Below are 72,089 nucleotides of genomic sequence, written 5' to 3' on the forward strand. Positions count from 1 at the left end.
TACTAACAACTATTTGTATTTTTACTTGTAGCGGTATCTTCTTTATTCCATTTACATAATGTTTATAATTATAAAAAATGTATTAATATATTGATTACTATAATCATATATCATTCATGATGAGGAGGTTTCTGAGCTTGTTATTTTGTAATTACCTGCATAGATTTAATATACACGACACTTGTAACAAAAATGAAAATATATACACCAAGTCCAAGAATCTAATAGAAATTTCCCTATATATAATTAAATTATTTAATTACTTAGATAAGTACAGATATAGAACTTTGATTAATTATCCAATGCGACTTAAAGAAATTGGAGCAATATACCAAAAAAAGGTAGAAAAATATATTTTTCTAGATTTATTATTTCGAGATTTAGGAGAAAGCTGAATTTGGTTTAAATGTTGAATTTGGTTATTATAATTTATCGTAAATGTTAAATTCAGTTTAAATGTTAGGTAATTATTAGGGGAAAATATATGGCGACCTTGTTAGCACTGCCCTAAACAAAGTATGCTCAATACAATACATGTTTTCAATTTTCTTTAGATATGAAGTTAGTTTTTAATCTTTTGTATGAATAGAGAAATATCTAGTGAGGCATGTATCGTGCATGGACTTCTCTGACATCTCTGTATACAAATTATTCTGCCTAAATAAATGATTTGTTCACAAAATTCTAACTTATTTAAGTGTATATTTTAGGGGAAGGCCTTAGCTACCGAAGATGATTCTGATTATGGTGATAGCAATGACAAGAGTACCGCGTCTGATGAAGATCATGATATGACCGGTTCTTATTATGCTCACGTCCCTCGTGGTGGTCCGATTATTAGGGGTTGAATTTTAGCTTTATGTATTTGATAATGAATGTTTGTAAGATAACCAAGTTGTCTTTGTAAACTGAATTTGGTTAAGTGGGTGTTTGTACATCACCCTAGTTTCCTTTCTACTTTTGAATTTGAATTAGTACGGATTTATGGTATAACTAATGTAAATTATTGTTACATTATGGTATTGTGACTTGTAGCATTAGTTTTATAGTTTCTGAGTTTGTGATTGAAAGTCGGAATAAATTAGGACTTTGGCAGGTTTAGAGTTTGTTATTGCATTAAACTTTGGCAGGTATTGAATTTAAATTGGAAGCCGAAAATGGCTGGAAACTGAAAAATCAGTATTTGGCTATTCTGGAAATATAAACTTATGACGGTTGGTCATAACAAATTTCCTCGTAAGTAGATACTAATCCTTAACATGTGACAGTTTTTTATGTCGAAAGTTACTAACTTATGACGGCTGTTCATCACATATTTCGTCATAACTAGATCCAAATCACTAATATATGACAGTTTTTCCGTCGCAAGTTACTAACTTACGATGTACAGTTTTGTCGTAGTTTTATATTTAATTTCATCGAAGTGGGTCCCAGAAGGAAACATCCGACAATTTTTCCGTCATAAGTTAGTAGCATACGACGATTTTTTTCCGTCGTAAGGTCATTTATTATTTTATTGAGTGTGTGGACCCCACTTCCTAACTTGCGACACAATTTTATCTTGTGACGAAAAAATGAACTTACTACTCGACCAAAACGACGGTTTTTTTCGTCATAAATGGCTCAATTACGACGATTTCAGTTCAAAAAAACAGTCGTAAATGCCCCGATTTGTTGTAGTGATAGGGAGAATTTCATTACGCTAAAAGTAAAAAAACATATATGGGAATTCTAAACTACGGTTTTTCTAAAGAGAATGATGTAGAGAAATATACACCCAATATAGGTGTATAATCCTAAAAGAACCAGTTGTAGACTAGCTACATGTCTTTTTTTGTTTTTCATATTAATTTCTCTTTTTTTTTCTTTTTTTTACCTGTGTGCACGCCTTAGTACATTTGCTTCCCTCAATTTTGACATATTTACTCACAAATTGGTTATGCCCAAAAGTAATCATATAATTCATATATAAAATAGAATAAAACAAACACATAACTGAAGTAGGTTGCCTCCCAGAAGCGCCTTTCTTTTACGTCTTTGGCTAGACGTGAGTGAATTCAAGTTTCTGAAGATATTGGAAGTGTTAAAATAACCTCTTCCAAATTATGCATCTTAAGACCTTCATAAACAGGTTTTAAAAGATGACCATATACTTTGAAAACCTTACCAATTTCGGGGCTGTCTATTTCCAATACACCATGAGAAAAAACCTTAGTCACAGTAAAAAGACCAATCCATCTTGAACATAATTTTCCAGGAAATTACATAAGTTTAGCATGAAATAGAAGAACTTTTTGACCAACTATAAATTTTTTTCTTATTTAACATTTTATCATGAAGAGCTCATATTTTTTCCTTGTCAATTCGTGAAACATCTTGTTTATTTACTTTGTAATTTGAATAATTTTTAATCTTTTATCCGTACTCTTGCATATTCAAACACAGTTGTATATTTAAGAATTGATTTTAGAGAAAAGTAAAAAATAACCAGAATTCCATTAAGGCGAAAGTCTGCAATTTTGTTGTTATATTGTTAGAGAAAAACACTTGGTATCATAGCAATCTCTTAACACATACATGAAGGATGTTGGAGTGAAGATCCCGCTTCTGGATAAAAACAACTATCATCACTAGAAAGTGAAGATGCACCTTCATCTACTCTCTCAAGATGAAAGCTATGTCAAGTGCATAGAAAATGGACCTCATATTACTCGAAGAGTAGCAATAGATGTTAAAGATGCTACTGGAAATGAGTAGGCAATTCCAAAGCCTAAGTCAGAATGGAATGATGAAGATATTGAAATAGTTCATAAAGACAAAAAGGCCATGAACATTATGTTCAATGGTCTTGATCAAGACATGTTTGACCATGTCATAAACTACAAAATGGTTAAGGATATTTGTGATTATATTCAAGTGCTATGTGAGGGAACTGAGCAAATCAGAGAGAACAAGATGCAACTTCTCATACAATAATATGAACACTTCTATTTTGAAGATAGTGAGTCACTGAGTGACATTTTTAGTAGATTTCAAAAACTATTGAATTGTTAAATGTTGTATGAAAAAATCTACCAAACCAAGGATTCCAACCTTAAATTTCTGAGGTCTTTACAAAAAAAATGAAAGCCAATGACAGTCTGCCTTAAAAATTCACAAGAGTACAAGGATTTGACACTTGAGAGACTATATGGTATATTGAAGACCTATGAGCTTGAAATGGAACAAGATAAGATAATAGAGAAAGGAAGGAAGAAAGGTGGGTCTATGGCATGGGTAGCTGATCATGATAGAGTGGTGAAGATGAAGGTTTAAGCTGTTAAACCTATACCAAGCATGAATGTTTGTGAAGGCGGGTCTGAAATGAGAAAAGGAAAAAGGTTGATAGATGAATATGAAGACTGTCCAAGTCAAGATGATATGGATGAAATTGATGAGCATCTATTCTTTCTATCTAGGAGATTTGCAAAACTCAAATTCAAGACAAATTTTGGAGGTGCAAATAGTCCAATAGAAACATGGTGACAAAACCAAATTCAAATATTTTAAGTGTGGATTGAGTGGTCATTTTGATAATAAGTGCAGAAGGCCAAATTCTGAAGAAAAAAAAGATTTCGTCATGCTGATTACAAAAAAAATATTTTGAGTTGCTCAAACAAAAACAAAAAGCTTTTATAACTGAAGAAAATGACTAGGCAGCTGATAAAGATGATGCCGATGAAGACATGAAGTATGTCAACCTTGCTCTCATGGCCAAGTCAGATGGAACAGAGGTTAGCTCATCTAGCAACCAGGTAATCACAACTAATCTTGCACAACTTTCTAAAGATGAATGAAATGATTCTATAAATGTTATGTCTACTGAATTGTATAATTTATGTGTCACACTTAAATCACTCACTAAAGAAATTAAAGAGAATAATCAATTTTAAGTGAAAGAAATGCTGTATTAGAAACTCAATCCCTGATTTTGAGAAATTGAAAATTCAGTATAAAGTTGCTAAAGATGAGTTAAATGAGTCTTTGAAGAAAGAAGAAATTCTGAGAAAGCGACTTGAACATGAGCAAGAAATCATTGAAGACTGGAAATCTTCTAGGGATATTAGTGTACAGATTGCCAAAGTTCAAGGTATTGAACCTATTTATGAAGCAGCCTGGAAGAAGAAAAAGAAGAAACTGGATCAATAATTAGTTGGTGGTCTATCAACGAATGTTGAATCAATGGTGATGAAGCTTATCCGTTGAAAGATAAAGCTCATCTGTTGAAATTTAATTCTCACAAAGAAAAGCTAGCAAAGCTGAATGAGAAATATGGTTCAGTTATAAAGTATTTTATCTCAGGAGAATCAAGCAAAACTAAGCATGCATGGTAAGTGAATATAGGACATCTGTCAATGAAGCAATTGAATGACAGGTTGGAAAAGATTGAGGTCAAAGCATAATCTAAAAGAAAAACCAATAGGAATAGGAAAGTAGGGACGAAAAAACCCAACTACACACCTAATAAGTATACACCTGGAAAGACATGTGTAGAATGTGGTAGTGTTAATTATTTGTCTACTAACTGCAAGTCTGCTATAAATTCACCCATGTTTATACCTCATACTTTACCTTACATATATATGTCACCTATGCATGCCATGCCTGTTATGCACACACACAATTCACTTGCACAATTTCCTAATATGCCATTTGAACAGAATCCTTACTATGCTGCATTTAACATGCCATAAATGCCATATAGCATGCATGTCCTGAATAATATGTTTGCACAACCAATGCCATACCATATTAATAACATTGTGCCTGATGAATCTCAACCTAATTATAGATTTTACAGACCTACCCTCAAGATAATGGTTGATCTTGAATTACCTTAGTCTAGTGGTGGAAAGTCCAAGAATATAAGAAGAAAGCTAACAAGGCATGACCCAAGCACTACAAGAAAAATGTCTACCATGTAGTCGTAAATCCTAGTCAGTTTCGTCTAACCATGTGGCAACATTTCCGAGACGGTAATAGTGCCCGCACTTTGTAGTTGATGGGGAGACTACCTTCGGCTATTATGTTTTGTCCCAAATATTAGTGACAGATTTTAGTGACTAGCTCTGTTGCTATAGTTTAGGACCAGTATCAGCGACCGACTGACGTCTCCAACATTCGCGACAATTTTTAATAACTGGATTCCGTCACTAATTTGTAAAACATTTTCTACCAATATTTGGTACAGTTTCCAGTTGATATTGGTAATGACCAACATGAGCTACCACCATTTGGTCGCTGATATTTAATTTTAAAATAACATAATTTTGTTGTTTTATCAATTTTTCTAAATTTGAACATGTTTCGTACCAATACAATTATAACAAAAAAATGTACTAAGTACAATAAATATCCCAACACAAATACAACGAATACAAATATTTGAATACACGGATTGAACAAAATAAAAATTTCATATTATCTTAAACAACATAATCCTCGAAAATAGCATAATCCTTGAAAACCACAATCATACGTTCAAGTATTGTCTAAGTACGAAAGTATAATTCAGAAATATAAATGACTTCAAAAATCCTATGATGTGCCAAAGTCATCATCCTGATCATCATGTTGCTGGTGTCATCCCTGCATTTAACACATGTAATTTAACTACATATATGTTTATACATATATAATAATATCTATGAAATAGCTCTACCTAACTCAGCAATATCTATTTAGATGTTTGATTACCTCGTCACTATCCTTCTGAAGTGATGATTTTGCCGCAACCACTACACGAGCTAACTCATCAAGATGCAATGCTGCTAAATGCCCTTCCTGTGTAAGAAGAAGCTCGGGATTTTACTTCCCTGATCAAATTCCTAAGGTTTGTCAGGCTTCCAAATCTTTGTAAGTAGTCACTCAATCTATTTCCATCTATTGACGGATTAATTTAATTCCTTTGATATGTTGTGAGTTGTAAACTCTGCTCTCTGCAGTGGGTTGTAAATTTCTGAATTAATGACACTGTGTTATCTAAACACGGACTTATATATATGCATAACTATTTTTACTTTCCACTTATATTCATACTCAAAAAAGTACTCCATTAAAACTAACTTTTAAGATAACAAATATACTAAATCACTGCCCTAATATATGTTTATAAGAAAATGAGTATGCATTATATGTAGCCTAAGTATAAACATAACTATAATTTTATTTAAGAATTGATGCATGATTAAAATAATAGGATGATGTTGGTTCTTTTACTCTAAGCATAACTAATAAAATGATAGAAACTGATGTTAAACTTAATAAAAACTTTAAAAGTTTTTAAAATTATTACCGTTATTTTACAAGCTTCCTGTATGCAGTCACTAGTGGCCACATACACATCCAACCAGTGAATAGAAATACCCTCAGATTGAGACTCCCATAGAAAATTTAATCTCATTATTGCTAAGTAAACATGTGATATTCTATATATTGCAATGCTGTAAATATATTAAAACTATTAATATGTACCTTCACACAAATATGTTGGGTGATACTGTCGCCTTTGTAGGTACGTTTGACCTTCTTCCCTTGAGGTACACAAGCATACCTATTACTGGAAGCAGTAGAACGCTTCTTTAAACACTTCCCATCTCTCCACTATTCACACATCTGAGCCCATATTTGAGGAGAGCACCACCAGGGACTATACTCGTGCATGTACCGCAGTCCCCCGTTTGGTTCATCTTCATGTTCAATTCCAACATTGGTATGGGTTTAGCTACACAATTATGCCAGAAAAGAGTAGATATCTTGTGTAAAGCCAAGATGTCATATCTTGTATAAATTATAAGTTAATATCTTGTATAACATTTCTGCATTTAAGATACAACAGGATAAATTATAAGTTAATATCTTTTATAAAGCCTCTGGATATAGCAAGTTGAATATCTAACACTTAAGGCATTAAATAAGATCAGGACGGGAAATTAAATTAGATAGAATTCAAAGAATTATTTATATTGAGCAAGGTCACGTCAAAATAGCAAACACACAAATGCAAATGCTTTTTAAAAATCAATTATCTTTAGACCAGAAGGAAAATCACTCAGAGAACTTTCAACTTCTAACACTTATATGTCCACTCTTCATACTAAAAAGTTTAAAACCAAAACTAATATGGGAACATTAAACATAGAACCAAAAAGTATATGTTAGAAGACAACTGAAATACGAAAGTCCTAAACTTAAGCTGTCTTTCTAATTATACAGCAAAGAATAATTTCGGAATAAGAACAGACGTAGATTTAATAATGTGTAATACAGAAAGGGTATTGTAGAGTTCCATTTACTAGGTCCAAAGTTTTATTGGGTTTAATTCTAAACATGTTTTATTTATTTGTTTTGTTTAATATTGATTTAAATAAATCAGTGTGTACACGTTGAATTAGTAATAGTCTGTTGGGAGTTCATGGAGATAAATCAGGAGTGTGGCTTGGTTTTTAGGAGTCATAGACGTTAGCTGATTTTTTTTATTATCTTGTAATGCTTTCAGTTTATATCAAGTAATCCTACTTGCATTTTTCAAACGATTATCATTACTCTGATTCATATCATATCAGTTTGGTTCTAACATCAGGTATCAGAGCACTATAAATACCTAAAGAAATATCCTACCGAGACACACAACAATGACGGACTCAAGCAAAGGCAAAGACGGGAAAATTGGACTTAGCTACTCAATGCTAACAAAAACAAATTATACTGTATGGGCTATGAAAATGCAAGTATATTTGCACGCATATAACGTGTGGGAAGCAGTAGGGCCTATAAGGTTTAAACAGAGATACAAAATATAGTAAACAACTCAACTTGTTATTGAATGGAAAACAAACGTTCTAAATTGAAGTAATTGTACTTTTAGAAAGAATGCAGAAATTTAAACTAGGTTGATCCTACAAACCAGGAACCAACTCTCCTATTTTACTTCAACTACCCACGACCTATTCTTAAAACATGCCCACGTCTGTGTAACAACTTACATACTTATTCAACAAAAACAAATAAATAAACTATCCTATGTTTAGATTAAATAATTAATCCAACATATTCCCCCTTAATCTAAACATGATTAAAGATTCTTAACAACCAACAACTCGCGCATCTTTTCGAACTTGATCACAGACATAGGCTTCGTCAGAACATCTGCTCTCTGTTGATTAGTGTTTATATGCTTGATAATGATCAGCCCCTTCTCTACACAGTCTCGAATAAAATGATAACACGCATCTATGTGCTTACTTCGACCATGGAACACAGGATTTCTTGCCAGGTCGATGGCAGACCTATTGTCAATATGAATCACTACAGGTCCAGGTTGAACGTCTGAGATTTGGCTAAGAAGTCTATGCAACCATATTCCTTGACAACCAGTAGACGTAGCATCCATAAATTCAGCCTCACAACTCGATAAAGCCACATACCTCTATTTCTAAGAGACCCAAGTGATTAAAGACTCATCCAAGTAAAATGCAATACCTCCAGTACTTTTCCTGTCTATTACATCACCTGCCAGATCACTATCGGAAAACCCAGACAGCATGTAATCTCCTCGACCTTTTGTGTACACCAAGCCACAGTTTAAGGTTCCTTTTACATATCTCAATATTCTTTTAACAGCACCTTGATGAAGTGTAGTAGGCCTCTCCATAAAACTACTCACCACACCAACTGTGTATGCTATATCTGGACGGGTGTGTATGAAATACTGAAATCCACCTACAGTACTCTTGTATTCAGTGGCATTAACAGATTTTCCAGTTTCATCTTTGTGCATCTGTAACTTAGGCTCCATTGGAAACTTTACTTCATTACAATCAGACATACCAGCTTTTTCAAGAAGTTTCTTAGCATATGCCACATGTTTTAGTTCAATGAAACCTTTTCCCTGTTCGACCTCAATGCCAAGATAATAGCTTAATTTACCCAAATCAGACATCTTGAACTCTTGATTCATCTGTCTCTTAAATTTAACAATATTGCTTACACTGGTGCCTGTAACAATCAAGTCGTCAACATAAACTCCAATAATTAACGACTCGCTGCCCTCCCATTTTGTATATATAGCATACTTCAGAGGACATTTCACAAAACCAAGCTTCTCGAGACATTTGTTCAGCTGTGTATACCAAGCTCGTGGAGCTTGACGGAGGCCATACAATGCCTTGTACAATCTGTAAACTTTCCCTTCTTGTCCCTTCTCCACATAACCTTCAGGTTGATTGACGTATACCTCCTCATACAATCTGCCATTCAGAAACGCAGATTTTACATCTAAATGATGTACCTCCCACTCGTTCTTGGCGGCAATAGCTAGCAATAAGCGTACCGTTTCCATTCTCGTCACAAGAGCAAACACTTCTTCAAAATCAACACCAAACTTGTGCACATTCCCCTTCGCCACCAACCTTGCCTTGTGTTTCAGAATGTCACCATTGGTATCTCTCTTTGTTTTATATACCCACTTCAAGTCTATAGCACAATGACCTGGAGGCAAATCTGTTAGCTCCCATGTTTTATTTTGCTCTATTGCTTCAATCTCACAGTCCATAGCCTTCTTCCATTGATGTTCCTTGATTGCTTGGTTATAGCAGGCAGGTTCATCGATACTAACCAACAAAATCTCATCAGCTAAGTCACCAGCTAGTTCCACCTCCTCAGTCTCATTATAGATATTACTAATGAGCCTGAAGTTTCGTGGAGGCTCACTTCCATCATATGTCTCGTCTAAGTCAAGCTGTGACTAAACTGACCTGCCTGATTCTACAGAGCTTTGACCTGATGATTGAGCCGAGCTGTGACTTGATGTTGGTATCGCTGAATGAGGCATAAACATGCCACCGTCTTGTTTCTCTTCTCTATCTCCAGAATTCTGCTCCTGAACTTCTTCAGCCTGATGACTTGTTACTACAAATGATGAGGTTACCACACTACCAGTTGCTTCTGTTTAATTCCACGTCCAACTCTTCGCCTCATCAAAAACTACATCTCTGCTTACAAGTATTGTCCTCGTATCAGGATCATATAACCTATAAGCTTTAGTTCCTGCTTCCCGTCCTAGGTGTACAGCACATCTGCTTCTATTATCTAACTTCTTTGTATGCACACTAGGAACTTTCATATAACAAACACAGCCAAAAACTCTCCAATGGTCGACCTGAGGCTTCTTCTTTGTCCAGGCTTCATAAGGTGTGGCTCCCTCGACTGCTTTCATTGCTACTAGATTCAAAAGATATACAGCATGTCTAATGGCTTCCCCCCACATGTATGATGGCATATTTCTCTCATTTAGTAGACACATTCCCATAGCTACCACAGTCCGATTACGATGTTCCACAACGCCATTCTGTTGTAGGGAGTATGGCGCTGTGTAGTGCCTGAGAATTCCATTGCGTTCATAGAAATTAGTGAATTCAATTGAACAGAACTCACCACTTCTATCTGTCCGTAAAACTTTTATTTCACAGCGTGATTCCTTCTCCACCAATGCCTTAACCTTCTTGAAGTAACTAAATGCCTCATCTTTTGTTTTGAGCATGTATACCCACATAGCATGACTGAAATCATCCACAAAAAGTAGAAAATATCTATTACCAGAGAGAGTCGTTGGTGAGATGGGACCACATATATCTCCGTATATCAGTTCTAAACGTTGCTTTGCAGTGAAATCCGTCTGAGATGGGAATGGACACCTAGTTTACTTGGCCATTAAACAACCTTTACATATATCTTTAGGTTAAATAAGGACAGGCAGACCTCGCACCATTCTTTTCCTAGACATGAGAAACATATAGTGGAAATTTACATGACCTAGTCGTGAGCGCCACAGCCAGGTAGTCTCATCTGTTTTTTCCAGTAAACATGCATCTCTATTATCTTTAACAACCATCTTATACAATCTGTTTGAAGATTTCTTTACTTTCATGATCAGCTTATCATTCTCATCATAAATCCACAAGAATTCACCTTTAATAAGTACTTTACTACCACTTTCTGATAGCTGACCTAAGCTGATTATATTATTGCATAAGTTCGGAATAAAGTATACCTCTCTGAGCATGCACTTCTTTCCATCCTCTATTGTAAATATTACCGACCCCTTTCCATGTATCTTAACATTGGATCCATCACCGAACTTGACCTCTCTAGCCACTGTTTCATCAAGCGTTTCAGACATATTACGCAGGCCAGTCATGTGGTTACTGGCCCCGTTGTCAAGGTACCATATGCTGGTTTCATTCAATCTGTCATTTCCAACCGTGCTGAGCTTTGGAGACAGTCCCGTTTCGTTCAGCAAAATCATCTTTCTCCTATCATCATCACACTCAGCCAGTAAGAGCGTGGGTTCATCAGCTTCAACTCGTGACAGATTAACTTCATTTATTGACTCCCTCTCTCTGCGTTCTTTTCGACACTCAGACTGGTAATGTCCAAAAACACCGCAGTTGTAATACCGTATTTTACTTCAGTAACCTCTACCCCTTGCTTCAGTGTTGCTGCCTGAACCAGCTTTGTATGCTCTTCTTAACCACTCCTCCCGTGTGAGAAGCAGATGCCCATCTTTACTTTCCCTCTTCGCCCACTCTTCTTCTGTTAAAAGAAGTTGTTGTTCACCACTCTCCTTTTGCCCACGCAACCTTTCCTCGTGAGCCTTCAGGGATCCAACCGTTTCCTCCACAGACATTGTCTCTAGATCACCAAATTGTTCAATGGCTGACACGATCTGTAAGAACTTTGTAGGTACATCTCGAAGGATTTTCTTTACCACATTAGCTTCTTCAATTTGCTCTCCCAAGGCCCTGATATTCATTACCAGGCCATTCAATCTCATACAAAACTCATCAAGTTGTTCACTGTCTTTCATGGTTAGTGCCTCAAATTCAGATTTCAGCGTCTGGATTTTTGCCTTCTTCACCTTGTCTGCACCCAAATGAACTGTTTTAATTGCCTCCCATGCTTCTTTGGAGGTCTTCTTATCTACAATAGACAACAACAAATCCTCAGGAACACCTTGATAAATAATAGCCAATGCCCGTTTATCCACCTTGTCTTCAATTACAGCCTTGGGATTCATTGGTTCTATAGCATCCCACACACCATGGGCTTGCATAAAGACTTGCATTTTCAGAGCCCATATTGTGTAGTTAGTTCTCGTAAGGATTGGATAACTTAAGCCAAAAGAGATTTCCTTGCTCTTTGTGTCCATCTCGAAAAGAAGTGTTTTGAAACAGTGTTTGGGTTTTATGTGTTTGAAGGCTCTGATACCAGATATAAGGTTTAAACAGAGATACAAAATATAGTAAACAACTCAACTTGTTATTGAATGGAAAATAAACGTTCTAAATTGAAGTAATTGTGCTTTCAGAAAGAATGCAAAAATTTAAACTAGGTTGTTCCTACAAACCAGGAACCAACTCTCCTATTTTACTTCAACTACCCACGACCTATTCTTAAAACATGCCCACGTCTGTGTAACAACTTACATACTTATTCAACAAAAACAAATAAATAAACTATCCTATGTTTAGATTAAATAATTAATCCAACAGGGCCCAAAAGCACCCATTGATTACCAGGCGGATAAACGTGCTATGTAGATGATCTACCAGGCGATCTCAGAAGAATTCATTATGCCATATATTGTATTCTGCAATGCTTCATCCTAAGTTTGCAAAGAAAAGCCTTATGCTAGCCTTTTAAACAAATGTCTAGAGCAACCCCTTTGTTTTCATGTTGCTACATAGTTAAAATGTGTTACCAATATAGCATATATATATAGATGATTTTTTTCATTTACCTAATTAATAATTATTTACATAGAAATGAATTGATAATTAATATATATATATATATTTTAATAAATTTTTTAAAAGGTTAGAATATTGGTAGAGTGATTTTTAGTATTATATCGATAAATTGAACGTTTTATAAAACTTAATAAGTTATTAGTTGATTGATTTACAATATTTATATATTGTGGAATTTATATAATTTCATAATTAAATATTAAACATAATATTTATTAAAAGAAAAATAGAAATTAATAATTTTAATTTCAATCAAAAAAGTTATGTTGGCCTGTTAATTAAGAATAAAACTTAGGCTCAAAGTTGAAATTGGTGGGCAGGAGATAAAAACTGATGAGCGGGTCATTGAAATATTAACAAAAACAGAGAGAGCGGCTAGAAACAGAAAACTCGCACTCACATTTCAAACTCACACTCTCTGTAATCGAACAGTGTCTCAAGATTTCAGGTTTTCAAGTTGTTCATCTGGCGCGTCAGGATTTAGGTGTCCATTGGCGTGAATAGGGGTCCGATTAGTGCTGACTGGGGTTTTGACTGGGGTTCCAGTGTGGGGCTTCTCTAATTGCAGTTAAATTAGGTCAAGTTTTGGGGGTTTCAATCCAAGTGAACTAGTGCTTTCTTATTTCATCAAGTATTATTCTTAAATTGAGCTTGTACTTTTATTTAAAATTATGGTTTCGAGTTGTGTTTATTGAAGCATAAATCTGTTTAGTTACAATTAACCATATATTGTTTTGGTGTGTGTTTTTCTATGTGATGAATTGGGTTCGTTGATTTATTGTGTTTTTAAGTGTTGAAGTTTTTGGAAGAGACTGGATTGCAGGATTGAAAGAAGAGGCTTTTAAGTGCCAACAGGTTCTTGCTCGTATGCACGAGGTATAATTTGTACTTGAAATTATGTTTTGATTTTGATAGAGATTTTGTTTTGTGGCTCTGTGTTAATAAATTAATTTGAAAATTTTAGGTGATTATTGTTGGTATAAAAACCTTTTAGTTACTAGAATCTATAGTTCATGCAATTAGAGCTTTTTTAGATTACCTATCTAATATATCATTGTTGATCTGAGCAAGATACTTATATGTAACTTTGAGTTAGTATATTATGTGTATTGAATTTATAGACCGCTTAGCTCTACTTTCATTTCTTTCATTGTAGATGGTCGTAGTTTTGGTCAAACATTACTTGCAAGGCTAAGCTGGTTAAATGGTTGAAGATGGTAATGTTGTCATCTTTACTTTGGGCTGGGTCAAGAGTAAGCATGTTACTGTATCTCTCTTTTACCTGTTTCTTTAGAGATTTATTCACTTATGTATACTATGTAGGAAGTAGCATAGTTATTGGTGTGTTTTTGGTATACTCCATTAGTAAATAGGAGATATTCTTAGTGGAGATTAAATATTATGATATATTTTCCCTCATCTATTTTATTTTATCGGAAACTAGTCTAGGTTGAAACCATCTTAATGGCAATATTGATAGGTATGTGATGTTTGTTGTGATATCATTTTCTTTTAGACTCTTTAGCACATTCTAAACGGAGTCTAATTGCTACAAAAAGGCTGCACCATGCACCATCACTGATGATGGATACATAAGAGGTCATAGTGTAATCTTATCGCTCACAAAGGTAATATGCAAAAGGTAAAATGAGAAAAGCAAACAGAAGAACTCTCAATTATTACTTTTTTATATCATTATAGAGAGAGTTTACTTTCAAACATTTAGTAGTATTTTAATCAAGCTACGTGCATTCTTTCTTTTTTGCTCTCTGATCGTGGAAACATAGCATTGAAACCACCAATGAGATTCAATCAAAGTTTTTTCTTATCAGATTTAAGTAATTAAATTATCTTTTTTAGTCATTTAAAATCATTCTTTCAAGGAATTTATTAATAATTTTGATCTGTCAACTGGTAGGTGTTTGCAATTATTAAATCATTCTTTTAAGAAGTATATTGCCTTTATTGTCCAATCCAAGACCATAAAGTCAAAAATATAGATTTTATATGTTATATTAATGTAGAAATACCAAATTCTTTGACACTAGGTAAATGTAAAATGGATTCTAACTTTTAAGAAATATATGAGCTCAATTATCTGAAATCTTAATTTAAGGGTCATAAGATGATATTTCTTGTGGCATGAACTTAATAGCTTCACAGTCGGGTCGATATTGATGGGTATGAAGAGTATAGTGGAATAGAGTACAAATTTGTTGGATGTTCGAAGGAGTATACTGTTACCGAGTGAGTAAAACTTACAAGACTGCTAGCAAACCATAATATCTTCTTCTTTAAGTAAATACAACAAATGTTTACTTCTTATTTATATAACATTGTGAGACACACTTGCACACATATCTTGGATGATGTTTCTATGTCATGATCTACAAAAAAACATCTTATCTACTTATTCCCACTTTTACTTTCTATGCCTTCTCCACATCACATGACCTCCAAGTACTGAAGTTTAGTCAGGGACATAAAATTAACTTAAAAGGTGGAATCACTTTCATTAGAAGGTGATGTTGGTGGAGGACTGGTTCTTTAAAGGATATTATCTTTACTTAAAGATGAATTGAAAGTTATCTACGTTGATTCAAGAATTACAGATCACAATATTGGTAATATAGGTGCTGGTTCAGGAGGATTTCCAAGGTTTGTTAATATGTTTTATATCCTGTATGTTATTTTAACTTCTTACTTGGTAAAGTGTACCAAGTAAAATGCACAGTTATGTACATGTACGAGTTATGTACATGTACCATTTATACTTGGTAAAATGCATAGGCTGGCTTATGGTAAACGGTAGACACTTTTAAAGTCCTATTGCAATCCGATTTATGTTCTAATAGCATGTTTCTGTAACGGATAATCAAGGATTGCAATAGGGTGTCCCCGGGGTTACAAAAAACTCTATTGCAAAGCCTAAAATTATAACCCCGAAAAAGAGTCACAATAGCCTTTTTTGGCCTTTAACAACGCTTTTTTGGCTTTAGTAACGGTTTCTAGGTGTTGTAGAATCCAATCTATGGCGTAGTGATTACTGTTGACAATAACGGAGTGTACAACTGCCAAAGAAGTCTGGGCATCCATTAAAATGGTGTCCTTAGATGCTGATAGGGTGAAGAAAGCTAAGGCCCAAACTATCAAGGATGAGTTTTAGTCGCTAAAGATGAATGAGTCGTAGCAGTTGGATGATTTTTGTTTGAAATTGAATGTCTCGGTTGTGAAGATCAGGGAACTTGGAGAATCAATTGGAGAGGAATACGTTGTGAAGAAAATTTTACGGGCAGTCCCAACAAAGTTTTGACAAATTGCCTCAGCACTTTAGCAATTTGACAATTTAGAAACGATGTATGTCGAGGAGGTAATTAGCTCATTAAAAGCTCATAAAGAACATCGTTTGGGACAAGGTGAGATCAAAGGAGGGCAAGAACTACTCATGACTGAAGGCAATAGTGGGAAGCTTCTACTTACACGTGAAAAGTTGCTGCAAAGATCTAATCGAGGTGGAAATGGTTTTCGTGAAAGGGATAACCAGGGAGATCGTAACAGAATCGATTGAAGTAAAGTAAAGTGTTTCAATTGTGGAGCATATGGGCATTTTTTTGGAGAGTGTAGAAAACTAAAGGACAAAGTGCATCATGGAGAAGAAAATTTGGCACAAACCACTGACGATCAACCTGCCCTCCTAATGGTAATGATTAATGAAACAACAGACTGTGATTTTGCTCAGTGAAGGTCCAAACTCAAATATAAAATGGGTAGTAGACAATATGTGGTATCTCAACAACGGAGCAAGTAACCATATGACTGAGTGTCATGAAAAATTTGAAAGTTTGGACAGGACAATACGAGGACAGATGAAGTTTGGTGATAGATCTCTAGTACAAATTGAGAGCAAAGTCATAATCAATATGGTATGTAAAAATGGGGAGAACAGAACACTCCACAGAGTCTACTATATACTGACACTGCATAGCAACATTATCAGTTTGGGCCAACTCTCATAAAAAGGAAACCGAGTGGTGTTGAACGGGGAAAGCATGTGGGTTTATGACAGCTGTGGACGACTCTTGATGCACGTGAAAATATCTGCAAACCGTCTTTTCGAAATCTATATTGAAACCAATAAAGGAGTGTGTTTGTTAACAAATAACCTTTCAAATCTGATTCGAAGGGTGGAATATTGTGTTTTAACCTTTTCCAAGCCTTGATCTTTTACTTATATAAGATATAATGTATTGGATGTAATACCTTGGTCCATCTCAAGAACAATAGTAACAACCAAAAATCTTGTTAATAGGGAGAATTTTATTACGTAGCTAAAAGCAAAAAAACAAACATGAATTCGAAGCTAGGGTTTTTCTAAAGACAACGATGTAGAGAAATATATACACGCAATATATGTGTATAACCCTAAAAGAACCAGTTGGGACTGGTTGTACCCTAGCTGCGTGTGTTATTTGTTTGTCATATTTTTTTTTATCTTGTTTTTACCCGTGGGTACGCCTTAGTACAGGAGCTTCCATGAATTTTGATACATTTATCTTCTATAAAAAGACAATAATTATACAATTAGAAAGATTAAAATACATATATAGTCATACAATACATATATAAAATAGAATAAAACAAACAAAGAACTGAAGTGGATTTCCTCCCAAAAACGTCTTTCTTTTACGTCTTTGGCTAGATGTGAGTGAATTCAGGAAGATATTGGAAATGTTAAATTAACATCTTCCAAACATTGCATCTTAAGACCTTCATAAAAAGGTTTTAAATGATGACCATTCACGTTAAGAACCTTACCAATTTCAGGGCTATATATTTCAACTACATCATGAGAAGAAACCTTAGTCACAATAAAAGGATTAATCCGTCTTGAACGTAATTTTCTAGGAAATAACATAAGTTTAGCAAGAAATAGAAGGACTTTTGACAACTATTAAATTCTTTCTATTTCACATTTAATCATGAAGGGCTCATATTTTTTCTTTGTAAATTCGTGAATCTTCATAAACATATTGAATTGTTTTAAAGGAGAAAAAGCTTTGTGTTCCATTTCAACATGAATATGACATGCCTTACCATGGACTAAACAAAAAGGAGACATATAAATAAGTATTTTATAGGTTGTTTGATAAACCTATAACTAGGAGTGTACACAAACCATCCAGACCGACCAAAATGATACGAACCGACCCTATTTCGGTCGTTCCAAATCGATTTTTTCCTACCCGATACATATTTGGGTTGAAAAAATGTCAACCCGATTTAATTGGGTTGGATATGGGTTTCGATATTTTTAAACCGATCAAATCCAACCCGATTAAAAATATACTTACATGTTAATTTATTAATTTTATAGTTTTATATATGTTTAGTCCTAATAGATAGGCTCATATATCTGTTTAAAGAATATGTCACTATTTTTATTTATCGAGTTCATGTTTAAATAATGTTTAAGGACTAAGTATTGTATTATAACTCCCTTCTCAATGTTTAAGCCATATATGACATGGATGATTTTAGTATTTTATTGAATTATTTTCATGTGTTTTAGACTTTGAAACTTTCTGATTTATTCTATAATTATTACTAATATTATTTTTGAATATTTACAAAACCCATCGAAACCGATCCAAACCAAGTTACAAGTTGATTTAGGTTATAAATTTAAACGGTTCGGTTAAGGTTGAGATTTTAAAAACCCGATTTAATTGGGTTGGGTTTCTAAATTCCCTCAACCCGCCCAACCCGGTCTGTGTACATCCCTACCCACAACACATCGTTAAGACGAATTCTCCAACCGTTCCTATTTGGATATACTATCTTCTCTAATATGGATTTGATCTCTCTATTATACACCTCAGCTTTCACGTTATTTTATGGATAATATCATGTCGAAATATGATGTGTAACATTGTATTTCTTCAATAAAGTTTCCATCACTCGATTACAAAAGTAAGTCCCCCTATCTCTGATCATAACCCGTGGTGTACCATACATAGAAAAAATTTAGATTTCACAAAGTCTACAATAATTTTAGCATCATCAATTTTTTGTAGCTTTTTCTTCAACTCATTTAAAAACATAATTCACACCAAAAAGTGCTTCATAAGCATATGAATGACAAAATCTTAATATAGAAGATATTTCAGTTTCAAGCACACACATTCGTATTATTTGATCATGGCACTAGTTCCACAAATAAGGATCATCCTACACGTAATATTTAACATCACTTTTCACTTTATCTTTTTGTGATCTAGAAAAATCATCAGGTAAAGTTCTAATAGCAAAATAATTTACAATTTGAGTATACACGGATTAGATTCCTCAATGGCAAAGAGATGTTCATCTATAAAATTCTCTTTCAATGGCGAGAGCTCTTTATTAGTAATCAATATAGTAAGATGATCAACCCCCAGATTTTGAGCACCTCCTTGTCACGAATTTGTTAGTCAATCTCTTATAACATGAGTATCCAGCTTATATACTTTACTTCACTTCCTTCTTTACAAGCAAATACAGAATTAAGGTTACTACAAAATTAAAGAAATATGACATCGCTCATGCCATATCAAAGTGTCATGTCCACATAAATTAAATATATAATAATACAAAAGAAAGAATTCTATGTATAATAAAATGTATATGAATATACAATTTTAGTAAATTTTAATCAAATTATATATGGTAATGTAATCTCAAGATTTTCAATCTTTACTATCATGATCACCATTTATGAAGATATATTATATATCTAGAATAAAGACATACTCAAATATCCAGATATTGTAAATATACACCTCTTTTAGAAATTTAAAACCATGTCATAATATTAACAACCAACTACATGATTTCTACTTCTTTTAGAATTTTAAATATATATATAGAACTTATGCTAACAATATATGTAATGATCTCTATATTATATTCTTTTGATATATCACTTAATTAGCAAATATACACATACAAATATACAACCTTTTTAAGATTCTAAATATACCCTAAGAATCAATGCCTTATACACAATATCCCTAATAAATCTTTAACAAAATCTGCACATCAAAAAGGTTACGACATATATCGAGTTCATGTTTAAAAAGTTCTAATAGCAAAATAACACAAATAAGGATCATCCTACACGTAATATTTAACATCACTTTTAACTTTATCTTTTTGTGATCTAGAAAAATCATCAGGTAAAGTTCTAATAGCAAAATGATTTACAATATTAGTATACACCGATTAGATTCCTCAATGGCAAAGAGATGTTCATCTATAAAATTATCTTTCAATTGCGAGAGCTCTTTATTAGTAACTAATCTAGTAAGATGATCAGCCACCGGATTTTCAGCACCTCCATGTCACCCATTTGTTAGTCAATCTCTTATAACATGAGTATCCACCTTATAATCCTTTACTTCACTTCCTTCTTTACAAGCAAATACAGAATTAAGGTTACTACAAAATTAAAGAAATATGACATGGCTCACGCCATATCAAAGTGTCATGTCCACATAAATTAAATATATAATAATACAAAAGAAAGAATTCTATGTATAATAAAATCTATATGAATATACAATTTTAGTAAATTTTAATCAAATTATACATGGTAATGTAATCTCATGATTTTCAACCTTTACTATCATGATCACCATCTATAAATATATAATTAAATATCTAGATTAAAGACATAGTCAAATATCCACATATTCTAAATATACACCTCTTTTAAAAATTTAAAACGAGGTCATAATATTAACAAACAACTACATGATTTCTACTTTTTTTAGAATTTTAAATATATATATAGAACTTATGCTAACAATATATGTAATGATCTCTATATTATATTCTTTTGATATATCACTTAATTAGCAAATATACACATACAAATATACAACCTTTTTAAGACTCTAAATATACCCTAAGAATCAATGCCTTATACAGAATATCCCTAATAAATCTTTAACAAAATCTGCACATCAAAAAGGTTGTGAAAAGTATGAATATCTAAAAATATCCAAAGTCCATATCTGAACCAATAAAAGCAACCACGTTGGGCTTTTATTGTCATCATGGCAGTGATCGGTCTGTTCTCCAATTATTGCATGAATGCATGTCTTCTCAAATTAAATTAGTTCTCATTCTGTGAAAATATATATTATCTTGTTATCTAAATCTCTATTCAGTAACTACGGGTTTGAGGTTACGACAGTAAATGACGGAGCAGTAGCAGTTGATATGTATAAAGCTGGAAAAAGACATTTTGATCTTATAATTACTGATCTAGAAATGCCCTTGATGACTGGTATGGAGGTTAGTAATTAGTTTATCAAATTATTAATAAATTTGGACGTCCCAACAAATAAACACTATGAATTTGTTTGTTGATATATGTTTTTTTTAGGCTACTAAAGAACTGCTAAACAATGGGAGTCTTACTAAAGCCTTAGATATTACTAAACTCCAGAGCAGCCTCAAAAAAGACTGACGAATAAATCACTGAAGCAGCAATCAGCAGTGCTTTGATGAGCAGTTCATGTCATTGTATTTTAGATTATTAAACTCACCAGAGATGAGGAATGACTCACCTGACTTATTGTAGTTTTATGGGTCCAAGTGCTCCCCTACTCTCGCTGAAAAACACCACACTTGTGTACTGACACTCATATGCCATCTTTAGGCCATCGAATATTGCCCAAACCTCCGCAGTCTCAGGATCAAACAAGCCAATCATCCCCCCAACACCTCGAACCCACCTTCCATTCCTTTTTAGAACACCTCCAACACTAGCCTTGAACTCAGTCCTGTCAAACACACCTTTTACACACAATTTGTAAGCCATTTGTTATTCTCTAACAATAAAACAAGAATTGTGCTGAACAAAAGAGTGATAATAATCAAAATACTAAGTAATAAAAACACAAGTTTTTAAATCTTTGTGGTGAATTTGAAAGTATCCACCATATATATATATATATATATATAAACAAATTCCCCATAAGTTTTCAAGAAGTAGAGATATGAAATTAATTAAAATGATGAATATTTGTCAAATGATAAATATTGTCACCCATCTTTTCTTCTTAAGGTAGTACATATTGATAATAAAAATAATGGAGAGAAATGAGTGTGCATTCCTTTTCTAAATTGTTAAGTTTCCATTTTATTAAACTGTCATTTCCTAAATATTCATTTTGTTACCCTTGATCAATTTCTGTTAATATAATAATTTATTAAATAAGTAACCAATGCATAAATTTAATTAAAAAAAATTTACACATATCCCAAATCTCATACTCTTGTTATCTTTTGTTGAATTTTAATTAGTATGGATCGATAGGTCTAAAAATGACTAATTCTTTATACAATTGGTTTACAAAATATTTATTAGAAATCAAAACATTACCTATAAATAATCGCATCATTTGTGCAACACTTAAATTCATATATCTCATTTTTTAATATGATAAATACAATTTACATAAATATTTTTGGAAATTATGTTACCGACAATTAGTTAGTTTTAATAATGAGAATTTATAATTTTAACATTTTAAATTATTGCAGGCCTTTATTTTCAATAAAAACTTCAATTTCTTACATATATATAAAAAGACATTAATTAAAGATATTTTTAGCATTTGACATGAAATTGTTGTAGTTTGTCACATTAAAGAATAGTTTAACTTAAAATTTGTAAGATATAAGCAATATTTGTCAAAGAAAAATATTATTAATTGATTAACTTGTACGACTATATTTTTTGACAAACAAAAAAGGAGTCCACAAATCCATAACTACCCATACAATCTGTTTGGAAATAATTAACATACTAAAACAAATTAGATGAATTATTTCATGATAGTTTTAGCACACATAATTTAAAAATTTTTGAAATTAAAAGGAAATGAAACACATAAGCTATCCACATATGTGAAAACAGCTATGGACCATATCTCATAAAAATAAAAATGCCTCAACCCCGGGGTCAAGAGTTCACGTCACCAAATACAATAACCAATATATAAATAACAAGATTATTGTTAAATTATATTAACTTGACCCCAAACAAAGATCTTATCCTCCTTGAAGTATAATTCAGATTCTCATTATTACAAGCCCTTTATTCAACATCTAACACACACTAACTTTATTCAGCAACACATCAAACCTCATGGCCTGATACAAACTACCTCAGAGGAGCCGGGTCGAGTAGGGGCAGGAACATGTGTCTGTCTGACTGGTCTTCTAGGCATCTGCGGAGTATACATAACAGTTTGCAAGGGTGAGCATAATCGCTCAGTAGTACCAAAATATGAATAACGGAATAAAACAGTAATGTAACAGTAATAGGAACAGAGCTGTAATCATGATATCAACATTATATAATGAAAATCAGAGATAACTGGATAGCATGCTTTATCAAAACAATATAGTAGTGTGCTGTCTAAATTCCAGAGTCCAATTTTAGCATGCTAAATACATTTATAAAACCGCTGTATCAACTACTCATGCCATTACGGGAATCACAAATCCAAATCAGATACGTAGCGGATATGTGAAGACAGTTGATCAGACTATTAACACCAGACGGCTCTAACTGCCATCCGATTTACCTGTTCCGGAACTTAGAGACTAGCTAGGTCCCTGACCTGCTGGACTAATCGGTTTTATAGTCTGTGCAACCGAATTAGCCTCTTACGCCACCTCAATAGGCCTATTCTGGCCCCAATGTATCCCATATCTGACCGTTTTATCCAGTTTTCAAAATACTTGTACCTATCTCATTTTTAAAATCATTTATTTAACCAGCACACATATAAAATCCACTTTGCAAATCATTTCATTCGAGATAGGTACCTTTCGAAGTAACTTTTCCCCCAAAACAATTTGAAAATAGTGATTTATAACTACGGGGATACGTAACTTAAAATGTTTCTGTTTCATTACGAAATTAAATCATTTAGCTATTCATATGCACCGAACCATAAAAGAATGGTCGGTGGTACTTTCCTTGCAACGCTTTATAATACCCTAAGTAGCTTTCACACTGACTTTGATCCTGGAAAACTAGATTGGGGATCTACAAATACAGAATATCCTAATTAGTTATACCGACATGCTTCATATCCTCAAATCCTAATAACCCAAATCTGACAAACCGACTCGTATTATTATTATACATATAATCACGTAATCACATCTCTCGAACATAAATAGGGTAACACGTAGAACATAATTATGCACGTTTACAATATTTGATTACAATCGACATCAATAATCCACAACAATCCCCAATATCGCATCATTATTTTATACAACATACATCTACACATTATTCGAAATTATTTATTTAGGTCCGAAAATATTTTACGTAATCATTTTATTTATTTATAGAATTTAGGACTCAAAACATCGTCATCACCGTCCACCGTTGACTCACCGAAGTTCATCGTCAACGGCGGTATAATTTATTGGCGCCCGATATAATATGGGTTCCCAAATAAATTATACCGATTAATATTATTTTTCCCGCCATGAAAATTTTTATTTCACAAATGATACTCATTTATTTCCCTGCAGAAAATTAAATAAAAATCAATTTACAATAACCAATCTACTGCATAAACAGGCCCAACAAAAGGCCCAAATAATCAAATCCAACTACACACCACTAGCCTCACTGTTAGAAGTCAAACATCAACAGCCAGACCCAATTTTAACAGGCCCAACTGCAAACAGGTCAAGCCCATCAAGAAAACCAGCCCAACAGAACACACAGCATCGCACACACGCGGCCACGCGCCGCCACAACACAAACACACAAACACCGACACACACATATACAAATTGAACACACACAATACACACACTTATATATATATATATATATATCAATCAAGACAAAACCATAATCGAACAAGAAAAAACAGCCGGGAAAGTACCGGAAGAAGTACCGAAAACGGCGACGGGCGAGCAACATCGAAAGGAAAAGGGAACAGAGAAGAAGAAAGAAAAAGAGAGACTGAGAAACGAGAGATTAAGAGATTGAAAGAGAGAACAGAGAATAGAGAGTAGAAAGTAGAGAGACTTGAAGAGGACAGTGAACAACCGGGGGGGTTTTATTTATTAACAGATGTTGTAACAAAAAGCATAGCACGTGTCCCCGGTTAATAAGAAACTGACACGTAATATTTAAGATAGATACTGAGATTCTGGAGCTCGGTTTTGTCCTGAAACTCGAATTTAACGGACAAAGGTACACGAGAAATAATCCCAAAAAATTATGAAAATAATCTTAAAATGTCATAAATATCCCGAAGTTTATACAACATAAGTTTCGAAATTTTTAAAATACTTTTTAAGGTGTGCTTTGTACCCGGTTTTTAACAAATAACGAAACGACGCGCAAGTGAAACCATTCCTGAAAATTTTTAAAATAATTTTAAAATTCTCAGAATATTTTAAACTTCATAAAATATGAGTTTCGTAGTTTTTGAAGATTTCTATAATTAAATATGGATTTTACAACAAAACGTACTTTTGAAAATCATTTAAAAATAAATAATTAATATTTTATTGATTTCTCAATTTTATAAAGTCCTAAAAATTATTATCAAAATTATAAAATTATAAAACCAATTTTAATGACAATCCAATTATCTATAGATTATAACTGTAATAAAATTACTTTTGCAAGCGAAATAAAATCATATAACTCACCAATAAATCACACAATTCAATCCCACATATCCACACATCATAAATAATTAAATAAAAATCAGTAACTGCTACCAAAACCAGTACACATCTTTATTTAATTATTCAAATCTTTATTATACTTTTAAATAATAAAAAGAAAAATACACGAGTCGTTATAGCCTAGTGTTCGGAAAAATCAATGGGATAAATTGATATTGAAGAAGTGGCACCACGCTATCTACATGCCCCATACGATGAGTTATAAACATGCAGATCCACCCAATCTATCTACATGCCAATACTAGTGTTGAAAGTGTAATCCATGAAGAACCCATGCAGGGCTTTTCAGATCACCAAAAACAACAATACAATCGTTCTCAACATATCCAATACCAAAACTTATCCAATACCAAATAAACTCAACCATAACTAAACAAAAATATAACAATACATCTCAAAAAATAGACAATACACACAGTCCAACAAGAGACACACACAAACACCCAAAAAATTGGGAGACACACAAACACCCAAAAAAATTAGTTTTATTGAAAGGAAATTAACCAATAGAAAATAAAATGAAGGGGTAGATGATTTTAACCGAAAACACCAGCGGAAACCCCTTGATTAATTTAATAAAGTATAAACCCTAAAAGATTGGAGGATGGAGCCCGCTGGGCATAGTATATTTTTTATTTCTAAGTTATTAAACCAAGTTACGTTAGACTAAGGAATTATAAGTTTGAATGTTGAACCCAATCCTTGGTAACTATTTGGAAGCCTAACATATTAACAAATGAAAATATCTAAATTTAAATTATGTAAGGCGTGCCAATGGTTTATAGATGTGCTAACCTTGAAATCATGTAGTTAGATAAGCCCTAAGTCTTATAAATATGCTAGTATGAATTCTAAAATCGTCAAAAATATAGATTCTTTCTCAATTTTCTTGAATCCACCAACCTACACCACAAAATACCAAACATAATCAATTCCAAAATTGTAAGCAGTATAATCTACCAAAATATAAGAGATTATCATATTCAATATGAACTATTTTTAAACTTAACAAATTCCCGTGAACTAAGACATTGTTTGTCCTCAAGCAAACACATATTTCACCTAGTAGTATATGTCGCACCAAAAAATATGAGAAAATCTTATCTCACTATCATATGAATCATGGATAGTTTTAGGTGTATCAACCCATTAAACTTGTAGATGGTAGAAATGTTGTCTTCTAAGGATTTACAGTCTATATACCTATAAAAATATTCTTTTTATAAAAAATAACTCGTAGACGATCTCTACAAGATGGTGTAGTGCATCCATCTTATAGTTTATTATATTTTATAGGCACTGGGCTATGGTTATTTTTCTCTTTTTCTTTTTTTTGCAAAATAATGATTTGGATGTTGTTTAAACATGACCCACGTATCGAAAACTGTTAACATAAACATATAAAGGTTGAATAATTTTTTATAATCTTTTTATATTTTGAGCAAGATGTGTATACAATTTTAATTCATTGATACACCATTAATAACTTTACACAAAAATAGTATCTTAAACTTAGAAAAGTATTTTGTTCATTGTACTCTACAAACTTAAAAAATTATTAAGTGTAATTGTTTGATAATATAATATTCAATTAAATTTATTAAATAATTTGAATAACTACATCATTAGTTAATAAAAGCATCTTATCTAGTTTTTGCCACTTTTACTCTCTATGCCTTCTCCACATCACATGACGTCCAAGTACTGAATTTTAGTGAGGGACATAAAATTAACCTAAAAGGTGGAGTTTCTTTTATTAGAAGGTGATGTTGGTGGAGGACTGGTTCTTGAAAGGATAATATCTTTACTAAAAGATGAATTGAAAGTTATCCAGGTTGATTCAAGAATTATAGATCACCATAATGGTAATATTGGTGCTAGTTCTGGAGGATTTTCAAGGTTTGTTATTATGTTTTATATCTTGTATGCTATTTTAACTTCTTAGTTGGTAAAGTGTACCAAGTAAAATGTAGAGTTATGTACATGTACGAGTTATGTACATGTACCAGTTATACTTGGTAAAATGCATAGTCTGGCTTATGGTTAACCGTAAATCACACAACATGGTTATTATTTATTCGAGAAGTGGTTGAACTGTTATTTAGTAATCTATTAATTGATATGTGATGGCAAGCGGGTTTAACTTACTTTTTTAAATATATTTCTAGCACAACTACAGTACATCATTTATGTTGTTATTTTGAGATATTTTGAAAAACTTTCTTTCAAATGCGTGGTTATATTTCTTATCAGTGGTCATGTTTATAATATGTGTAGAATCCGTAGAATGTTAAAAGACGTGGGCAAAATTAAAATGTATGTACACCGTGTACGTCAAATAGGAAGACTTTGAGTCATTTATTGTATGTTTTTATGCCCTTTATTATGTTTGTTTATAATTCCGATTGGATAAACCTTCGTACTTAAAATTTTTATTTTTAAAGAATTTTACCTCTTGAATAAGGAACTTGACATAAACATTATACTTATCTTTCCGGTTAGCTTCTTATAAAATATAATATTTTTTATCTTGAAGTAATTTGTCTTGGCTTTAGGAAGAGTTTCAGTTTGCGTTGTTCAGGAAGAGCAATATGAAGAATCACTTTGCCGATACGGTATGTTATGTACAAGAATGATCATTAGTGATTATGGCTTTTTCTTTTATTTATGTTCCTAAAAATATATTCTAAACAGTGATACATCTGCTATGATTTGTAATGACATTAGTTACTATGCAGTTCTGGAAAACAAGAACACAAAAAGCTTCAATTTTCCTAAGTACTAATGTAGTAATCTCTTATGCAGATTTTTGACTTGTTTGGTTTTCATATCATTTGGCATACAAGGTTTTTTATCGGAAAATGCTAGAAAAACACTTATTTATTGATCATCGTCTTGTAACTACACTGGTAATAATTTAATTTGTACTATTAAATTGATAAAACAACAGTTTACTGTTATTCAATTTATTTAATCTGTTATATTTTTTTATGTGTTAGATTCTTAATATTTTACAAATATAGCATTTCTTTAATTAGCTTACGTAAAAGATTATGCGAATCACTGACCCCTTATGTAAAACCATATTCTTAATCTTTTATAAATATAGCATTTCTTTAATTAGCTTATGTTGTAACGGTATTGAGTAGAATGTGATGAATTTTGATTACAGGTATGCGCTAGACGTGAATGTTGAGAGAACAAAAGGTGTTATTATCCACAAGAAGCTATTGAATGTGGCGCATGACCCTTCTACTAGAATTGATAGTTCAAGATTATTTATTTTTGTAAATTCAGTTTGTATTATATTGTTTGGAATTTATGAGATGAACATGTAAAGTGGGATGGTAGTATGGTAATGGTGAAGGTAGTTTTGTTCATTTGTGATAACAGATGTTATGGTCGGTGAATTAGTTGATTGTGTTGGTTTAAGGATTGTGGTCTTATTTATGGGCATGCCAATCTACAAATAGTTCCTTGCATTTTTTTTGTAAGAGCGTTGTACTAGGTCTATATAGTGTTGTTATTAATCAGTATAAAATGTTGCAAAAACACTAAAAATGTTGCAAAAAACATTAAAAACCGTTGCAAAAGGGTTGCATCAATACCCCACATGTGGGCCCCACCAGTGGCCAACTGGTGGGGCTCTCATGTGGGGCCCACAAATATTGTACTGATAAGTCAAAACCTGTTGTAACACTTTTCAACTCCTATTGCAACCCCATTGGTGTTGCAATAACATGTTTCTATAGCGGATAACCAAGGGTTGCAATAAGGTGTCCCCGGGGTTGCAAAAAACTCTATTACAATGCCTAAAATTGCAAACCCGAAAAAGAGTCGTAATAGCCTTTTTTGAACTTTAGTAGCGCTTTTTTGGCCCTTAGTAACGGTTTCTGGGGGTTGCAGAATCCAATCTATGGCGTAGTGATTACTGTTGATACTAACGAAGTGTACAACTGCCAAAGAAGTCTGGGCATCCATTAAAACTGTGTCCTTAGATGCTGATAGGGTGAAGAAAGCTAAGTCCCAAACTCTCAAGGCTGAGTTGAGTCGCTAAAGATGAATGAGTTGGAGCAGTTGGATGATTTTTGTTTGAAATTGAATGTCCAGGTTGTGAAGATCAGGGCACTTGGAGAATCAATTAGAGAGGAGTACGTTGTGAAGAAAATTCTACGGGCAGTCCCAACAAAGTATCGACAAATTGCCTCAGCACTTGAGCAATTTAGAAACGATGTTTGTCGAGGAGGTAATTGGCTCATTGAAAGCTCGTGAAGAACGTCTTTCGGTATAAGGTGAGTGCAAAGAAGGGCAATAACTACTCATGACTGAAGAAGAGTGGTCTAAACATGAAGCCAGTAGTGGGAAGCTTCTACTTACACGTTCAGAGTTGCTGCAAAGATCTTACCGAAGTGGAAATGGTTTTTGAGGAAGGGATAACCAGGGAGGTCGTGACAGAATCGATTGAAGTAAAGTAAAGTGTTTCAACTGCGGAACATATGGGCATTTCGCTGCAGAGTTTAGAAAACCAAAGGATAAAGTGCATCGTGGAGAAGTAAATTTGGCACAAACCATTGACGATGAACCTGCCCTCCTAATGGTAATGAGTAATGAAACAACAGACGGTGTGATTTTGCTCAGTGAAGGTCTAAAATCGAACAGAAAGCGGGTAGTAGACAATATATGGTATCTCAACAGCGAAGCAAGTAACTATATGACTAGGTGTCGTGAAAAATTTGAAAGTTTGGATAGGACAATACAAGGACAGATAAAGTTTAGTGATGGATCTCTAGTACAAATTGAGGGCAACGACACAATCAACATGGTATGTAAAAATGGCGAGAACAGAACACTCGATGGAGTATACTATATACTGACACTGTGTAGCAACATTATCAGTTTGGGCCAACTCTCAGAAGAAGGAAACCAAGTGGTGTTGAACGGGGAAAGCATGTGGGTTTATGACAGCTGTGGATGGCTCTTGATGCACGTGAAAAGATCTGCAAACCGTCTTTACAAAATCTGTATTGAAACCAATAAATGAGTGTGTTTGTTAATAAATAACCTTTCAAATCTGATTCGAAGGGTGGAATATTGTGTTTTAACCTTTTCCAAGTCTTGATCTTTTGCTTATATAAGATATAATGTATTGGATGTAATATCGTGGTCCATCTCAAGAACAATAATAACAACCAAAAATCTTGTTAATAGGGAGAATTTTATTACGTAGCTAAAAGCAAAAAAACAAACATGAATTCTAAGCTAGGGTTTTTATAAAGACAACGATGTAGAGAAATATATACACGCAATATATGTGTATAACCCTAAAACAACCAGTACGCCTTAGTACTGGAGCTTCCATGATTTTTGACACATTTATCTTCTGCAAAAAGACAATAATTATACAATTAGAAAGATCAAAATACATATATAATCATACAATACATATATAAAATAGAATAAAACAAACAAATAACTGAAGTGGGTTGCCTCCCAAAAACATCTTTCTTTTTCGTCTTTGGCTAGATGTGAGTGAATTCAGGAAGATATTGGAAATGTTAAATTAACATCTTCCAAACATTGCCTCTTAAGACCTTCATAAAAAGGTTTTAAACGATGACCATTCACGTTAAGAACCTTACCAATTTCGGGGCTATATATTTCAACTACACCATGAGAAGAAACCTTAGTCACAATAAAAAGATTAATCCATCTTGAACGTAATTTTCCAGGAAATAACATAAATTTAGCAAGAAATAGAAGGACTTTTTGACAACTATTAAATTCTTTCTATATCACATTTTATCATGAAGGGCTCGTGTTTTTTCTTTGTAAATTCGTGAATCTTCATAAACATATTGAATTGTTTCAAATGAGAAAAAGCTCTGTGCTCCATTTCAACATGAATATGACATGCCATACCATGGACTAAACAAAAAGGAGATATATAAATAAGTGTTTTGTAGGTTGTTTGATAAACCTATAACTAGGAGTGTACACAAACCAACCAGACCGACCAAAACGATACGAACCGATCCTATTTCAGTCGTTCCAAATCAATTTTTTCCAATACGATACATATTTGGGTTGAAAAAATGTCAACCCGATTTAATTGGGTTGGATATGGGTTTCGATATTTTTAAATCGATCAAATCCAACCCGATTAAAAATTTACGTACATGTTAATTTATTAATTTTATAGTTGTACATATGTTTAGTCCTAATAGAAAGGCTCATATATCTATAGTTTGGAATATCAGTCCTCAATGTTTAAAGAATATGTCACTATTTTCTTTTATTGAGTTCATGTTTAAAGAATGTTTAAAGACTAAGTATTGTATTATAACTCTCTTCTTAATGTTTAAGCCATATATGACATAGATGATTTTAGTACTTTATTGAACTATTTTCAAGTGTTTTAGACTTTGTGACTTTCTGATTTATTCTATAATTATTACGAATATTATTTTTGAAAAATTACAAAACCCATCGAAATCGATCCAAACCGAGTTACAAGTTGGTTTGGGTTACAAATTTAAACGGTTCAGTTTGGGTTGAGATTTTAAAAACCCAAATTAATTGGGTTGGGTTGCTAAATTCCCTCAACCCGCCCAACCCGGTATGTGTACATCCCTACCCACAACACATCGTTAAGCCGAATGCTCCAACCTTTCCTATTTGGATTTACAATCTTCTCTAGTATGGATTTGATCTCTCTATTATACCCCTCAGCTTGCCCGTTATTTTATTTATAATAAGATGTCGAAATATGATGTGTAACATTGTACTTCTTCAATAAAGTTTCCATCACTCGATTACAAAAGTAAGTCCCCCTATCACTTATCATAACCCGTGGTGTACCATACATAGAAAAAATTTAGATTTCACAAAGTCTACAATAATTTTAGCATCATCGATTTTTTGTAGCTTTTGCTTCAACCCATTTAGAAACATAATTCACAACCAAAAGTCCTTCACAAGTATATGAATGACAAAATCTTAATATAGAAGAAATGTCAGTTTCAAGCACACACATTCGTATTATTTAATCATGGCAGTAGTTCCACAAATAACACAAATAAGGATCATCCTACACGTAATATTTAACATCACTTTTCACTTTATCTTTTTGTGATCTAGAAAAATCATCACGTAAAGTTCTAATAGCAAAATGATTTACAATATCAATATACACGGATTAGATTCCTCAATGGCAAAGAGATGTTCATCTATAAAATTATCTTTCAATGGCGAGAGCTCTTTATTAGTAACTAATCCAGTAAGATGATCAGGCACCGGATTTTGAGCACCTCCATGTCACGGATTTGTTAGTCAATCTCTTATAACATGAGTATCCACCTTATAATCCTTTACTTCACTTCCTTCTTTACAAGCAAATACAGAATTAAGGTTACTACAAAATTAAAGAAATATGACATGGCTCATGCCATATCAAAGTGTCATGTCCACATAAATTAAGTATATAATAATACAAAAGAAAGAATTCTATGTATAATAAAATGTATATGAATATACAATTTTAGTAAATTTTAATCAAATTATATATGGTAATGTAATCTCATGATTTTCAACCTTTACTATCATGATCACCATCTATAAATATATAATTAAATATCTAGATTAAAGACATAGTCAAATATCCACATATTCGAAATATACACCTCTTTTAGAAATTTAAAAGGAGGTCATAATATTAACAAAGAACTACAAATATATGCTAACAATATATGTAATGATCTCTATATTATATTCTTTTGATATATCACTTAATTAGCAAATATACACATACAAATATACAACCTTTTTAAGACTCTAAATATACCCTAAGAATCAATGCCTTATACAGAATATCCCTAATAAATCTTTAACAAAATCTGCACATCAGAAAGGTTGTGAAAAGTATGAATATCTAAAAATATCCAAAGTCCATATCTGAACCAATAAAAGCAACCACGTTGGGCTTTTATTGTCATCATGGCAGTGATCGGTCTGTTCTCCAATTATTGCATGAATGCATGTCTTCTCAAATTAAATTAGTTCTCATTCTGTGAAAATATATATTATCTTGTTATCTAAATCTCTATTGAGTAACTACAGGTTTGACGTTACGACAGTAAATGACGGAGCAGTAGCAGTTGATATGTATAAAGCTGGAGAAAGACATTTTGATCTTATAATTACTGATCTAGAAATGCCCTTGATGACTGGTATTGAGGTTAGTAATTAGTTTTTCAAATTATTAATAAATTTGGACGTCCCAACAAATAAACACTATGAATTTGTTTGTTGATATATGTTTTTTTAGGCTACTAAAGAACTGCTAAACAATGGGAGTCTTACTAAAGCCTTAGATATTACTAAACTCCAGAGCAGCCTCAAAAAAGACTGACTAATAAATCACTGAAGCAGCAATCAGCAGTGCTTTGATGAGCAGTTCATGTCATTGTATTTTAGATTATTAAACTCACCAGAGATGAGGACTGACTCACCTGACTTATTGTAGTTTTATGGGTCCAAGTGCTCCCCTACTCTCGCTGAAAAACACCACACTTGTGTACTGACGCTCATATGCCATCTTTAGGCCATCGAATATTGCCCAAACCTCCTCAGTCTCCGGATCAAACAAGCCAATCATCCCCCCAACACCTCGAACCCACCTTCCATTCCTTTTTAGAACACCTCCAACACTAGCCTTGAACTCAGTCGTGTCAAACACACCTTTTACACACAATTTGTAAGCCATTTGTTATTCCCTAACAATAAAACAAGAATGGTGCTGAATAAAAGAGTGATAATAATCAAAACACTAAGTAATAAAAACACAAGTTTTTAAATCTTTGTGGTGAATTTGAAAGTATCCATCAGATATATATATATATATATATATATATATATATATATAAACAAATTCCCCATAAGTTTTCAAGAAGTAGAGATATGAAATTAATTAAAATGATGAATATTTGTCAAATGATAAATATTGTCACCCATCTTTTCTTCTTAAGGTAGTACATATTGATAATAAAAATAATGGAGAGAAATGAGTGTGCATTCCTTTTCTAAATTGTTAAGTTTCCATTTTATTAAAATGTCATTTCCTAAATATTCATTTTGTTACCCTTGATAAATTTCTGTTAATATAATAATTTATTAAATAAGTAACCAATTCATAAATTTAATTAAAAAAAATTTACACATATCCCAAATCTCATACTCTTGTTCTCTTTTGTTGAATTTTAATTAGTATGGATCGATAGGTCTAAAAATGACTAATTTTTTATACAATTGGATTACAAAATATTTATTAGAAATCAAAACATTACCTATAAATAATCGCATCATTTGTGCAACACTTAAATTCATATATCTCATTTTTTTCGTATGATAAATACAATTTACATATATATTTTTGGAAATTATGTTAGTGACAATTAGTTAGTTTTAATAATGAGAATTTATAATTTTAACATTTTAAATTATTGCAGGCCTTTATTTTCAATAAAAACTTCAATTTCTTACATATATATAAAAAGACATTAATTAAAGATATTTTTAGCATTTGACATGAAATTGCTGTAGTTTGTCACATTAAAGAATAGTTTAACTTAAAATTTGAAAGATATAAGCAATATTTGTCAAAGAAAAATATTATTAATTGATTAACTTGTACCACTATATTTTTTGACAAACAAAAAAGGAGTCCACAAATCCTCAACTACCCATACAATCACTTTGGAAATAATTAACATACTAAAACAAATTAGATGAATTATTTCATGATAGTTTTAGCACACATAATTTAAAAATTCTTGAAATTAAAAGGAAATCAAACACATAAGCTATCCACATATGTGAAAACAGCTATGGACCATATCTCATAAAAATAAAAATGCCTCAACCCGGGGTCAGGAGTTCACCTCACCAAATACAATAACCAATATATAAATAACAAGATTATTGTTAAATTATACTAACTTGACCCCAAACAAAGATCTTATCCACCTTCAAGTATAATGCACATTCTCATTATTACAAGCCCTTTATTCAACATCTAACACACACTAACTTTATTCAGCAACACATCAAACCTCATGGCCTGATACAAACTACCTCAGAGGAGCCGGGTCGAGTAGGGGCACGAACATGTGTCTGTCTGACTGGTCTTCAAGGCATCTGCGGAGTATACATAACAGTTTGCAAGGGTGAGCATAATCGCTCAGCAGTACCAAAATATGAATAACGGAATAAAACAGTAATGTAACAGTTATAGGAACAGAGCTGTAATCATGATATCAACATTATATAATGAAAATCAGAGAGAACCGGATAGCATGCTTTATCAAAACAATATAGTAGTGTGCTGTCTAAATTCCAGAGTCCAATTTTAGCATGCTAATCACATTTATAAAACCGCTGTATCAACTACTCATGCCATAACGGGAATCACAAATCCAAATCAGATACGTAGCGGATATGTGAACACAGTTGATCAGACTATTAACACCAGACGGCTCTAACTGCCATCCGATTTACCTGTTCCGGAACTCAGAGACTAGCTAGGTCCCTGACCTGCTGGACTAATCGGTTTTATAGTGCGCGCAACCGAATTAGCCTCTTACGCCACCTAAATAGGCCTACTCTGGCCCCAATGTATCCCATATCTGACCGTTTTATCCAGTTTTCAAAACACTTGTACCTATCTCATTTTTAAAATAATTTTTTAACCAGCACACATATAAAATCCACTTTGCAAATCATTTCATTCGAGATAGGTACCTTTCGAAGTAACTTTTCCCCCAAAACAATTTGAAAACAGTGATTTATAACTACGGCGATACGTAACTTAAAACGTTTCTGTTCCATTACGAAAATAAAGCATTTAGCTATTCATTTGCACCGAACCATAAAAGAATCAATCTAAATTTAATAGCTCCTAGGGTGTTTTGAGTAAGAATATCATAATTTGTAAATTCATAAGTTGTAAAAATGTTTGTAACAAGCTCAATGTATGATGGCAGTTTAATGTCAAAATAAGACTTTCATCTAATATTTAAAACTAAATTAAGCACAAATTCCTTGATTTATAGAGTACTCATAGTAGCACCATGAATATACTTGTAATGAATAATGGGTCTAGTTCATCTCCATTCTTTTACAAAGACAATTGACCGTTCAAATCTGATTCATAGGGTAAATTATTTACCTATAAAAATAATCTTTTCATAAAAAATAACTCGTAGACGATCTCTACAAGATGGTGTATTGCATCCATCTTATAGTTTATTATTTTTTATAGGCACTAGACTATGGTTATTTTTCTCTTCTTTTTTTTTGCAAAATAGTAATTGGGATGTTGTTTAAACATCGCCCAGGTATCGATAACTGTTAACAATCTTTAACATAGACCTGAAGCATATTATGTCGTCCTAGATTTTAAGGCGGGGAAATGTGTTTGACAGAATTTATACAAATCGCTACTAAACATCATTCAAATCATCTAAGGACATTACATATATCAAATTTTGAAAATAATGGCCCAAATAAAAAAAGGCCGGTTACAAGTCAATCCGTTTAACCTGAACCCGACCCGCTAAACCCAAAAAATTATATTTAAATTTTTTTATAAATATATAATCTGATACTGATCTAATTGATCATTTAAACATAAACATATAAAGTTTGAATAAATTTTTATTATTTATAAAGATACGAATCTCGTTAACAACGAATATTTATATTATTGTTGATAAAGATACATACAAGTTCGAATCTTATCAAGAACAAACATTTACATTATAAAATTATTATTTATAAATAAGATCTCATCAATCAGATACTATTACTATTTCAATTTAACTTGAAATTCTATATAAAGAAATTATATTTATACAATCATTATTTAGTATATATACATAATTTTAATAAAATTATAAAACATAAAAATGAAAATCACGGCCTTAAGCTAGTGTTAGTAAAGCCTAAATAAAATTTAAAGATTTAAATAAATTTTTATATAACATAATAAATTATTCTTTATTTAAATATTGATCAATTATATTATTTTATAAAACAAAATGACTAACATACATGTAACTCATGTTCATAATTGTTAGGAAGAATCGTGTGTCATACGTGGTTGGTCTTATTTTAGAACTCATTAGAGACCCATGTTCGAATTCCGACTCTTTCTTTTTTTTATGAGTTAACATACGACGGAATCCGTCGTAAGTTTTTGTGGTTAAAATTTGGGGAAAAATTGAAATGACCGCCCAATGCTCTATACGTCGTCGTTACAAACAAAACAGATGTCGTTACAACCAAAACCCTAAAATAAACCTCTTTCCCATTTTTACTTTTTAGTAAAAGTCTCCATCTCAATTCTCAAGTTGCTGCTGTGATCAATTCGTAACAAAAATCGATCTTTCTTTCTCTTTATATCACAAATTGATTGCATAGCGTAATGATTCTAACAATCGTTGTACTCATTGTGGGCTAGTTTAAATGTTCAGTGAATATTATACTGATTTCGAGTTGCTCATTTAATGTTTTTACTTCTATAACTTAAGCTATAATATGTATTTATCACCTATTAACCATACTGCTGCTCAATACTCTTCCATTTCAGGATAGATTGTCCAAAGGCGTTGCGAAATTTATTGGCAATTATTCGCATGTTTTGGCCAGATGGTTGTGTTGGAATTAAAGAAATTGATAGGAAATCTCCTGGGTTCTGAAATAAGTGTATAGATGAGTTCTTGGTATATCGCACACCTTTGTTATATGCATATATATTAGATCGTGTTTATTTTATAGTTATTCCCTTTTATCTTTTGCCCTCCACTATATCTTTTTTTGTAGCGCTACTACACATGGGACTCGAGATTTTCCACTGAAGATGAGATAAGGGCTTCCATACTTATGTATATGCACCTTATGTATATGCAGGATAACATGCGTCGTACACTTGCTAATGATAGGGAAAGGGCTGACAACAAGATCGCGGAAGTTGGAGGGACTTATGCAGATCATAGGCCTCCATATATGAAGCCTGGTGTTTGGTCCAGATTAGCTGAGTATTGGGTAAGCGAATAATTTAAGAAAAAGTCTGATGCTGGTAAGAAGGCTCGAGCAGCGATGAAAGTGCCTGCGAGTTCGGGAGCCCGTTCATTTGATCGTCGTCGGGTATGTCATTGCATTGCAAAAATAGTTACTTGGTTCAAGTCAAAATATATGCCTTTCGAGTTGCAACATCCATGTTGAGTTCACACTTAACTCTTGGTTCAGTGGTTCTATAAATCAACATGATTGTGCTTCTACAATCTACAAATATATATTAGTAACATAGTGGTGTAATATTATTTTGGTTTCAACATCACAGTAGAAATACTGGTGCTCATAATTAAAGATTCCAGAATTATCTACACAAAATCTGTTCTTCAGCAAAAATATTATTCTAAATTTGTTTTAATAGTTTTTTATTTGCTAACTTATATTTCATAAGTTTGAAAAATGATTAATTGTCCGATGGGGCTTAAAGAAATGTGGAGCTATGTGTATATTAATAATATACAACAATAATTATAGAATGAAGTACAATTTCTCTGTTTAATAATTATGAAATGTATATTAATATTATATTAAAATGTTCACTAAACAAAAAAAAACTAATTTCTTGTGTTAATTTTATACGAGGCCACAGGACATATGATTAGAGTTATCAAAAATCAGGATTATGATTCATTAAGTAATAGTCACGTATAAACAATGCATAAATATATATATTTTTCACTACAACATATTTGCAATCATACAACTGTTTTTTTGCTGTTGTGTGACAGGTAGAGTTTCCGTTGTCTATTCAACACTCGTGTGATCGAAGATTGGACAACGGTTGTTTATACACTTGTAATAAGTGAGATTAAACAACGTTTTTTAATAATGGTTACAATCAAGAATTCACAACACGTACTCTATATTAACCATTGTTAGGAAATTCTTTAAACAACCGTTTCTTTATTGAACTATTGTCTACCTAACTTAACAACAACGGTTTTGTGAAAAAACCATTGTTGTTAACTTATTTGATATTTTCATAAACAACAGTTTATAAACTTCTTTTAACTTGTTAAAACTGTTGTCATGAATGTTTTTTGTTTAAAAGACAATGGTGTAAAAGATTTAAACCATTGCAAAGAATATCAATAGACAACAGTTTTTTTAAAAAAATATTATGTGCAATGAGACATACAACAGTTTTCATCATTTTTAAAGTGTCTTTCACACAACTGTTTATAAAATTAATCCCATTATTTAAAATAAACCATTTTTAAAATAAAATGGTATTATGATAATTCAATTATTATTTCACAATTGAAATTAAATTTACAATACAAAGGTTCTCTACATGAATTACAACTATAACTTAAAATCTATTTCTAAACATGCTCATTAATTCTTAACATAAACAGAGCATGCATATATTAGTCTAGTAAGTTGGTATCAATTTCTCCATTCCTACTAGAATTATTCCTGTCACCACTCCAGGAATCATTCACGTCACCACTTCCTGGAGATATTGGCTCCCTTCCTCTCGTGCTAAAGCCAGAGCCTTTATCCCTCATATGTAGAAATTGCAGATGGTTCAGGGATCCCATGAAGCAATCTTAAACTTGATAGGTGTATAAGAGAATAACTGCAAACCACTAATATTCTCAGGTATAAAGTCATTATTGTAAACAATAGTTTAAACAAAGCAGCATGGCATAATATCCACATATAACTATGTCATCTGATCATCACAGCAAAAAATGTCAAAACCTTACCATATGAGGTTTAAAACGGAGGGAAAGTCTATTTATTCCCAGATCATAAACACATATTGATGAATCACTAGTTCCTGCAATAATCTCTTTAGAATCGCTTGAGAATTTTACGGATAAGATCCCATAATCATCATTATCATCCAGAACCCGGAATTTTAATATCTCATGAAGTTCCTGTATAAACCAACTTCAGTGAGAAACAAAGCCTTTGATGTATCACAGGGAATATTGAAAGGGAAATACTTAAAATAAACGTCCATATTTCAACATTTAAGGTTATAGACACTACTACAGAAACGTACAGTACTACTGGCAGAATGTTCTCCCATCAGTACATCATTTGAAAACACCTGTTCAACACATCATCATTAGTGTTGCTAATAAATCAGTACATAGACTTCTTAAGTTACATTGCTACGTCATACCTTCACTTGTACACTAAACTTATGAAGTAAAAGCGATACATATTATTTTGCCTAAGAAATAAGAACTCCCTTAACACTATAATATAACAACTTATATTTTTATTTCACGTATATTTTCTATGCAGAAAATAAATAAATGTTATACTTTATGGGGGAACTGAACTTAAAATTCAGGGGACACAATTACGAATATTGTAAGCTGAGTGGGAGAACAATACGAACTGCAGGATGCAAAAGAGCTAGTCACACTAAATCAATATACATTATTAACAAGAATGATATAAAAAAATTAGACGCTATTTACATTGATTGATAAAAAAACAAAAATACTGTGATTATAGATGTAGTTAACAAGAATGATATAAAACTTGGAAATCAATAATTTGTTATGTACATTCCCCAAAAGTGAAATATCAGGAATTCTATAGAAATGTATCCCCACGGGTGCTCATAGCTCTTAAGTCGCAATCCAGACTGCACCTTAATCAACTTATGCTCCAGGAGAACAAATAAGCCTGCTAGACAACTATACCTACAGCTAGACACTACTTGTAACATATCTTGTTTTGTTCACTAGTTGAATAAAAAGAAACCATCTGCCATTGCAAAATCATTCAACAGTTGTCTCAAGACAGATCATTTTTATATCACAATTTCAATCTTACTAGTTACTTAATCAAGTCAACTAAGAAGCATACTATTTCTTTAATATCTTAACTGGCGAGAAAATTTTAGAAATGAATAACAAATGAAAGATACAAGTAAAGATGTGATACAGTTCAGGCCATATCATACAGTTTCGTATTTGAGGAGGTTCAGTATCTTCCTTCTTTGTTTGTCATTCTGAAATTCCTGTTTCATGACCACAAGTATAAGGGGTTTAGCAGGCTAAAAGCTAATACTGATGACTGTTTTGACTTTTTATGAAGCAAATGAATAGGAGTAATGATACCGTAACATAGAAGCAGGAAGATTGAAAAAAATAAAGAACAACCAACCTCATACATTACTTTCTTATTGACTGGTGCAGTGTTGTCACAAAGAAGCCACTCACTGGTTGCTTTCAGTTTTAAGAACCCGCCCTCACTTTCGTCATCTACGGACTATAAAATTAGAATCAATCAGCAATGGCAAGATAATCTTGAAATTATAACTCAACAATAATAATAATAAAAAAGAAAAAAGAGGGTAACAAGTTTCAGACCTCCTGGTATAGTTGTGACGAGTGAGAGCGTTGTTGAGTTTAGACATTGACAATGTGTTTGACAATATCCCTGAGCCAGAGACTGTCCGTAATCTTTGTAAAAAAATCTCCATTCTCTTTATCCTTAATTAAATCATGAAAAACATAATCATTTTCAACTTCAGCTACTGACATGGTGATTTTGTGGGAAAGAGATGAAGTAACAAAACGAGGAAGGGGGGTTGTGGGAGATTTTATGAAATGAGATGGGTAATTGGTGGTCAGATAAGTGGTGGAACAACAACTACTCATATTCATTCCCCCGAATGCTTTTCTCTTTGATTTTTATTCAATTATTAATGTGCAAGCTGGAAATAGAAGTTGTTCCCATGGAGTAAATTAAGCACAACAAACATATAACCTAACCTTGCAAATGATAAACAGCTACTCATCAGTCATCCCCTGAGCTTGAAAGGTTTGAACTCCAAAAATATTCCTCAAAATTGTCGCTTTGAACTTGAAAATCAAGGAGATTAGAAATTCCAACCTTCAATTTTCTAATTGAGAAGCTGAATTCATATGCAATTTTGTGAAAGAGAAACAAGATTGGGTGAGGGAGATGGTCAGGATTTGAAAACTAAAAAACCAGGCAGAGAGAGGAGAGAGATGAGTCGTGGGAGAGAGATGGAAGCGTACGGAGAGAAAGAATCAGTAGGAGAAGAGGAGTCAGATCTAAGAAAGGGGAATGGGAGAGATAAGGGGGAAATGAAAATTAGGAGGAAGGGGGAAGTGAAAATTAAAGGGGGGAAACCAAAAATTGTGTAAAAATGAAAAAATCATAAAATAATTTTTTTATTTATATATTATAATTAAATACTTATTTTTATTTTACTTCATATTAATAGAATAATATTTATTTTAAATAATATCACATAATTTTTTATATAAAATTATTTGAAACAAATTTGAAAAAATTTCAATTATTTTTCTATATAACTAAAGTTAATATATATTAATATTGTGCAAAATGATCCTACAACCATTTTTTAAGAAAGTAATTATTTTATCAAGAAAGAGACTTATTTTTTATAGTTGCACTTCTATTCGATTTTCATTATAAAATCATACAAGATAAATTTAAAATTTTTTGAATATTTTTTTGTATGATTACAATCTATACATCTCAATACTGTTGGATCTTTGAAAATATCATTTAAAAAAATTACCATGTTGATAGAAAAAGAATCCCGTCTTCGGGAGTAGTATTTCCTCACATAAAAGATTAATTCAAAATTTTTAATAATTTTTTAGTATGATTAAAATCAATATATCTTCAGATTTACATGGTTGGATCATTGAAAAAATGAATTATAAAAATGAATTAATAATCCTGACGGTTGGATTATAAAAATGAATTATAATAATTTTTTCATATGACTAAAATTACAATATCTTAACATCCGCAAGTTTGGATCGTCGAAAAAATAATTTTAAAATTAATCTTGTAAATCGGGAACGAGTCTCGTTATCGGGAGGGGTACTTTTACCGGATTTTTCTAATCCTGACATGCAAGATGAAGTTCATATTTTTTTATAATTTTTTCATATGACTAAAATTTATATATCTTAACATCCGTATGGTTGGATCGTCGAAAAAATCATTTTAAAAATTAATCTTGTAAATCGGGAAAGAGTCTCGTTGTCGGGAGTGGTACTTTTACCGGATTTTTCTAATCCTGACATGCAAGATGAAGTTCATATTTTTTAATAATTTTTTCATATGACTAAAATTGATATATCTTAACATCCGTACGGTCGGATCGTCGAAAAAATCATTTTAAAAATTAATCTTGTAAATCAGGAACGAGTCTCGTTGTCGGGAGGGGTACTTTTACCGGATTTTTCTAATCCTGACATGCAAGATGAAGTTCATATTTTTTAATAATTTTTTCATATGACTAAATTTGATATATCTTAACATCCGTACGGTTGGATCGTCGAAAAAATCATTTTAAAAATTAATCTTGTAAATCGGGAACGAGTCTCGTTGTTGGGAGGGGTACTTTTACCGGATTTTTCTAATCCTGACATGTAAGATGAAGTTCATATTTTTTAATAATTTTTTCATATGACTAAAATGGATATATCTTAACATCCGTACGGTTTGATCGTCGAAAAAATCATTTTAAAAATTAATCTTGTAAATCAGGAACGAGTCTCGTTGTCGGGAGGGGTACTTTTACCGGATTTTTCTAATCCTGACATGCAAGATGGAGTTCATATTTTTTAATAATTTTTTCATATGACTAAAATTGATATATCTTAACATCCGTACGGTTGGATCGTCGAAAAAATTATTTTAAAAATTAATCTTGTAAATCGGGAACGAGTCTCGTTGTTGGGAGGGGTACTTTTACCGGATTTTTCTAATCCTGACATGTAAGATGAAGTTCATACTTTTTAATAATTTTTTCATATGAATAAATTGATATATCTTATCATCCGTACGGTTGGATCGTCGAAAAAATCATTTTAAAAATTAATCTTTTAAATCGGGAACGAGTCTTGTTGTCGGGAGGGGTACTATTACCGGATTTTTCTAATCCTGACATGCAAGATGGAGTTCATATTTTTTAATAATTTTTTCATATGACTAAAATTGATATATCTTAACATCCGTACGGTTGGATCGTCGAAAAAATTATTTTAAAAATTAATCTTGTAAATCGGGAACGAGTCTCGTTGTCGGGAGGGGTACTTTTACCGGATTTTTCTAATCCTGACATGTAAGATGAAGTTCATATTTTTTAATAATTTTTTCATATGACTAAAATGGATATATCTTAACATCCGTACGGTTTGATCGTCGAAAAAATCATTTTAAAAATTAATCTTGTAAATCAGGAACGAGTCTCGTTGTCGGGAGGGGTACTTTTACCGGATTTTTCTAATCCTGACATGCAAGATGAAGTTCATATTTTTTAATAATTTTTTCATATGACTAAATTTGATATATCTTAACATCCGTACGGTTGGATCGTCGAAAAAATCATTTTAAAAATTAATCTTGTAAATCGGGAACGAGTCTCGTTGTTGGGAGGGGTACTTTTACCGGATTTTTCTAATCCTGACATGTAAGATGAAGTTCATATTTTTTAATAATTTTTTCATATGACTAAAATTGATATATCTTAACATCCGTACGGTTGGATCGTCGAAAAAATCATTTTAAAAATTAATCTTGTAAATCGGGAACGAGTCTCGTTGTTGGGAGGGGTACTTTTACCGGATTTTTCTAATCCTGACATGCAAGATGAAGTTCATATTTTTTAATAATTTTTTCATATGACTAAAATTGATATATCTTAACATCCGTACGGTTGGATCGTCGAAAAAATCATTTTAAAAATTAATCTTGTAAATCGGGAACGAGTCTCGTTGTTGGGATGGGTACTTTTACCGGATTTTTCTAATCTTGACATGCAAGATGAAGTTCATACTTTTTAATAATTTTTTCATATGAATAAATTGATATATCTTATCATCCGTACGGTTGGATCGTCGAAAAAATCATTTTAAAAATTAATCTTTTAAATCGGGAACGAGTCTTGTTGTCGGGAGGGGTACTATTACCGGATTTTTCTAATCCTGACATGCAAGATGGAGTTCATATTTTTTAATAATTTTTTCATATGACTAAAATTGATATATCTTAACATCCGTACGGTTGGATCGTCGAAAAAATTATTTTAAAAATTAATCTTGTAAATCGGGAACGAGTCTCGTTGTCGGGAGGGGTACTTTTACCGGATTTTTCTAATCCTGACATGTAAGATGAAGTTCATATTTTTTAATAATTTTTTCATATGACTAAAATGGATATATCTTAACATCCGTACGGTTTGATCGTCGAAAAAATCATTTTAAAAATTAATCTTGTAAATCAGGAACGAGTCTCGTTGTCGGGAGGGGTACTTTTACCGGATTTTTCTAATCCTGACATGCAAGATGAAGTTCATATTTTTTAATAATTTTTTCATATGACTAAATTTGATATATCTTAACATCCGTACGGTTGGATCGTCGAAAAAATCATTTTAAAAATTAATCTTGTAAATCGGGAACGAGTCTCGTTGTTGGGAGGGGTACTTTTACCGGATTTTTCTAATCCTGACATGTAAGATGAAGTTCATATTTTTTAATAATTTTTTCATATGACTAAAATTGATATATCTTAACATCCGTACGGTTGGATCGTCGAAAAAATCATTTTAAAAATTAATCTTGTAAATCGGGAACGAGTCTCGTTGTCGGGATGTGTACTTTTACCGGATTTTTCTAATCCTGACATGCAAGATGAAGTTCATATTTTTTAATAATTTTTTCATATAACTAAAATTGATATATCTTAACATCTGTACGGTTGGATCGTCGAAAAAATCATTTTAAAAATTAATCTTGTAAATCGGGAACGAGTCACGTTGTCGGGATGGGTACTTTTACCGGATTTTTCTAATCCTGACATGCAAGATGAAGTTCATATTTTTTAATAATTTTTTCATATGACTAAAATTGATATATCTTAACACCCGTACGGTCAGATCGTCGAAAAAATCATTTTAAAAATTAATCTTGTAAATCGGGAACGAGTCTCGTTGTCGGGAGGGGTACTTTTACCGGATTTTTCTAATCCTGACATGCAAGATGAAGTTCATATTTTTTAATAATTTTTTCATATGACTAAAATTGATATATCTTAACATCCGTACGGTCGGATCGTCGAAAAAATCATTTTAAAAATTAATCTTGTAAATCGGGAATGAGTCTCGTTGTCGGGAGGGGTACTTTTACCGGATTTTTCTAATCCTGACATGCAAGATGATGTTCATATTTTTTAATAATTTTTTCATATGACTAAAATTGATATATCTTAACATCCGTACGGTTGGATCATCGAAAAAATCATTTTATAAATTAATCTTGTAAATCGGGAACGAGTTTCGTTGTTGGGAGTGGTACTTTTACCGGATTTTTCCAATCCTGACATGCAAGATGAAGTTCATATTTTTTAATAATTTTTTCATGTGACTAAAATTGATATATCTTAACATCCGTACAGTTGGATCGTCGGAAAAAATCATTTTAGAAATTAATCTTGTAAACCGGAAATCTCATTTATAGAGTAATACTTTTACAATGGTTTCCTTGAAACACCATTGTGTAAAGATAAAATAAGACAATGCTTTTTTTATTATAAAACCGTTGTGTGAGCATATCAGCTTTTTTCAATCTAACGGCTAATATCTAATCTCATTTCAATCAAGGGCTATCATTCAGACACTTCAGCAATCCGAGTAAAATGTTTACAACCAATCATGGGGTGCCACCTCATCAGGTGGTGCCCATTGAAATTATAAAATAACTATTTCAGACAACTGTTTTGTTCCGTTGTATGAAGTTTTCTAAGACAACCCTTGTAAAAACTGTTGTGTGAATTACTCAACGTAATATCTAAAAGCTTGTATGAGACCAACTAAGACAACACTTTTGTTTTAACATAAAACCGTTGTATAAGAATTCGGCTATTTTTCGATCTAACGGCCAATATCAAATCTCATATCAATAAAGGGCTCTCATTTCGCCACGTCAGCAATCCTTGTGAATGATTTACCACCTATCACGTGCTGCCACCTCAATAAGTGGTACCCATTGAAATTCCTCAGACAACGGTTTTGTTCCGTTGTTTGATGGTTTAGAGGACAACCTTTCTAAAAAACCGTTGTCTCAATTACACAATGTAATGTCAAAACCGTTGTCTTATATCCCTATACGTTAACATAGTAACAACGGTTTGTAATCGTTATGTTAAAGATCTACAACAACACTATATTTAAAAAACTGTTGTTTGACTCGATGAGAGGATACAACTTGTACAACAGTTTAAAAAAGATGAATATCCGTTTGTTCTGGAGCTCACACAACTGTTTTTTCTGTAAAATCAATTCACCGTTGTATGATTTTTTAGGACGACGGTTTTTTTTAACCGTTGTTTGTCAAGTGTTGTCTGATTGCAAATTTCTTGTAGTGTTTGGGAGCACATGCAATTAATTAAACTTAATCAACATATGGCAAAACTAAGTAGGCAGCATAAAGTAGCTAGCTATTGATACATATTTGGTTTATAGTCGTTCTAGGGAGAGATCCTTTTATTGTAACAGCACGGCTCATGTTGTGTTTTCGCTTTTGAAACAAAGTTTCATATGTATATGTAGTATTATGTTTGCTTCATTCTTAATAATAATAGATCCACGTAGTAAATAGCCATGCATGTCTTAGGTTTCATGCAATCCCATCGTGATATATGGGTTTCTATATAATTCATCTTCACTTAATTACTAGCTCTTCAATGACTAATTACCAATCAATAATCATACGTCCCCTCTACAAAACTAAAGTGGTTGATTGATCAAGAGACAAGTTAGAAAGCTAAAGTTAACCAAGTGATATTGATTGTAATATTATAATGTGTATTTGTTTGTTGTCATATGGCTAGCTAAATACTAACAACTATTTGTATTTTTACTTGTAGCGGTATCTTCTTTATTCCATTTACATAATGTTTATAATTATAAAAAATGTATTAATATATTGATTACTATAATCATATATATCATTCATGATGAGGAGGTTTCTGAGCTTGTTATTTTGTAATTACCTCCATAGATTTAATATACACGACACTTGTAACAAAAATGAAAATATATACACCAAGTCCAAGAATCTAATAGAAATTTCCCTATATATAATTAAATTATTTAATTACTTAGATAAGTACAGATATAGAACTTTGATTAATTATCCAATGCGACTTAAAGAAATTGGAGCAATATACCAAAAAAAGGTAGAAAAATATATTTTTCTAGATTTATTATTTCGAGATTTAGGAGAAAGCTGAATTTGGTTTAAATGTTGAATTTGGTTATTATAATTTATCGTAAATGTTAAATTCAGTTTAAATGTTAGGTAATTATTAGGGGAAAATATATGGCGACCTTGTTAGCACTGCCCTAAACAAAGTATGCTCAATACAATACATGTTTTCAATTTTCTTTAGATATGAAGTTATTTTTTAATCTTTCGTATGAATAGAGAAATATCTAGTCAGGCATGTATCGTGCATAGACTTCTCTGACATCTCTGTATACAAATTATTCTGCCTAAATAAATGATTTGTTTACAAAATTCTAACTTATTTAAGTGTATATTTTAGGGGAAGGCCTTAGCTACCGAAGATGATTCTGATTATGGTGATAGCAATGACAAGAGTACCGCGTCTGATGAAGATCATGATATGACCGGTTCTTATTATGCTCACGTCCCTCGTGGTGGTCCGATTATTAGGGGTTGAATTTTAGCTTTATGTATTTGATAATTAATGTTTGTAAGATAACCAAGTTGTCTTTGTAAACTGAATTTGGTTAAGTGGGTGTTTGTACATCAACCTAGTTTCCTTTCTACTTTTGAATTTGAATTAGTACGGATTTATGGTATAACTAATGTAAATTATTGTCACATTATGGTATTGTGACTTGTAGCATTAGTTTTATAGTTTCTGAGTTTGTGATTGAAAGTCGGAATAAATTAGACTTTGGCAGGTTTAGAGTTTGTTATTGCATTAAACTTTGGCAGGTATTGAATTTAAATTGGAAGCCGAAAATGGCTGGAAACTGAAAAATCAGTATTTGGCTATTCTGGAAATATAAACTTATGACGGTTGGTCATTACAAATTTCGTCGTAAGTAGATACTAATCCTTAACATGCGACAGTTTTTTATGTCGAAAGTTACTAACTTATGACGGTTGTTCATCACATATTTCGTCATAACTAGATCCAAATCACTAATATATGACAGTTTTTCCGTCGCAAGTTACTAACTTACGATGTACAGTTTTGTCGTAGTTTTATATTTAATTTCATCGAAGTGGGTCCCAGAAGGAAACATCCGACAATTTTTCCGTCATAAGTTAGTAGCATACGACGATTTTTTTCCGTCGTAAGGTCATTTATTATTTTATTGAGTGTGTGGGCCCCCACTTCCTAACTTGCGACGCAATTTTATCTTGTGACGAATAAATGAACTTACTACTCGACCAAAACGACGGTTTTTTTCATCATAAATGGCTCAATTATGACGATTTCAGTTCAAAAAAACCGTCGTAAATGCCCCGATTTGTTGTAGTGATAGGGAGAAATTCATTACGCTAAAAGTAAAAAAACATATATGGGAATTCTAAACTACGGTTTTTCTAAAGAGAATGATGTAGAGAAATATACACCCAATATAGGTGTATAATCCTAAAAGAACCAGTTGTAGACTAGCTACATGTCTTTTTTTGTTTTTCATATTAATTTCTCTTTTTTTTCTTTTTTTTACCTGTGTGCACGCCTTAGTACATTTGCTTCCCTCAATTTTGACATATTTACTCACAAATTGGTTATTCCCAAAAGTAATCATATAATTCATATATAAAATAGAATAAAACAAACACATAACTGAAGTAGGTTGCCTCCCAGAAGCGCCTTTCTTTTACGTCTTTGGCTAGATGTGAGTGAATTCAAGTTTCTGAAGATATTGGAAGTGTTAAAATAACCTCTTCCAAATTATGCATCTTAAGACCTTCATAAACAGGTTTTAAAAGATGACCATATACTTTGAAAACCTTACCAATTTTGGGGCTGTCTATTTCCAATACACCATGAGAAAAAACCTTAGTCACAATAAAAAGACCAATCCATCTTGAACATAATTTTCCAGGAAATTACATAAGTTTAGCATGAAATAGAAGAACTTTTTGACCAACTATAAATTTTTTTCTTATTTCACATTTTATCATGAAGAGCTCATATTTTTTCCTTGTCAATTCGTGAAACATCTTGTTTATTTACTTTGTAATTTGAATAATTTTTAATCTTTTATCCGCACTCTTGCATATTCAAACACAATTGTATATTTAAGAATTGATTTTAGATAAAAGTAAAAAATAACCAGAATTCCATTAAGGCGAAAGTCTGCAATTTTGTTGTTATATTGTTAGAGAAAAACACTTGGTATCATAGCAATCTCTTAACACATACATGAAGGATGTTGGAGTGAAGATCCCGCTTCTGGATAAAAACAACTATCATCACTAGAAAGTGAAGATGCACCTTCATCTACTCTCTCAAGATGAAAGCTATGTCAAGTGCATAGAAAATGGACCTCATATTCCTCAAAGAGCAGCAATAGATGTTAAAGATGCTACTGGAAATGAGTAGGCAATTCCAAAGCCTAAGTCAGAATGGAATGATGAAGATATTGAAGTAGTTCATAAAGACAAAAAGGCCATGAACATTATGTTCAATGGTCTTGATCAAGACATGTTTGACCATGTCATAAACTACAAAATGGTTAAGGATATTTGTGATTATATTCAAGTGCTATGTGAGGGAACTGAGCAAATCATAGAGAACAAGATGCAACTTCTCATACAATAATATGAACACTTCTATTTTGAAGATAGTGAGTCACTGAGTGACATTTTTAGTAGATTTCAAAAACTATTGAATTGTTAAATGTTGTATGAAAAAATCTACCAAACCAAGGATTCCAACCTTAAATTTCTGAGGTCTTTACAAAAAAAATGAAAGCCAATGACAGTCTGCCTTAAAAATTCACAAGAGTACAAGGATTTGACACTTGAGAGACTATATGGTATATTGAAGACCTATGAGCTTGAAATGGAACAAGATAAGATAATAGAGAAAGGAAGGAAGAAAGGTGGGTCTATGGCATGGGTAGCTGATCATGATAGAGTGGTGAAGATGAAGGTTTAAGCTGTTAAACCTATACCAAGCATGAATGTTTGTGAAGGCGGGTCTGAAATGAGAAAAGGAAAAAGGTTGATAGATGAATATGAAGACTGTCCAAGTCAAGATGATATGGATGAAATTGATGAGCATCTATTCTTTCTATCTAGGAGATTTGCAAAACTCAAATTCAAGAAAAATTTTGGAGGTGCAAATAGTCCAATAGAAACATGGTGACAAAACCAAATTCAAATATTTTAAGTGTGGATTGAGTGGTCATTTTGATAATAAGTGCAGAAGGCCAAATTCTGAAGAAAGAAAAGATTTCGTCATGCTGATTACAAAAAAAATATTTTGAGTTGCTCAAACAAAAACAAAAAGCTTTTATAACTGAAGAAAATGACTAGGCAGCTGATGGAGATGATGCCGATGAAGACATGAAGTATGTCAACCTTGCTCTCATGGCCAAGTCAGATGGAACAGAGGTTAGCTCATCTAGCAACCAGGTAATCACAACTAATCTTGCACAACTTTCTAAAGATGAATGAAATGATTCTATAAATGTTATGTCTACTGAATTGTATCATTTATGTGTCACACTTAAATCACTCACTAAAGAAATTAAAGAGAATAATCAATTTTAAGTGAAAGAAATGCTGCATTAGAAACTCAATCCCTGATTTTGAGAAATTGAAAATTCAGTATAAAGTTGCTAAAAATGAGTTAAATGAGTCTTTGAAGAAAGAAGAAATTCTGAGAAAGCAACTTGAACATGAGCAAGAAATCATTGAAGACTGGAAATCTTCTAGGGATATTAGTGTACAGATTGCCAAAGTTCAAGGTATTGAACCTATTTATGAAGCAGCCTGGAAGAAGAAAAAGAAGAAACTGGATCAATAATTAGTTGGTGGTCTATCAACGAATGTTGAATCAATGGTGATGAAGCTTATCCGTTGAAAGATAAAGCTCATCTGTTGAAATTTAATTCTCACAAAGAAAAGCTAGCAAAGCTGAATGAGAAATATGGTTCAGTTATAAAGTATTTTATCTCAGGAGAATCAAGCAAAACTAAGCATGCATGGTAAGTGAATATAGGACATCTGTCAATGAAGCAATTGAATGACAGGTTGGAAAAGATTGAGGTCAAAGCATAATCTAAAAGAAAAACCAATAGGAATAGGAAAGTAGGGACGAAAAAACCCAACTACACACCTAATAAGTATACACCTGGAAAGACATGTGTAGAATGTGGTAGTGTTAATTATTTGTCTACTAACTGCAAGTCTGCTATAAATTCACCCATGTTTGTACCTCATACTTTACCTTACATATATATGTCACCTATGCATGTTATGCCTGTTATGCACACACACAATTCACTTGCACAATTTCCTAATATGCCATTTGAACAGAATCCTTACTATGCTGCATTTAACATGCCACAAATGCCATATAGCATGCATGTCCTGAATAATATGTTTGCACAACCAATGCCATACCATATTAATAACATTGTGCCTGATGAATCTCAACCTAATTATAGATTTTACAGACCTACCCTCAAGATAATGGTTGATCTTGAATTACCTTAGTCTAGTGGTGGAAAGTCCAAGAATATAAGAAGAAAGCTAACAAGGCATGACCCAAGCACTACAAGAAAAAGGTCTACCATGCAGTCGCAAATCCTAGTCAGTTTCGTCTAACGATGTGGCAACATTTCCGAGACGGTAATAGTGCCCGCACTTTGTAGTTGATGGGGAGACTACCTTCAGCTATTATGTTTTGTCCCAAATATTAGTGACAGATTTTAGTGACTAGCTCTGTTGCTATAGTTTAGGACCAGTATCAGCGACCGACTGACGTCTCCAACATTCGCGACAATTTTTAATAACTGGATTCCGTCACTAATTTGTAAAACATTTTCTACCAATATTTGGTACAGTTTCCAGTTGATATTGGTAATGACCAACATGAGCTACCACCATTTGGTCGCTGATATTTAATTTTAAAATAACATAATTTTGTTGTTTTATCAATTTTTCTAAATTTGAACATGTTTCGTACCAATACAATTATAACAAAAAAATGTACTAAGTACAATAAATATCCCAACACAAATACAATGAATACAAATATTTAAATACACGGATTGAACAAAATAAAAAGTTCATATTATCTTAAACAACATAATCCTCGAAAATAGCATAATCCTTGAAAACCACAATCATACGTTCAAGTATTGTCTAAGTACGAAAGTACAATTCAGAAATATAAATGACTTCAAAAATCCTATGATGTGCCAAAGTCGTCATCCTGATCATCATGTTGCTGGTGTCATCCCTGCATTTAACACATGTAATTTAACTACATATATGTTTATACATATATAATAATATCTATGAAATAGCTCTACCTAACTCAGCAATATCGATTTAGATGTTTGATTACCTCGTCACTATCCTTCTGAAGTGATGATTTTGCCGCAACCACTACACGAGCTAACTCATCAAGATGCAATGCTGCTAAATGCCCTTCCTGTGTAAGAAGAAGCTCGGGATTTTACTTCCTTGATCAAATTCCTAAGGTTTGTCAGGCTTCCAAATCTTTGTAAGTAGTCACTCAATCCATTTCCATCTATTGATGGATTAATTTAATTCCTTTGATATGTTGTGAGCTGTAAACTCTGCTCTCTGCAGTGGGTTGTAAATTTCTGAATTAATGACACTGTGTTATCTAAACACGGACTTATATATATGCATAACTATTTTTACTTTCCACTTATATTCATACTCAAAAAACTACTCCATTAAAACTAACTTTTAAGATAACAAATATACTAAATCACTGCCCTAATATATGTTTATAAGAAAATGAGTATGCATTATATGTAGCCTAAGTATAAACATAACTATAATTTTATTTAGAAATTGATGCATGATTAAAATAATAGGATGATGTTGGTTCTTTTACTCTAAGCATAACTAATAAAATGATAAAAACTGATGTTAAACTTAATAAAAACTTTAAAAGTTTTTAAAATTATTACCGTTATTTTACAAGCTTCCCGTATGTAGTCACTAGTGGCCACATACACATCCAACCAGTGAATAGAAATACCCTCAGATTGAGACTCCCATAGAAAATTTAATCTAATTATTGCTAAGTAAACATGTGATATTCTGTATATTGCAATGCTGTAAATATATTAAAACTATTAATATGTACCTTCACACAAATATGTTGGGTGATACTGCCGCCTTTGTAGGTACGTTTGACCTTCTTCCCTTGAGGTACACAAGCATATCTATTACTGGAAGCAGTAGAACGCTTCTTTAAACACTTCCCATCTCTCCACTATTCACACATCTGAGCCCATATTTGAGGAGAGCACCACCAGGGACTATACTCGTGCATGTACCGCAGTCCCCCGTTTGGTTCATCTTCATGGTCAATTCCAACATTGGTATTGGTTTAGCTACACAATTATGCCAGAAAAGAGTAGATATCTTGTGTAAAGCCAAGATGTCATATCTTGTATAAATTATAAGTTAATATCTTGTATAACATATCTGCATTTAAAATACAACAGGATAAATTATAAGTTAATATCTTTTATAAAGCCTCTGGATATAGCAAGTTGAATATCTAACACTTAAGGCATTAAATAAGATCAGGACGGGAAGTTAAATTATATAGAATTCAAAGAATTATTTATATTGAGCAAGGTCACGTCAGAATAGCAAACACACAGATGCAAATGCTTTTTAAAAATCAATTATCTTTACACCAGAAGGAAAATCACTCAGAGAACTTTCAACTTCTAACACTTATGTGTCCACTCTTCATACTAAAAAGTTTAAAACCAAAACTAATATGGGAACATTAAACATAGAACCAAAAAGTATATGCTAGAAGACAACTGAAATACGAAAGTCCTAAACTTAAGTTGTCTTTCTAATTATACAGCAAAGAATAATTTCGGAATAAGAACAGACGTAGATTTAATAATGTGTAATGATCTAAGGGATCGCATATGAAAGGGTATTGTAGAGTTCCATTTACTAGGTCCAAAGTTTTATTGGGTTTAATTCTAAACATGTTTTATTTATTTGTTTTGTTTAATATTGATTTAAATAAATCAGTGTGTACACGTTGAATTAGTAATAGTCTGTTGGGAGTTCATGGAGATAAATCAGGAGTATGGCTTGGTTTTTAGGAGTCATAGACGTTAGCTGATTTTTTTTATTATCTTGTAATGCTTTCAGTTTATATCAAGTAATCCTACTTGCATTTTTCAAACGATTATCATTACTCTGATTCATATCATATCAGTTTGGTTCTAACATCAGGTATCAGAGCACTATAAATACCTAAAGAAATATCCTACCGAGACACACAACAATGACAGACTCAAGCAAAGGCAAAGACAAACGTTCTAAATTGAAGTAATTGTACTTTCAGAAAGAATGCAGAAATTTAAACTAGGTTGATCCTACAAACCAGGAACCAACTCTCCTATTTTACTTCAACTACCCACGACCTATTCTTAAAACATGCCCACGTCTGTGTAACAACATACATACTTATTCAACAAAAACAAATAAATAAATTATCCTATGTTTAGATTAAATAATTAATCCAACATATTCCCCCTTAATCTAAACATGATTAAGATTCTTAACAACCAACAACTCGCGCATCTTTTCGAACTTGATCACAGACATAGGCTTCGTCAGAACATCTGCTCTCTGTTGATCAGTGTTTATATGCTTGATAATGATCAGCCCCTTCTCTACACAGTCTCGAATAAAAGGATAACACGCATCTATGTGCTTACTTCGACCATGGAACACAGGATTTCTTGCCAGGTCGATGGCAGACCTATTGTCAATATGAATCACTACAGGTCCAGGTTGAACGTCTGAGATTTGGCTAAGAAGTCTATGCAACCATATTCCTTGACAACCAGTAGACGTAGCATCCATAAATTCAGCCTCACAACTCGATAAAGCCACACACCTCTATTTCTAAGAGACCCAAGTGATTAAAGACTCATCCAAGTAAAATGCAATACCTCCAGTACTTTTCCTGTCTACTACATCACCTGTCAGATCACTATCGGAAAACCCAGACAGCATGTAATCTCCTCGACCTTTTGTGTACACCAAGCCACAGTTTAAGGTTCCTTTTACATATCTCAATATTCTTTTAACAGCACCTTGATGAAGTGTAGTAGGCCTCTCCATAAAACTACTCACCACACCAACTGCGTATGCTATATCTGGACGGGTGTGTACGAAATACCGAAATCCACCTACAGTACTCTTGTATTCAGTGGCATTAATAGATTTTCCAGTTTCATCTTTGTGCATCTGTAACTTAGGCTCCATTGGAAACTTTACTTCATTACAATCAGACATACCAGCTTTTTCAAGAAGTTTCTTAGCATATGCCACCTGTTTTAGTTCAATGAAACCTTTTCCCTGTTCGACCTCAATGCCAAGATAATAGCTTAATTTACCCAAATCAGACATCTTGAACTCTTGATTCATCTACCTCTTCAATTTAACAATATTACTTACACTGGTGCCTGTAACAATCAAGTCGTCAACATAAACTCCAATAATTAACGACTCGCTGCCCTCCCGTTTTGTATATATAGCATACTTCAGAGGACATTTCACAAAACCAAGCTTCTCGAGACATTTGTTCAGCTGTGTATACCAAGCTCGTGGAGCTTGACAGAGGCCATACAATGCCTTGTACAATCTGTAAACTTTCCCTTCTTGTCCCTTCTCCACATAACCTTCAGGTTGATTGACGTATACCTCCTCATACAATCTGCCATTCAGAAACGCAGATTTTACATCTAAATGATGTACCTCCCACTCGTTCTTGGCGGCAATAGCTAGCAATAAGCGTACCGTTTCCATTCTCGTCACAGGAGCAAACACTTCTTCAAAATCAACACCAAACTTGTGCACATTCCCCTTCGCCACCAACCTTGCCTTGTGTTTCAGAATGTCACCATTGGTATCTCTCTTTGTTTTATATACCCACTTCAAGTCTATAGCACAATGACCTGGAGGCAAATCTGTTAGCTCCCATGTTTTATTTCGCTCTATTGCTTCAATCTCACAATCCATAGCCTTCTTCCATTGATGTTCCTTGATTGCTTGGTTATAGCAGGCAGGTTCATCGATACTAACCAACAGAAGCTCATCAGCTAAGTCACCAGCTAGTTCCACCTCCTCAGTCTCATTATAGATATGACTAATGAGCCTGAAGTTTCGTGAAGGCTCACTTTCATCATATGTTTCGTCTAAGTCAAGTTGTGACTAAACTGACCTTCCTGATTCTACAGAGCTTTGACCTGATGATTGAGCCGAGCTGTGACTTGATGTTGGTATCGCTGAATGAGGCATAAACATGCCACCATCTTGTTTCTCTTCTCTATCTCCAGAATTCTGCTCCTGAACTTCTTCAGCCTGATGACTTGTTACTACAAATGATGAGGTTACCACACTACCAGTTGCTTCTGTTTAATTCCACGTCCAACTCTTCGCCTCATCAAAAACTACATCTCTGCTTACAAGTATTATCCTTGTATCAGGATCATATAACCTATAAGCTTTAGTTCCTGCTTCCCGTCCTAGGTGTACAGCACATCTGCTTCTATTATCTAACTTCTTTGTATGCACACTAGGAACTTTCATGTAACAAACACAGCCAAAAACTCTCCAATGGTCGACCTGAGGCTTCTTCTTTGTCCAGGCTTCATAAGGTGTGGCTCCCTCGACTTCTTTCATTGGTACTAGATTCAAAAGATATACAGCATGTCTAATGGCTTCCCCCCACATGTATGATGGCATATTTCTCTCATTTAGTAGACACCTTCCCATAGCTACCACAGTCCGATTACGACGTTCCACAACGCCATTCTGTTGTGGGGAGTATGGCGCTGTGTAGTGCCTGAGAATTCCATTGTGTTCATAGAAATTAGTGAATTCAATTGAACAGAACTCACCACTTCTATCTGTCCGTAAAACTTTTATTTCACAGCGTGATTCCTTCTCCACCAATACCTTAACCTTCTTGAAGTAACTAAATGCCTCATCATTTGTTTTGAGCATGTATACCCACATAGCATGACTGAAATCATCCACAAAAAGTAGAAAATATCTATTACCAGAGAGAGTCGTTGGTGAGATGGGACCACATATATCTCCGTATATCAGTTCTAAACGTTGCTTTACAGTGAAATCCGTCTGAGATGGGAATGGACACCTAGTTTACTTGGCCATTAAACAACCTTTACATACATCTTTAGGTTAAATAAGGACAGGCAGACCTCGCACCATTCTGTTCCTAGACATGAGAAACATATAGTGGAAATTTACATGACCTAGTCGTGAGCGCCACAGCCAGGTCGTCTCATCTGTTTTTGCCAGTAAACATGCATCTCTATTATCTTTAACAACCATCTTATACAATCTGTTTGAAGATTTCTTTACTTTCATGATCAGCTTATCATTCTCATCATAAATCCACAAGAATTCACCTTTAATAAGTACTTTACTACCACTTTCTGATAGCTGACCTAAGCTGATTATATTATTGCATAAGTTCGGAATAAAGTATACCTCTCTGAGCATACACTTCTTTCCATCCTCTATTGTAAATATTACCGACCCCTTTCCATGTATCTTAACATTGGATCCATCACCGAACTTGACCTCTCTAGCCACTGTTTCATCAAGCGTTTCGGACATATTACGCAGGCCAGTCATGTGGTTACTGGCCCCGTTGTCAAGGTACCATATGCTGGTTTCATTCAATCTGTCATTTCCAACCGTGCTGAGCTTTGGAGACAGTCCTGTTTCGTTCAGCAAAATCATCTTTCTCCTATCATCATCACACTCAGCCAGTAAGAGCGTGGGTTCATCAGCTTCAACTCGTGACAGATTAACTTCATCTGTTGACTCCCTCTCTCTGCGTTCTTTTCGACACTCAGACTGGTAATGTCCAAAAACACCGCAGTTGTAACACCGTATTTTACTTCAGTAACCTCTACCCCTTGCTTCAGTGTTGCTTCCTGAACCACCTTTGTATGCTCTTCTTAACCACTCCTCCCGTGTGAGAAGCAGATGCCCATCTTTACTTTCCCTCTTCGCCCACTCTTCTTCTGTTAAAAGAAGTTGTTGTTCACCACTCTCCTTTTGCCCACGCAACCTTTCCTCGTGAGCCTTCAGGGTTTCAATCCAAGTGAACTAGTGCTTTCTTATTTCATCAAGTATTATTCTTAAATTGAGCTTGTACTTTTATTTTAAATTATGGTTTCGAGTTGTGTTTATTGAAGCATAAATCTGTTTAGTTACAATTAACCATATATTGTTTTGGTGTGTGTTTTTCTATGTGATGAATTGGGTTCGTTGATTTATTGTGTTTTTAAGTGTTGAAGTTTTTGGAAGAGACTGGATTGCAGGATTGAAAGAAGAGGCTTTTAAGTGCCAACAGGTTCTTGCTCTTATGCACGAGGTATAATTTGTACTTGAAATTATGTTTTGATTTTGATAGAGATTTTGTTTTGTGGCTCTGTGTTAATAAATTAATTTGGAAATTTTAGGTGATTATTGTTGGTATAAAAACCTTTTAGTTACTAGAATCTATAGTTCATGCAATTAGAGCTTTTTTAGATTACCTATCTAATATGTCATTGTTGATCTGAGCATGATACTTATATGTAACTTTGAGTTAGTATATTATGTGTATTGAATTTATAGATCGCTTAGCTCTACTTTCATTTCTTTCATTGTAGATGGTCGTAGTTTTGGTCAAACATTACTTGCAAGGCTAAGCTGGTTAAATGGTTGAAGATGGTAATGTTGTCATCTTTACTTTGGGCTGGGTCAAGAGTAAGCATGTTACTGTATCTCTCTTTTACCTGTTTCTTTAGAGATTTATTCACTTATGTATACTATGTAGGAAGTAGCATAGTTATTGGTGTGTTTTTGGTATACTCCATTAGTAAATAGGAGATATTCTTAGTGGAGATTAAATATTATGATATATTTTCCCTCATCTATTTTATTTTATCAGAAACTAGTCTAGGTTGAAACCATCTTAATGGCAATATTGATAGGTATGTGATGTTTGTTGTGATATCATTTTCTTTTAGACTCTTTAGCACATTCTAAACGGAGTCTAATTGCTACAAAAAGGCTGCACCATGCACCATCACTGATGATGGATACATAACAGGTCATAGTGTAATCTTATCGCTCACAAAGGTAATATGCAAAAGGTAAAATGAGAAAAGCAAACAGAAGAACTCTCAATTATTACTTTTTTATATCATTATAGAGAGAGTTTACTTTCAAACGTTTAGTAGTATTTTAATCAAGCTACGTGCATTCTTTCTTTTTTGCTCTCTGATTATGGAAACATACCATTGAAACCACCAATGAGATTCAATCAAAGTTTTTTCTTATCAGATTTAAGTAATTAAATTATCTTTTTTAGTCATTTAAAATCATTCTTTCAAGGAATTTATTAATATTTTTGATCTGTCAACTGGTAGGTGTTTGCAATTATTAAATCATTCTTTTAAGAAGTATATTGCCTTTATTGTCCAATCCAAGACCATAAAGTCAAAAATATAGATTTTATATGTTATATTAATGTAGAAATACCAAATTCTTTGACACTAGGTAAATGTAAAATGGATTCTAACTTTTAAGAAATATATGAGCTCAATTATCTGAAATCTTACTTTAAGGGTCATAAGATGATATTTCTTGTGGCATGAACTTAATGGCTTCACAGTCGGGTTGATATTGATGGGTATGAAGAGTATAGTGGAATAGAGTACAAATCTGTTGGATGTTCGAAGGAGTATACTGTTACCGAGTGAGTAAAACTTACAAGACTGCTAGCAAACCAAAATATCTTCTTCTTTAAGTAAATACAACAAATGTTTACTTCTTATTTATATAACATTGTGAGACACACTTGCACACACATCTTGGATGATGTTTCTATGTCATGATCTACAAAAAAACATCTTATCTACTTATTCCCACTTTTACTTTCTATGCCTTCTCCACATCACATGACCTCCAAGTACTGAAGTTTAGTCAGGGACATAAAATTAACTTAAAAGGTGGAATCACTTTCATTAGAAGGTGATGTTGGTGGAGGACTGGTTCTTTAAAGGATATTATCTTTACTTAAAGATGAATTGAAAGTTATCTACGTTGATTCAAGAATTACAGATCACAATATTGGTAATATAGGTGCTGGTTCTGGAGGATTTCCAAGGTTTGTTAATATGTTTTATATCATGTATGTTATTTTAACTTCTTACTTGGTAAAGTGTACCAAGTAAAATGCACAGTTATGTACATGTACGAGTTATGTACATGTACCATTTATACTTGGTAAAATGCATAGGCTGGCTTATGGTAAACGGTAGACACTTTTAAAGTCCTATTGCAATCCGATTTATGTTGTAATAGCATGTTTCTGTAACGGATAATCAAGGATTGCAATAGGGTGTCCCCGGGGTTACAAAATACTCTATTGCAAAGCCTAAAATTGCAACCCCGAAAAAGAGTCACAATAGCCTTTTTTGGCCTTTAACAACGCTTTTTTGGCTTTAGTAACGGTTTCTAGGCGTTGCAGAATCCAATCTATGGCGTAGTGATTACTGTTGACAATAACGGAGTGTACAACTGCCAAAGAAGTCTGGGCATCCATTAAAATGGTGTCCTTAGATGCTGATAGGGTGAAGAAAGCTAAGGCCCAAACTATCAAGGCTGAGTTTTAGTCGGTAAAGATGAATGAGTCGTAGCAGTTGGATGATTTTTGTTTGAAATTGAATGTCTCGGTTGTGAAGATCAGGGAACTTGGAGAATCAATTGGAGAGGAATACGTTGTGAAGAAAATTTTACGGGCAGTCCCAACAAAGTTTTGACAAATTGCCTCAGCACTTTAGAAATTTGACAATTTAGAAACGATGTATGTCGAGGAGGTAATTAGCTCATTAAAAGCTCATAAAGAACGTCGTTCGGGACAAGGTGAGATCAAAGAAGGGCAAGAACTACTCATAACTGAAGGCAATAGTGGGAAGCTTCTACTTACACGTGAAAAGTTGCTGCAAAGATCTAATCGAGGTGGAAATGGTTTTCGTGGAAGGGATAACCAGGGAGATCGTAACAGAATCGATTGAAGTAAAGTAAAGTGTTTCAACTATGGAGCATATAGGCATTTTTTTGCAGAGTGTAGAAAACTAAAGGACAAAGTGCATCATGGAGAAGAAAATTTGGCACAAACCACTGACGATCAACCTGCCCTCCTAATGGTAATTAGTAATGAAACAACAGACTGTGATTTTGCTCAGTGAAGGTCCAAACTCGAACAGAAAACGGGTAGTAGACAATATGTGGTATCTCAACAAAGGAGCAAGTAACCATATCACTGAGTGTCATGAAAAAATTGAAAGTTTGGACAGGACAATACGAGGACAGATGAAGTTTGGTGATAGATCTCTAGTACAAATTGAGAGCAAAGTCATAATCAATATGGTATGTAAAAATGGGGAGAACAGAACACTCCACAGAGTCTACTATATACTGACACTGCATAGCAACATTATCAGTTTGGGCCAACTCTCATAAAAAGGAAACCGAGTGGTGTTGAACGGGGAAAGCATGTGGGTTTATGACAGCTGTGGACGACTCTTGATGCACGTGAAAATATCTGCAAACCGTCTTTTCGAAATCTATATTGAAACCAATAAAGGAGTGTGTTTGTTAACAAATAACCTTTCAAATCTGATTCGAAGGGTGGAATATTGTGTTTTAACCTTTTCCAAGCCTTGATCTTTTACTTATATAAGATATAATGTATTGGATGTAATACCTTGGTCCATCTCAAGAACAATAGTAACAACCAAAAATCTTGTTAATAGGGAGAATTTTATTACGTAGCTAAAAGCAAAAAAACAAACATGAATTCGAAGCTAGGGTTTTTCTAAAGACAACGATGTAGAGAACCAGTTGGGTCTCGTTGTACCCTAGCTGCGTGTGTTATTTGTTTGTCATATTTTTTTTTCTTGTTTTTACCCGTGGGTACGCCTTAGTACACGAGCTTCCATGAATTTTGATACATTTATCTTCTATAAAAAGACAATAATTATACAATTAGAAAGATCAAAATACATATATAGTCATACAATACATATATAAAATAGAATAAAACAAACAAAGAACTGAAGTGGATTTCCTCCCAAAAACGTCTTTCTTTTACGTCTTTGGCTAGATGTGAGTGAATTCAGGAAGATATTGGAAATGTTAAATTAACATCTTCCAAACATTACATCTTAAGACCTTCAAAAAAAGGTTTTAAATGATGACCATTCACGTTAAGAACCTTACCAATTTCAGGGCTATATATTTCAACTACATCATGAGAAGAAACCTTAGTTACAATAAAAGGATTAATCCGTCTTGAACGTAATTTTCTAGGAAATAACATAAGTTTAGCAAGAAATAGAAGGACTTTTTGACAACTATTAAATTCTTTCTATTTCACATTTAATCATGAAGGGCTCATATTTTTTCTTTATAAATTCGTGAATCTTCATAAACATATTGAATTGTTTTAAAGGAGAAAAAGCTTTGTGTTCCATTTCAACATGAATATGACATGCCTTACCATGGACTAAACAAAAAAGCTTTATAGGTTGTTTGATAAACCTATAACTAGGAGTGTACACAAACCATCCAGACCGACCAAAATGATACGAACCGACCCTATTTCAGTCGTTCCAAATCGATTTTTTCCTACCCGATACATATTTGGGTTGAAAAAATGTCAACCCGATTTAATTGGGTTGGATATGGGTTTCGATATTTTTAAACCGATCAAATCCAACCCGATTAAAAATATACTTACATGTTAATTTATTAATTTTATAGTTTTACATATGTTTAGTCCTAATAGATAGGCTCATATATCTGTAGTTTTGAACATCAGTCCTCAATGTTTAAAGAATATGTCACTATTTTTATTTATCGAGTTCATGTTTAAATAATGTTTAAGGACTAAGTATTGTATTATAACTCCCTTCTCAATGTTTAAGCCATATATGACATGGATGATTTTAGTATTTTATTGAATTATTTTCAAGTATTTTAGACTTTGAAACTTTCTGATTTATTCTATAATTATTACTAATATTATTTTTGAATATTTACAAAACCCATCGAAACCGATCCAAACCAAGTTACAAGTTGGTTTGGGTTACAAATTTAAACGGTTCGGTTAGGGTTGAGATTTTAAAATCCGAATTAATTGGGTTGGGTTTCTAAATTCGCTCAACCCGCCCAACCCGGTCTGTGTACATCCCTACCCACAACACATCGTTAAGACGAATTCTCCAACCGTTCCTATTTGGATATACTATCTTCTCTAATATGAATTTGATCTCTCTATTATACATCTCAGCTTTCACGTTATTTTATGGATAATATGATGTCGAAATATGATGTGTAACATTGTACTTCTTCAATAAAGTTTCCATCACTCGATTATAAAAGTAAGTCCCCCTATTAGTGATCATAACCCGTGGTGTACCATACATAGAAAAAATTTAGATTTCACAAAGTCTACAATAATTTTAGCATCATCGATTTTTTGTAGCTTTTTCTTCAACTCATTTAAAAACATAATTCACACCAAAAAGTGCTTCATAAGCATATGAATGACAAAATCTTAATATAGAAGATATTTCAGTTTCAAGCACACACATTCGTATTATTTGATCATGGCACTAGTTCCACAAATAAGGATCATCCTACACATAATATTTAACATCACTTTTCACTTTATCTTTTTGTGATCTAGAAAAATCATCAGGTAAAGTTCTAATAGCAAAATAATTTACAATTTGAGTATACACGGATTAGATTCCTCAATGACAAAGAGATGTTCATCTATAAAATTCTCTTTCAATGGCGAGAGCTCTTTATTAGTAATCGATATAGTAAGATGATCAACCCCCACATTTTGAGCACCTCCTTGTCACGAATTTGTTAGTCAATCTCTTATAACATGAGTATCCAGCTTATATACTTTACTTCACTTCCTTCTTTACAAGAAAATACAGAATTAAGGTTACTACAAAATTAAAGAAATATGACATCGCTCATGCCATATCAAAGTGTCATGTCCACATAAATTAAATATATAATAATACAAAAGAAAGAATTCTATGTATAATAAAATGTATATGAATATACAATTTTAGTAAATTTTAATCAAATTATATATGGTAATGTAATCTCAAGATTTTCAATCTTTACTATCATGATCACCATTTATGAAGATATAATTAAATATCTAGAATAAAGACATACTCAAATATCCACATATTGTAAATATACACCTCTTTTAGAAATTTAAAACCCTGTCATAATATTAACAACGAACTACATGATTTCTACTTCTTTTAGAATTTTAAATATATATATAGAACTTATGCTAACAATATATGTAATGATGTCTATGTTATATTCTTTTGATATATCACTTAATTAGCAAATATACACATACAAATATACAACCTTTTTAAGATTCTAAATATACCCTAAGAATCAATGCCTTATACACAATATCCCTAATAAATCTTTAACAAAATCTGCACATCAAAAAGGTTACGACATATATCGAGTTCATGTTTAAAAAGTTCTAATAGCAAAATAACACAAATAAGGATCATCCTACACATAATATTTAACATCACTTTTAACTTTATCTTTTTGTGATCTAGAAAAATCATCAGGTAAAGTTCTAATAGCAAAATGATTTACAATATGAGTATACACGGATTAGATTCCTCAATGGCAAAGAGATGTTCATCTATAAAATTATCTTTCAATTGCGAGAGCTCTTTATTAGTAACTAATCTAGTAAGATGATCAGCCACCCGATTTTCAGCACCTCCATGTCACCCATTTGTTAGTCAATCTCTTATAACATGAGTATCCACCTTATAATCCTTTACTTCACTTCCTTCTTTACAAGCAAATACAGAATTAAGGTTACTACAAAATTAAAGAAATATGACATGGCTCATGCCATATCAAAGTGTCATGTCCACATAAATTAAATATATAATAATACAAAAGAAAGAATTCTATGTATAATAAAATGTATATGAATATACAATTTTAGTAAATTTTAATCAAATTATACATGGTAATGTAATCTCATGATTTTCAACCTTTACTATCATGATCACCATCTATAAATATATAATTAAATATATCGATTAAAGACATAGTCAAATATCCACATATTCTAAATATACACCTCTTTTAAAAATTTAAAACGAGGTCATAATATTAACAAACAACTACATGATTTCTACTTTTTTTAGAATTTTAAATATATATATAGAACTTATGCTAACAATATATGTAATGATCTCTATATTATATTCTTTTGATATATCACTTAATTAGCAAATATACACATACAAATATACAACCTTTTTAAGACTCTAAATATACCCTAAGAATCAATGCCTTATACAGAATATCCCTAATAAATCTTTAACAAAATCTGCACATCAAAAAGGTTGTGAAAAGTATGAATATCTAAAAATATCCAAAGTCCATATCTGAACCAATAAAAGCAACCACGTTGGGCTTTTATTGTCATCATGGCAGTGATCGGTCTGTTCTCCAATTATTGCATGAATGCATGTCTTCTCAAATTAAATTAGTTCTCATTCTGTGAAAATATATATTATCTTGTTATCTAAATTTCTATTCAGTAACTACGGGTTTGAGGTTACGACAGTAAATGACGGAGCAGTAGCAGTTGATATGTATAAAGCTGGAAAAAGACATTTTAATAAATTTGGCCGTCCCAACAAATAAACACTATGAATTTGTTTGTTGATATATGTTTTTTTTAGGCTACTAAAGAACTGCTAAACAATGGGAGTCTTACTAAAGCCTTAGATATTACTAAACTCCAGAGCAGCCTCAAAAAAGACTGACGAATAAATCACTGAAGCAGCAATCAGCAGTGCTTTGATGAGCAGTTCATATCATTGTATTTTAGATTATTAAACTCACCAGAGATGAGGACTGACTCACCTGACTTATTGTAGTTTTATGGGTCCAAGTGCTCCCCTACTCTCGCTGAAAAACACCACACTTGTGTACTGACACTCATATGCCATCTTTAGGCCATCGAATATTGCCCAAACCTCCGCAGTCTCAGGATCAAACAAGCCAATCATCCCCCCAACACCTCGAACCCACCTTCCATTCCTTTTTAGAACACCTCCAACACTAGCCTTGAACTCAGTCCTGTCAAACACACCTTTTACACACAATTTGTAAGCCATTTGTTATTCTCTAACAATAAAACAAGAATTGTGCTCAATAAAAGAGTGATAATAATCAAAATACTAAGTAATAAAAACACAAGTTTTTAAATCTTTGTGGGGAATTTGAAAGTATCCACCATATATATATATATATAAACAAATTCCCCATAAGTTTTCAAGAAGTACAGATATGAAATTAATTAAAATGATGAATATTTGTCAAATGATAAATATTGTCACCCATCTTTTCTTCTTAAGGTAGTACATATTGATAATAAAAATAATGGAGAGAAATGAGTGTGCATTCCTTTTCTAAATTGTTAAGTTTCCATTTTATTAAACTGTCATTTCCTAAATATTCATTTTGTTACCCTTGATCAATTTCTGTTAATATAATAATTTATTGAATAAGTAACCAATGCATAAATTTAATTAAAAAAAATTTACACATATCCCAAATCTCATACTCTTGTTCTCTTTTGTTGAATTTTAAATAGTATGGATCCATAGGTCTAAAAATGACTAATTCTTTATACAATTGGTTTACAAAATATTTATTAGAAATCAAAACATTACCTATAAATAATCGCATCATTTGTGCAACACTTAAATTCATATATCTCATTTTTTTCGTATGATAAATACAATTTACATAAATATTTTTGGAAATTATGTTACCGACAATTAGTTAGTTTTAATAATGAGAATTTATAATTTTAACATTTTAAATTATTGCAGGCCTTTATTTTGAATAAAAACTTCAATTTCTTACATATATATAAAAAGACATTAATTAAAGATATTTTTAGCATTTGACATGAAATTGCTGTAGTTTGTCACATTAAAGAATAGTTTAACTTAAAATTTGTAAGAGTCCACAAATCCTCAACTACCCATACAATCACTTTGGAAATAATTAACATACTAAAACAAATTAGATGAATTATTTCATGATAGTTTTAGCACACATAATTTAAAAATTCTTGAAATTAAAAGGAAATCAAACACATAAGCTATCCACATATGTGAAAACAGCTATGGACCATATCTCATAAAAATAAAAATGCCTCAACCCCGGGGTCAGGAGTTCACGTCACCAAATACAATAACCAATATATAAATAACAAGATTATTGTTAAATTATACTAACTTGACCCCAAACAAAGATCTTATCCACCTTCAAGTATAATGCACATTCTCATTATTACAAGCCATTTATTCAACATCTAACACACACTAACTTTATTCAGCAACACATCAAACCTCATGGCCTGATACAAACTACCTCAGAGGAGCCGGGTCGAGTAGGGGCACGAACATGTGTCTGTCTGACTGGTCTTCAAGGCATCTGCGGAGTATACATAACAGTTTGCAAGGGTGAGCATAATCGCTCAGCAGTAGCAAAATATGAATAACGGAATAAAACAGTAATGTAACAGTAATAGGAACAGAGCTGTAATCATGATATCAACATTATATAATGAAAATCAGAGATAACCGGATAGCATGCTTTATCAAAACAATATAGTAGTGTGCTGTCTAAATTCCAGAGTCCAATTTTAGCATGCTAATCACATTTATAAAACCGCTGTATCAACTACTCATGCCATTACGGGAATCACAAATCCAAATCAGATACGTAGCGGATATGTGAACACAGTTGATCAGACTATTAACACCAGACGGCTCTAACTGCCATCCAATTTACCTGTTCCGGAACTCAGAGACTAGCTAGGTCCCTGACCTGCTGGACTAATCGGTTTTATAGTGCGCGCAACCGAATTAGCCTCTTACGCCACCTCAATAGGCCTACTCTGGCCCCAATGTATCCCATATCTGACCGTTTTATCCAGTTTTCAAAATACTTGTACCTATCTCATTTTTAAAATCATTTATTTAACCAACACATATAAAATCCACTTTGCAAATCATTTCATTCGAGATAGGTACCTTTCGAAGTAACTTTTCCCCCAAAACAATTTAAAAACAGTGATTTATAACTACGGGGATACGTAACTTAAAACGTTTCTGTTCCATTACGAAAATAAAGCATTTAGCTATTCATTTGCACCGAACCATAAAAGAATCAATCTAAATTTAATAGCTCCTAGGGTGTTTTGAGTAAGAATATCATAATTTGTAAATTCATAAGTTGTAAAAATGTTTGTAACAAGCTCAATGTATGATGGCAGTTTAATGTCAAAATAAGACTTTCATCTAATATTTAAAACTAAATTAAGCACAAATTCCTTGATTTATAGAGTACTCATAGTAGCACCATGAATATACTTGTAATGAATAATGGGTCTAGTTCATCTCCATTCTTTTACAAAGACAATTGACCGTTCAAATCTGATTCATAGGGTAAATTATTTACCTATAAAAATAATCTTTTCATAAAAAATAACTCGTAGACGATCTCTACAAGATGGTGTATTGCATCCATCTTATAGTTTATTATTTTTTATAGGCACTAGACTATGGTTATTTTTCTCTTTTTTTTTTGTAAAATAGTAATTGGGATGTTGTTTAAACATCGCCCAGGTATCGATAACTGTTAACAATCTTTAACATAGACCTGAAGCATATTATGTCGTCCTAGATTTTAAGGCGGGGAAATGTGTTTGACTGAATTTATACAAATCACTACTAAACATCATTCAAATCATCTAAGGACATTACATATATCAAATTTTGAAAATAATGGCCCAAATAAAAAAAGGCCGGTTACAAGTCAATCCGTTTAACCTGAACCAGACTCGCTAAACCCAAAAAATTATATTTAAATTTTTTTTATAAATATATAATCTGATACTAATCTAATTGATCATTTAAACATAAACATATAAAGTTTGAATAAATTTTTATTATCTTTTTATATTTTGAGCAAGATGTGTATACAATTTTAATTAATTCATACACCATTAATAACTTTATAACACAAAAATAGTATTTTAAACTTAGAAAAGTATTTTGTTCATTGTACTATACAAACTTAAAAAATTATTAAGTGTAATGGTTTGATAATATAATATTCAATTAAATTTATTAAATAATTTGAATAACTACATCATTAGTTAATAAAATAATTTGTCGAATAAATAAATTAGCGGGTTTTATAACGGGTCGGGTTAGTGTTAAGGTTTTTCGAGTCAAATATTTTTCGGGTCGGGTTACTGTCAAACCTAAAATTTGACCTAATACTACACGAACTCGACATGTAACCCGAAATTGGCAACCCTATTAGCTTCAAAGTATAAGAGTGGTCAAGCTAAGTTAACCTATTATTTATGCAAGCTACCCTCCCCCACACTAAACTAGACGTTGTCTCCAACGTCTCATATTAGGTGCTCAATATCATAATAAAATATAGAGAGCAGTATAAATACTCCCCTAAAAGGCATTTAGCACCAGCCGGTATAGTTACTCTGAAGGCGAGGAAAATGGTGGAGTGAAACCCATATGAGCATAAAATGTTGTAATATTCTTCTCTATCTGTGTAGCTTGAGGTTCAGGATGCTGAAATCGCTCCAAGGAAGGTCCATAAGGGTGTACATCTGTCTCGGAAAATTGTTCGGAAAAAACATCATCCTCGTGAAAAGGTGAAATTTGGATATTGAATTTTCTTTCACGTTTTCCTTTCAAGCGATGTGAATCTCATGCCCTTTGATGATACATACCATCTTTCTATCACACCAAATCAATCTTGTGCAAATATTTTGTAATCAAGGATACCGTCTTACAAGCAACATGAA

The 72,089-nt window shown here is 32.6% G+C and overlaps 2 protein-coding genes across 3 annotated transcripts; one reads left to right on the forward strand and one right to left on the reverse strand.

Moving 5' to 3' along the window:
* The first annotated feature begins 29,693 nt into the window (after positions 1–29,693).
* Positions 29,694–34,041, forward strand: LOC141686354 (uncharacterized). Its single transcript, XM_074491394.1, has 4 exons — positions 29,694–29,880; positions 30,149–30,584; positions 33,750–33,867; positions 33,958–34,041. Exons 1-4 carry the CDS (start codon positions 29,694–29,696, stop codon positions 34,039–34,041), a joined length of 825 nt encoding a protein of 274 aa, XP_074347495.1.
* A 6,012-nt stretch (positions 34,042–40,053) lies between these two features.
* LOC141687385 (LEC14B protein-like) lies at positions 40,054–42,828 on the reverse strand. 2 transcript variants are annotated; one of them, XM_074492633.1, is made up of 7 exons: positions 42,509–42,828; positions 42,104–42,226; positions 41,898–42,002; positions 41,695–41,751; positions 40,777–40,824; positions 40,475–40,648; positions 40,054–40,344 (listed from the first exon to the last, which is right to left on the reverse strand). In XM_074492633.1, exons 3-7 carry the CDS (start codon positions 41,904–41,906, stop codon positions 40,294–40,296), a joined length of 339 nt encoding a protein of 112 aa, XP_074348734.1. In that variant the 5' UTR covers positions 41,907–42,002; positions 42,104–42,226; positions 42,509–42,828; the 3' UTR covers positions 40,054–40,293. The 2 variants fall into 2 exon arrangements, with proteins under 2 accessions (XP_074348734.1, XP_074348735.1); XM_074492634.1 differs by lacking the exon at positions 40,777–40,824.
* Positions 42,829–72,089: the final 29,261 nt, after the last annotated feature.

This window comes from Apium graveolens, chromosome 9 (genome assembly GCF_009905375.1).
Source record: "Apium graveolens cultivar Ventura chromosome 9, ASM990537v1, whole genome shotgun sequence".
NCBI lineage: Eukaryota > Viridiplantae > Streptophyta > Magnoliopsida > Apiales > Apiaceae > Apium > Apium graveolens.

Coding starts and splice junctions, on each gene's coding strand:
- LOC141686354 (XM_074491394.1), top strand. CDS start 29,694: ATGAATGAGTTGGAGCAGTTGGATGATTTTTGTTTGAAATTGAATGTC. Junction 29,881..30,148: donor AAACGATGTTTGTCGAGGAG/GTAATTGGCTCA, acceptor ATTTCGCTGCAG/AGTTTAGAAAACCAAAGGAT. Junction 33,868..33,957: donor CCTTGATGACTGGTATTGAG/GTTAGTAATTAG, acceptor ATGTTTTTTTAG/GCTACTAAAGAACTGCTAAA.
- LOC141687385 (XM_074492633.1), bottom strand. Junction 40,649..40,776: donor AACATTCTGCCAGTAGTACT/GTACGTTTCTGT, acceptor TGGTTTATACAG/GAACTTCATGAGATATTAAA. Junction 40,345..40,474: donor TCCGTTTTAAACCTCATATG/GTAAGGTTTTGA, acceptor AGTGGTTTGCAG/TTATTCTCTTATACACCTAT.